This window comes from Limanda limanda, chromosome 19, assembly GCF_963576545.1.
Source record: "Limanda limanda chromosome 19, fLimLim1.1, whole genome shotgun sequence".
NCBI classification, from domain to species: domain Eukaryota; kingdom Metazoa; phylum Chordata; class Actinopteri; order Pleuronectiformes; family Pleuronectidae; genus Limanda; species Limanda limanda.
In genome coordinates this window covers 6771696-6843784 of record NC_083654.1, presented here as the reverse complement: position 1 = coordinate 6843784, position 72089 = coordinate 6771696, and the positions used below count along the sequence as shown (strand labels likewise).

General features: G+C 41.8%; 1 protein-coding gene across 1 annotated transcript; it reads right to left on the bottom strand.

Moving 5' to 3' along the window:
• Positions 1–16125: 16125 nt before the first annotated feature.
• On the bottom strand, positions 16126–48864 carry trim71 (tripartite motif containing 71, E3 ubiquitin protein ligase). The gene is made up of 7 exons (XM_061093176.1): positions 47090–48864; positions 32247–32414; positions 27855–27989; positions 22513–22755; positions 21571–22068; positions 21158–21298; positions 16126–20911 (listed from the first exon to the last, which is right to left on the bottom strand). The coding sequence occupies exons 1-7, from the start codon at positions 47837–47839 to the stop codon at positions 20339–20341; spliced, it is 2508 nt and encodes an 835-aa protein (XP_060949159.1). The 5' UTR covers positions 47840–48864; the 3' UTR covers positions 16126–20338.
• Positions 48865–72089: the final 23225 nt, after the last annotated feature.

The following is a 72089-nucleotide window of genomic DNA, read 5'->3' as shown; positions in this document are numbered from 1 at the left end:
GCTGTTTAAGACCTTTACGTGTTTAGATGTTTTGACTAATTTCAAAATAGGTCACATGTCTTAATTTAATTATTTACATTTATTGTATGACTTTATTCAAATTAAGATGACCAGAAAAAAAACGTTTTTGTGTCTTAGTCAGATATTGTCTTAATCGGGTTACCATAAGAACATTGGTGTCCATGTTAACATTGTCTGTCCTCTCCTGGTGTATTTAGTCTCTGTGCTCCCGTCCTCGATGACAGTTTCTTTCCTGTAAAGCCTTTATTGTTCCTAGTTTCTTGACTTTCGCTCACTTTCTCTGACCCGGTCTTTGTCTTGCTCTGCTCTGGATACTGTTTCCCTGATCTGCTGTCGGTCTGTGTGTCAGACCAGCTTCCTCGTAAAGAATGTGACTTGTGAAAAGCTGATCAGTCTTTGGAGTCATGCTGTCAGCTTGTCTCCCCTGTGGTTCTGCAGTGTTGATATTATGCATCATCTAAACAGTTTATCCTTTTGAGAGACGTGGGGGGTCGGAGCCAAGCTGACATTGGGCGAGACGCCGGGTACACCCTGGACTGGTCACCAGTACATCAGGGTCGGCACACAGAGACAAACAACCATTCACATTCACACCTACTTCAGTCTTCTGTTAAAACTAGTGTTGGTAATAATGGTGAAGCTAGCAAGAGCGGGCTACACTTTTAAATGCAGCCGCTGTACAAGTTCTTTTGAAGCATCGTACTTGGATTTATTATTATTGCAGATGCTTTCCTAAAAGCCACAGATCATTATGTCATCTCAGTGAATTCACAGACAATAGTTTCCGCAGTGTGCTCTCGGCTCTGACCTCTTCAGTTGACTTACACTGCCGCCGGGGACCCAGAACGTCAGGGGTGAAATGACTCACAGTGAGTTGTAGCGCACACTCAACTCTGTGGTTATTACATGTAATTTTGTCCTCAATAATTTATAAAGTTCATTTTCTACAAATCCTAATGGTTTCAGTGAGCAGCTGAATGTTTCTGTAATAAGGGTATTTCAGTGTAAATGGGATCATTCATTTTTGTGGGGACATGAAAAGCAGTAAGTGGGTCCCAGATGTGCTGCTGTAGGTCAGGAATGGGAACTATTTCTTTGTAAGGTAGTTAAAGCAAACTATAATGAATCTGTATTTGACTGTATTATAGCCTGTCTGAAATAAAATGAGTATCAACAGTGACCATCACCATGTTGTTTATTTATGTTAAAGGGACTCTTACCTTTGTTGCATTTGAGAATTACAGCACATTCGAATCATCCTGCCTTCCTCCAATGCCCCACCCCCTTGTTCCCATCCGCGGTGTTTTTTCTTTTGTTTTTCCCCCTGGGAGCGGCTGTTTCAAAACGCCGTGGACCACTTTGGTCTGCCATCGTCAGTCGCTACGGTCGATTCGGTCGCTACTCGCTACTGTCTGCCGTGGAATCAAAACAAACCCTATAGTTGAGGACGCGCCTTGATGACGCGGGCCCGAATGCGCCAGAAGAAGCAGACGGGCTTCCTGTCTGTTTCCATGCAGCAAACAGACAGGTCTGTCGGCCAATAAGGTCCTTCGGTCCGAAGAATTTTATTGGTTTAAGTTTTCACTAAATATTACGAGAGTGAAATAATTGTTTGCTTTAACTCCTGGTGGGTCTGTCTTGCATTTTAGAGTGTCATTACCTTATTAATACCAATTTAACCTTATCCACAAAAAGTGTAAAAATGCAACAAAGGTAAGAGTCCCTTTAACTTCTGCAGTGCCTAAACCTGCCTGTTTGGAACGGGCTGTTCCCTTGTCCTGTGCTTAATGCTGCAAAGCTACTTCACAATTATTATTAATAGGTCTATGGTGCAGAAAGAAAACTTTATGTTTTCTTCCTTTTTTAACATAAAATTAAACTGAAATTGTTTCCTTACTGTTCACATGTGTGACTTGTGTATAAGTTTGAATGATTTATTTAATTGCGGTTACTTTTTTCATACACTGCATTTCGGCTATTTCAGAGGTCTGTTGAACAATAAGCACAATCTTCAGAACCAGGTTCACAACTTTTCAAAATAAAAGTTATGTTATTCTACTCGGTGTAAAGCATCATAGCGATTCAACATTTTCTTTGAAAACAAAGTAAAAGTTAGGAAAAGACAATTTGATAAAGAGGAAGTGATTCTATGAATGAAGATCAGATGTATCATCAGGTGTATCAAAGTATGAGTATCAAAATGATCTTGCATTGATTTTGACCTGTGGTTTGACCACTGATGTAGTTTGTCTTTGGACATAGAAGAAGACATTGTTCATAAAACATGTTCAAATGCATCCACAGTCTAAAGGCTCACTGCCGCCCTCCCACTGACTGCCACAGAGCGCTGGTGGCCTGTTCATTTAATTTTGAACGATCGTAACGAGTTTTGTGTTATTTATTTGCTAAAGTGTTGCTCCAGACAGATTAGTTGTTATTCCATTGGAACCTTGTGCAGTCGTGTTCAACAGTATTGATTATCGGTACTTGACTTAAAAGACCAAGTGACAGAAATTGAGTTGTTAAGACCAAACTCAGTCTGAAGCGATGAGGTGCTGTTAATTATCAAGAGGTGATGATAACATCTCTCTGTCTGGCTCCCAGCCAATACCCTCCCTCCCACCCTGATGTCTTTCTTCCCCTTTACCAGTTCAGGTCAATACAACAAACTGAGGACGGACGAGCCGCTGCTGTGACTTGAACCCATTAGAGAGGAAAGTATGACAAAAGAATGAAAAACACAGCAGCGGAATTGTGTGTGGTAGAAAGAAAAAATTCTTCTGGTAAGATAAGTTTAGCTAAACAACTCCTGAAGAAATTCAGACTCAATAGTTGAAGATGACCTGTGGGTTTTTGACCACAGTTGTTGGAGTTGCTGAGTTTAGTGGTTTTGTTCGTACCTCGCCTGCAGCGAGCACGGGCATACACTGATAGACTGAATTGTCGTGATACACACTTTGGCCAATTGCAGATTGTGGTGACGCACAGCTACAGCGTAGTTTCTATCCACTGTGCAGAGCTGGAGCAAAACAATTTGCAACTACAGATACTTCTTCTGAATGCTGCATAATGCAGAAAGTACCGATTGATGTGTTCGATCACTGCACGTGGGGCTATGTAGGGTATGTAGGCCCTACATATACAACAATGTAGGGTATGCGGTAATGTTGTATCAATGATGTCAGTTCAACGCAGATTCATAAATTGCTCATACAGACTCTCAGTGGTTCCGTTTGCTCTGCTGCCTCAAAGTGGGCAGTGAAATATTTTAAGCAGCATTCAGGACAGAATTTTTGATGAAAAATGTGAAATGAAAGAAAACTCTTGGTCATGTCTGTCTGAGGACAAGGAGGGACAGGAGCGGATAGGGGACGTCTCTGACTGGTTGATGATGTAGTGGTTTCGGGGTTAAGTTTACAGCTACAGTGGCTTAAACTTTTTTGTACCGATGGATCAAACTGGACATTAAAAATGTATTTTCAGAGGATCTTACCCTTTGAGGTTCAGCCCTACAATAAAATCCATAAGCAGTTTGAAATGACTTGTCGTTATAATAGAAAATACTCTTTGCATGAATATACACAATATTGGAGAAAGCCAATCTCCCGAAAATATGGTATGGTCCTTCACAAATGACCAAATGCTTTGACTTTTAACAGACGCCCAGTATTTCCATCCTATCTAATAACTTGGAACTCAACATTTTAGATTTTAACATTTACCCTTGGGCACTATTATCATACAGCCATTGATCATGAGTGTTTTTGCTGTTGAAGCGAACCCACCAGGGAGCGCCACAGAAAGATTTAAGGCACAGTGTGTGTGTGTTTGTGTATGTAAATAACACACCCATACATAACAGGCTGTTTAAAAATGTACTGCTGCTCCCCCGGCGTCACATCACTTGTCCTCGCTGTCAGCAACGAGGACAGCGCTGGAGCTTCAAATCTCTCAATCCCCGTCCTGTTCGGCTTGATGGACGCATCTCCCATCACCACACGTCAAAATACAGCAGAATCACAGCAGCAAGTGGTCGTGACTCCGCTGCAGCAGGGGGTTCGCTGGGATACAGGGTTCCACATTCAGTAGGAGGTTATCACCCTGCCACATTAGCATTGTGGGAAAATGTGGAACATTTCCCCAGTTATTTCCCCCTAACATCAAAAGTATCCGCGGCTCTGAAAAAGGCTTTTTAAGTTAAATAATCATCATGATAATGAAGTTTATTCTTAGCTGAAAGTCTTTCCCTGTCACTCTGGCTTAATTTATGTATGCCTGCAGACCTTTATGGTGGCGCCATTATGAAGTCTCTCTGGTCTTCATTAGAGTTTTTGTTCGCTGCAACTTTTGCCACAGAGGGAGAGAGAAAGAGAGAAAGGGAATAAAGGAAAAGGAAATTAACTCAGGAGAGAGACAAAGAGAGTCGGGGACACGGGAAGAAGGTTGAGATGGGAGACACGTTAGAAATGAGAGTGGATTTGCACTTCAAATGCATTTCTGTCACCGCCCTCAACTATCACATTCAGAAGGAGAGCCACACAGTGTTTGACTGTATCAAACTGTGCCCCCCCCCCCTTTAATACGAAGTAACTGGAGCTGTGTATGGGCACATGTAATGAAGTGCAATGTCTAAATATGCATAAAGCCAGTGGTGTGTAATTATAGCCGCAGCTCTGACTGATAATCACAGAGTGGCCACAGAGTCGGCTATTTCAAAGACATATAGTGAAGAGGAACAAGTTCAAAACACATTAGGAGCTGTCGCTATGGACCAGTATTAACTTCACTTAATAAGAAAAACAAATTACAAGCTATAATTTTTTCACAAGTTTTCCCGGACACATAAAATGTAATGCGATGAGTGAAAATATACTGGAAACCATTTGGAAGTAGAGGGATGTTTGTGTAAGTGTGTGTTTGTGTTTTTGTACGTGTGTGTGTTTGTGTGTGTGTGTGTGTGTGTGTGTGTGTGTGCATGTGTGTGTGTGTGTGTGTGTGTGTGTGTGTGTGTATGGCTGCTTGTCTGGGTCCTTTAAAAATGATCGGTGCTAGAGGGATCAGAGAAACAACACAGTATTGTTAACCTCGTGCATTTTTAATGCACATTGCTTCAATATTTGATGGGCCGAGAAGCTTCACAGATATTGTGGCATCAGCTGACAGATATAGGTTTTACAAGTCTGGGGCAAAATCTCAGAGCTTAAAAGTTTACGTGTCGATTTACGAAAAGTGCCTGTGGTTCTCTGTTTCTCTGCAAGAGGAAGCGAGGAGGCTGAGAGGATTGTAGAAAATGAATAAATCAGGTGGGTTTTTTATCGATTGGGTTTGACTTGACTTGTCACTCTGCCTTGGTTTTTTAACCAGGTGAGGACCAGCACCTTATTACATTAGACAAGTTTTATTCCGCTTTATTCATTTAAATTGGTCAAATAAAATCAGCTCTGAAATAAAACACAATGTCCAACAGTCCTTTGACTTGAGAGGAGGACCTGCTGCTGTGACTCCCGATCGATCAGCGATCTTTGAGCCAATGGCCCTGTGTTTGCTTTACACTGTTGATATTGTCTGAATGGATATCCCAGCCAGAATCAACCAAGCCACCCCTGCTCCTTATCTCCCTTTCAGATGACTTTTAAATGTTATGCACACATCATTCAGCTCAGCGTGGTGTTTGTCTGCACCGGGACTTCAAACTTATCCACGTGTCCCATAGGTCGCTGCTCCACGCCAACTGGATGCACGGACACTGACAAATAAAGCAGCTCCCTTATTCTATTGATGCAACTTTAAAATCCTGAATTAAGTCATTTACTCAAGTCTTTATGAGCATTGAAGAGAAAATCTTTCCAAACGTGCCAGTTTCTGATCAAATCTCTTTGGCAGCTGTTCATCCTCCTCGAGTGGCTGTTTTTTCTTCTTTTCAGCTCCACTGAACTATTTCATCTCTGACCTTATGGAAACTGAAAATCTGTTCATTCACTTATTAGAATTTACAGCTTGTGACAGATTGGGCCATCGTGTCTGCAGTTATAAATGTAAATGAGGGATGAGTAAAGGGTTTATTACTCAACACGTGTACCTGTAAATGTTAATATGTAGTTAATACACAGTAAGAGTCATTCCACAGGAATAAACACCCACCAAATAGAAACCTCAAGCAACTTATTGTTTCTGATAAATAAAGTATACCTAAATTATGAATTACCTGTTGATTTTTTAACCTTTATAAAGTGTCAATATATATAACTGCAATGCTGAATGGACATTACAGAGACAGGTAAACATGAGTACAACAATCAACACCAATGTGTCCACACAGACATGAATTGAGCAATATAACTTCAGGAAAAAGGAAAAAAACAAAACACAAGGTAACAACAGAAAAAAATAAAACAGAAAAAAAACAAATGCAACGTTATACAGAAAAGAAAGAGAATTATCAAATAAAATCTTCAAATGAAAAATAATCCCTTCCCCGTCACTGCCAATACACTACAATAATATGAGCACATTGTCACATCTAGAGATATAAAGTGTCTTTTGTCAGAAAATGCTGCAGCTCCCCTGAAATATTCAGGTTTAAAAATCCTGTGTAGATTAATCGAACACAATCTTTACCAGTGTCTGTTACGTGAACTTTGGATAACTCAACTTGCCTGCGATCGCTCAAAATGATGTTGCTGAAGTTTCAGCCTTGACGAGCGGATCTGTCATCGCAAAAGATGACTAAGGCCTGTGTTCTGACTGAGGCTGAATAAAATGGGCCAGTCTGAGTCAATCAGAGCCTCAGCAAAGCATTGGCGCCCAATACATGAAACAAACTTTGATGCGCTCCACCACTGGGTCTTCTGCTGTCGTCAGAGAGGAGGAAACGCTTTCCTTCAAACAGAAAAATCTATGAATGAGTGGGAGATAAAGCGAAGAGAACACAAGGAGGACGGACACGCAGATAAGAAATAGGGGGTGCCGCGGGGAGAGATGGTGGGTGATGTGGAGAACGTTTCAGATGTTTGATCCCTGTTTATGTGTGTGTGTGTGCGCACTGACCTCATGTGTCACCAGAGGAAGTCTGTAGTTGGCACGTAAGGAGAAGTTCAGCTCCCTCTGGCTGCTTCCACTTGTGGCACAGTTGTGGGAAAAGAAAGAGCGCGATCCACAGACAGACGAGGGGGAATGAATAAATAATAGGATTATTGTATTGACAGCAGCACACCTGGTTATGCTTGACTAACTTCGGGGAGGTTGATGTAACAAACAAGAGGAGTAAGCAGATGATAAATTGGTTGCTTCAGCTGTGAGAGACCGACACATACAGAAATAAAACCAGTCTCTGGAGAGTCAGAGGTTTAGCTGAAGGAAGGAAAACAGCAACAAAACAAAAAAAATCAATATACATCTACACCAGGGATGCCAGGGTGAAATTGGACAGGGGGCCAGATTTTTTCAAGCAAGACCTCAGGGGGCCGGATTACACTTTCGGACTGAAAAGGCCAAACACTGACTCAACACATGGATAGGTAGGTTATTTGAAATTATTCATGAAGGCCTACACATCAATAAGAAATTGCATTGGCACCAAAATAGCCTCACAATGAGGCCTAAAATTACATAGCCTAAAGCAGGAGACAGTTACCCTCTAAAAACGTTACATTTTCCTATCCATGCAAGTAGCCTACATTTATAAATTAGAAATGCAACAAAATAGACTAGGTGCCAACAAAACACATTTCCTATAAATAACACAAGTGTAAACTGTTAATTACTTTTATTATATTTATTGAAGGCTTGCACATGAAAACAAGTCAATGCAAAATAAGGCCAATTAAAAGAAGGCCAGGCCAAGTAGGCCTAAACGAGTCACAGAAAGAAAGCGCCAGAATAAAGTAGTCCAACATTAGACCATGTGATTGAATATCCAGTAGGAATTAGTAAAACAAAACAGTTCTTGAAAAAATAGGCAAATATGAGCTATCTAAAAACTAAATTGGCTCAATAACAGATGAGGCACATTAACTTTGCCAGTCATCACCAGTCACCAACCCATATTTCCACACACCCATGTGCCTTTATGGCACTAGCCTGGCTATCAGTCAACCCCAGCCCCTTATATTCCCTCCCCCCCATATCACACTGGAAATGATAAAATATATCATACTCTCTGTATATTCTTTGTATACATAAGTCTATATACACATATTTATACATGTGTACATGTTATAATTACTATTATTATATCATTATTACTATTATTATTATATATACTGTTGCTGCCATTATTACTATATACTGCTTTTATATTGGTATAATTACTATCATATATAAATATATAATGTTATATTATATACTGTACTATTCTTATATACTGTCTAACAATAACATTACCATCTGTTTTTTATTCTTTCTACCTCAATATTTTTTATTTTATTCTATTGTATTTTTGTATTTTATTGTATTAAAATGTACCGGCTGCTATGACAACTTAATTTCCCTTCGGAAAATTATCTATCTATCTATCTATCTATCTATCTATCTATCTATCTATCTATCTATCTATCTATCTATCTATCTATCTATCTATCTATCTATCTATCTATCTATCTATCTATCTATCTATCTATCTATCTATCTATCTATCTATCTATCAACACTCGTCTTCTCCCTCCACTTCCTCATTTACCCCTGACACGCCAACGAACCAGCCAATGAGAGCCTGTCATCCCACACAGCCATTGGTCAAGAACTGTCACATGTCCGACCCCGACCTATTCACAGCAACTCAGGACATCTCAGTACTTATTCAACACGGTGTAATTAGCGGAACATTCATAACAACCACATATCAAGCAGTCAAACAGAACAGAACTCAACTATCAGTTTGTTACAATATCTATTAAAATAAAACGAACCTTCGTGTGTATCTCGACATTTGGAGAATACGGCTTGCTGTTTCTGTAGCGATGGTGCTAGCTCGTTTAGCTTTTGAGTCCGGAGTTGCCCTGTGTACTCGCCGTATTTCTCGGCGTGGGTCTCGTAGTGTCGTTTGATGTTGTACTCCTTTAGTACAGCCACTTGTTGACGACAGATAAGACACACGGGTTTGCCTCCTACTTCCCAAAAGAAATAATTTTCTCTCCATCTATCCTGAAAGATGCGAGCTTCAGTGTCGACCTTCCTCTTCTTTGACAACATCTCGATCAGCACTACCAGCGCTGCTGCAGCTGAGGCGGGCAGCAGCAACAGACCAACTAACAGAGTCCACCGAAAATTTTAATTTTTTTTTTTTTTAAATTTCCATCAAAATTAAATTAAAATTTATATTCTCCCCTTATCACCCTCGGGCCGGATGTGATGTACAGTCGGGCCGGGTCCGGCCCGCGGGCCGTAACCCTGGCATCACTGATCTACATGCACAAGGAAAGGCAATATCGTTATTTGGGTAACAAGCTATTGGACTACATACTGCTTTAGCACGAGTGTGTTTGTGTGTGTGTGTGTGTGTGTGTGTGTGTGTTTTGCAGGTATTAATCATGTCATGGGGACCTAAATCTTTTACATTATTGGAGACGTCTTTTCTATGGGGTAAAAAAGGAATCCCCCACCTCAAAAGAATGTTTCAAGGGTCAGATTTAGGTTTAGGTTTAGGTTAAGGTTTAGGTTTAGGTTTAGGTTTAGGTTTAGGTTTTGGGTTTGGGTTTGGGTTTGACTTTGGTTTAGGTTATGGTAAGGGTTAGAGTTAAGGTTTAGCTTAGCTTAAGAAATAACATTTCCAGCTCCTGCTTTTAGCAGAATTCAGAGTTAGAGTCTTCCTCACGTACTTTCTAGATATTGCTCTCGAACATACACTTGAAAGAACACATTTCTGGACGGGAGCAGGATTTATCTCATGTGCAGGACATGTGGGGATCCAGTCGGTCTTGTTTTGCTGGGAGGCCGCATGAGACAGACGGGTCATCTTCACCAACCCACACAGCGCCCAGAACAGAGCAGAGGTCAGTGAGCTCTCACATGGCTCCATCTAGCATCTGTCACTTTGTATGTCATCAGTCCCCTGCCTGCTATAATGGCTTGGTCAGGTGTGTGTGTCTCTAACGAAACTCCTGCGATGCATGATGACGAGGTAGATTGGTGGTCAGCCTCAACAAACACGAGGTTACGAGGCCACAGCGGGTCTATAATCCCATCACTGGATTACATTCCCCCCACATTATTCACATTGAATCACATTCTGCCTGACGATGCTGCTACACTGTGGTTGCCATGACTCCCTGACAGGAAGGGAAGAAGGTAAAGATGTCATGATCCAATTCGCCTGTGGAAGAAATTAATCAGAGGACGTTAGGTAATGCGATGGCTATAAGTAACCACAGCTGCTTCGTCAGCCAAATTCACCTGTCCTCTCCTCTTCTGGGGGGGTTCGCCAAAAAAACAAAAAACCTCAAGGCGTGTGTCGCAAAATGAAGTATGACTCAGCGTGTCACCTTGATCTGCCCTGGTAGAAAAGTGGGTCTCATCTTCAGAGTTTAGTCAATCACCCTCATTGGCTGTAGGTGTACGCTAGATGACGTTGGGTGGGGGGGTGATGTGACCGTCTCTGCATGTGGGTGAGACTTGTAAACTGCTTTAAGAATATGTGATCTCGTCTGTTTATGATATGAAGGAAGTTTTACTGCAGTTTTAGGTGTATTTCTATGCTGACAAGATTGCGATTATAGGTCAAAAATTAAAAAAATAAACAACAGAATACACAGAAAAAATGGTGATGTGGTACATGAACAGTATGTTGTCTTTTCGGCTTGTAGCAGCTACGGAGAACAAACAACTGCTATGCTGCAAGACATAAGGACGATTCAACACCTTGTCTTCAGCTCCCTGCCGAGCTGAATCTGTCTGTACATGTCTGTCCACAGCTCATGTTCATGGTGTGACAACAGGCATGAAAGAGGCATCAGAAAAAAAATGACACAACCCACATTAAGACGTTGAGGGGAATGCAACAATGATATGAAACAGAATGAGCGCCAGATGATAGAATAAGTAAAAATGACCACAAAAAAACTGCCACAGGTAGAATTAATTTTGTTCCAGTAACAAAAAAGTAGCTTTCAATGTCTTCACTTTGTGCATCTTGTTATTTCTCTGGACGAAAAGCCTCATTATCTCAAGTGCAAGCTTGTTGTGTGCTTGTCTCCATGATGAGACCGAGCGTAAACATCTTTTGGCTGCGAGTTGGAGTCAATACGCTTTAAAATTCTTTGAAGAGTGTGAAATACAAGATAAAATCAATGTCTCTCTCTCTCTCTCTGTTTCCCTCACTCTGCTGCTGCAGCTGCTCCACATCTGCCTCCTCCTCCTCTTTTCCTCTTCTCTCTGACCCCCCCCCCCCCAACTCTGAATGGCCACTGGTTCTCCTCAGGACCAGGGAGGCAATGGATGTGTGAAGACGCCTCGAGGGGGCAGCGTTCTCGTCGGAGTCTCGTCTACGTCACTGCCCTCCGTCACGTCGACGTCAAGACTACGTCAGCTGCCCACTCTGCCCCGTATGAGAGGGGTCGGTCAGACCCGCCTACGCCTCTGTATCTCAGGTTAATGTTGGAAACAACAGAAGAATGTCCTCGTCCTCTCTGCTGCGCTCAGAACAAACTCTCAGTTTAGAAAAAGTAGTAAACTTGTATCTTGAAAGTATACCTGTATTGGTATTTTCTCCAAGATGCAGAGAAACTAAATTAAAATGCAAACAAAATATACTCTTCTTAGATTTCTATTAATGTAAATTTGTGAAAAAATTCTTTGAGAAAAAATATATTTGACGTGTTCTTAATCCTTTTTGTCTGGTCAATTCTCCATATACCAAAAATACCACAGTTAGCCACCGGGGGGCAACCAAGACACTTTGGCTTTACTTTTGAGAGCTGTCCTGTCGTCCATCTTTGTTATAAACATTAATAGTCAATTAGTTAAAAATGAATCAATAATAATGTTTTGAGAATGTAAATTCACTAAAAACGTGAGAGTCTGTTCTCTGTACTCAGTGGAAACAACCAAACTAAAACCTGAAGTATTTAATTTCCTCTGTGTTCAGTTTTTAATTCAGGCCCAGGGGCTTTCTTTCACTCTCTTTAGCATTTTCCAACATTTTCCTTAATTTCTCTGAGAGTAATTCATGGATCTTTTAGGGGAATGATAATTATTCGAATTTGGAGCAGATCCATTTAAAAACGTGTGGTTTCATGTGGGGACCGTTGGGCCTTGACGAAGGTGTGCGCCATTCTTGCCTACTCTTTGATGACCGAGGGTAAATGACGCTCTCAGGTGATTCTGGCAGCGAGTTTGTGAAACAATTTGGAGCTGATGTTCTCTGTGCTGCCTTCTCAGCCTGCTGCAGCTAATTGGATCCTCTGAGAGCCACGCAGGGAACACAACACATGCACTACATACGGACACACACATACACCAACAGAGGACCTCCCAGCCATCTGGTGGGGCCTCACACTTCCAGGTGCCCCTTTGCTCCTGCTCTCCCCACTCAGGAGACGTGTGACGCCCCACCAGTCTGCTGTTGGGTTTGATCAGAGACGCTGCGTCTGTCTTGTCGCTGTAATCTCTAAAAACCCGCAGGTCACGACTCATGTGTACGTTCTCCCCACTCATCTTTACACTCTCGTCTTGTCCTCTTCTTGATCTGATTAAGACGCATTCATGTACTGTACCACAAATCAGCCAACAGTGATTCTCCCGGGGTGGATGGGAAATGCAGCACTGCTGACATCAAGTTGTGGAGGCAGGGAACTACACCTGAGTCAGGGCTTCATCGGGATGATTCAACTGCAGCTCACTGGAAAGTAAAAGATGCTAAATACAGACAGGTCATTGTTGTAACACACATTCTGAGAACCGCAGGGAAAACACAGGCTGATTAATATTGACTTTGATACTTTTATTCAGAGTAGCTGTTACAGGGCAGCAGACCTGCCTTACTGGTGCACTTCAGTGGAACAGGCCATCATTCCATTGAATATGTCATACCTGTGCTCAGGAGGCCATCTATTCAATCTAACCGTTATACGTACTCAGTGATTGGTTTTGAACTGTCAGAGAGACGTTATGTTTCAGTGGAGCGGTGGGGGGGTGAAAGCTTGGGGTCTGGCAGACTGAGGTGTCGGAGTGGAGGGTGGGTGAGTGAGAACTCAGCAGGTCTGGATGTTCAGACGAGGGTTCTGAGAGACGGACAACTGAGAGTCAGCTTCCTTTTCTTACTTCTATAATCTTACATGAGAAATATCCACATCAGACACACTGCCTTTGTCCATCTAGATTTAAGAGCTACCTGTATTTTTTTACACCTGGATGCAACAAGAAGTTAGATATCAAAGGTTAATAAAGGTGAACTGCAAATTGAAAGTGAAGCTGTGAATCAGTAAACCTGCACACACTGACCCACGAGATTAAACTCTGACAGCACGCTCTGTTTCTGACATTTTGTAAAACACTTTCTAATGCACTGATTCTCTGGGTTTAGCGTTCATCCAAAAATGTGAAGAAAATGTTTAACCTGCAGCACAGACACTGTCTGTAGGCTCCAGACATGTCATCTGGACGGGCCCATCACTCGGCGATGATATACAGAATTATGCATGACCAGCACATAGACAAAGTGAGTTTTGTTTGACGATGACATTGCTTCTCTTGTTTTTAGTCGAGACATTACAAGCCCTGTCTACCAGTAGAGTTTATGAAGGCTTGATTAACCCTCCGGAGGCCCCAGGCAAAGATGACCTGCTGGGCCCCTATTAACCTCTGCCCCTTACACACTATAACTCTGATGAAATATTACTCAAAATTGAAACGGAGAATTTATTAAAAGCATTTGAAGACAGATAGTGTGCAGCCATATTTTTCTGTAAAATAATAATGTCAAATAGCTGCTGGGAAGTTCAAGTATAGAGTTGAACTTACAGACACACTGTTTAACCAAGTTGGAATATATATATATATATATATATATATATATATATTAAATGTGATATATTATTTTGTCACATATATGTAAAATATTTTCAGTTCTCATATTTCTACTTCAATCTATTTCTTGCACCACGTGACCCTTGATAGGTTCATGACAGAACTCATGGTAAAACATTGGTTTATTGTAAAGTCTGACACGTTGCAGAGGTCAGTTTGTGTTGTTAGCCTTAAGTCCTTTTTGGGATGAAAGGAATTCTCAGCCGATGCTTCAGTTTTGAAGAAATCGTCGACAGAAACTTGAGAAAGAAACTTAGAGGTTTTGTTTTAATGATCATATATACATGATGTGTGCTTTATGTGGAGGACCAATTCAAATATCACTCTATGTGATATTGGAAAGATACAGTGGGGCCGCAATGTGTTCGTTTCAGGCTTGTACGATAAATCTATGAATTCACGTCAACTCTTAAATTAACATATTATTATACTAGCTGCACTTTACTTGTATTGTGCTAATGATAGGTTCAATGTATGGTTTTCTCTGGCCTGTCAGGCTTGATTAGCAATTGGAAAAAGCAGCAGAGTGACTCGTTCATGAAAACAAGAGAGAAGCACTGTGCCACCATCCAGTTTTAATATCTTGTTGCTTGTGTTAGGCTCTTTGATGCATAGATAATTCCTGAATGAATAAACTTGGGCAAGATGTGGGTGGGAGTCATCCATCAGGGTCCATCAGTAAACGTGTTGTAGCAGTCCCCGACCACGTGAGGGCGTAGTAGAGCCATGGGATTTGAATTACCTCGTAATTTTTATCTGCAGACCTATTGGTTCAATGTTAAATAGTTCTGAGCTTAGATGTTCTAATGAAACAAAGATTACTTACACTTGCCGCTGTTTTGAAAGTAGCTACTTGAGAAAATGACAGAGAACATTTGTTTCCCCATGGTGCTATCTCTGTATTTTTCCATTTACCTCACCCACATGGCTGTTTCCTGAATCACAATAACTTACACAATGAATTCTCACTTCCTTCTCCCAGTAGTGACTGTGTTAAGTAACTGAGGGGGAACATACACAGGGGTATAACACACAGTACTACTAAACATTCTACAAGTGAGGGCAGCAAACAAAAATAAATCCATTTTGTTTCACATTCGTGAAGTTTCAGGGCCAAGAAAGAAACACTCAATTTGAAGTCAAAGAAATACAACTTTATTTAAGTGTAAACAAAAAAAACTGCATAGGAAATGTTTAAAGTCCATTGAGTACAGAGAGAGCAGCAGGTGGCCAATATATTATTGTCTCCTTTGCCTTATTTAGACTGAAGACCTGACATGTGCACTTCCACTCAGCACAACCTGTGTGTGTGTGTGTGTGGTTTTGACTGGTAGACATATGGAAAGTCACACACATACACAAACGGACACACACACGGCGGCAAAAATGAGGAAGCACCAGCAGCACCCTTCTAAACTCAGCTGGCCACACTGGCCCGCCCTGCCTCTTGGACTGTGAGGAGGATACATTCAGTGGATCTCTGCTCAGACAACACAGATGCAGCGCACAAACACAGCGACCACTCCGCACACACCCGGCTGCTGGGAGAACAGGACACAGTGGGAACAACGAGAGCCTGGACAAGCTGCTGTCGTCCCCTCGAGCCAAACGTCCCCCCAGACAGGCTGGTTTTTTATTAATGAACACGATGCGGCATGTTCCTCTATAATAACATGATTCCAACATCTACTCATAATAGTATTGCTGGTGCGGAAAGTTTGCAACAGATCTGGAGTAATTTTTTTTTTCTGAATGTGGTCTCTGTTCAGTCTTATAAGGCTTCCAGCAGCTGGTTGTAGGGAGTGAGCATCAACAAGATCCCATTGGACCCTTTTCTTCACAAAATACATTCTAAAAGGGCCAATGAGCATCAAGTGGTGTGAAGTATTTGTACTTTCTTGTTAAAGGAAAATGGAAAATTGGCAACAAAAACAAAAAGATTAATCAGGGGAAACTAATTGAAAGAATTTTTTTTTTTTTCAGATTGACAAGTAATTTGTTTTCATAATAGGTAAATGGACACAAAAGAATCAGACTAGTACTGAGAGGTCATAATAAGGGGGGGGGGGGGGGAGAAGTCACTACTTCATCACTACGGGACACGTTTCAATGAGACACCTGCAGAGCAGGGCTGCTGAGAACTACCTGAGTTTTATTTTTTCCTTTCTAAAATTTCAAACATTTTTTTTTCTTTCTCTCTATCTCTCTCATTTTCCAATACACAATCATTAAAAGGAGGGCTACGATCTTGAACTCGGCTTTTTTCCCCCTCGCTCTTTAAACTGTGAGAGGCAAAATATAAAATAGTGGACATAAACCACAGGGGCCCGATCAAAAAATGCAGGAGTGGACTGCAGTCAGCCAATCACATGCTCAGCAGCCATCGCCACACATCCTGGACTTTTATAAAGATGAGGAGGGGAGCTGATAGTTTGTACTGGAGAGTCCTAGTTGCTTCTCACATGACAGCGAGAGTTCCCACGACTGATCCACGCACAAAATGGCTGCCTTCTGGATTCATCATTGTTGGAAAAGTAAATCTACACTCGGCAGGAAGCTTTCAGATCCTCCGTACAATACAGAGCTTGAGTGTGAAAGGACTATATGTTCATTTATCCATCCTCCACATTTAGAAGGGAGTTAAAGGAAATGAAGCACTAGTGTTTGAGGGGCAGACCAGCCTTCTGCATCTCAAAAATCTGCCTCTGCTGCTGCTCAGGAATTGAGGCGTGGCTGGCTTTACAGGTTGTGCTCTACAGAGCCTCTAGAGAACCGGAAGTACAATCGCCAAGGTCAAAGGTTAATTCCATCCAAAGCAATAGCAACACACACATATACATCTTTGGGTATATATTTTGGTAAAATCATCCCAATAGTCAGCTTCCCACCCCATCTGAGTTTTTCAACACCTATCTGAGAGACGTCAGTATAATACAAGGACTTTTTTTAAAGCATGCAACAAAATGAAAAACAAAATAAAGGTTTAAAATACATTTTTTTTTTCTCTTTAAGAGTGAAGACCTAAAGATCTTAAAGATAGAATTCTGCAATCTTAATTAAAAACTGATGCAACATGAATGAACACTTCACTGAATAACACTGAAAAGCAAAAAAACTAATCTTACTGATGAAACTAGGTGTTGGGTTCAAAGCAGCAGGGTCTCTCGACTGGAACTGGATCCCCATCAATGTGCTAATAGCTCGACTTAAATAACAATCCAGCCTGTGTAAATCCTCTGACGTGTTTGTTAACACCAGTCAGAGGCTGAGTTCAGACTTGTCTCCAAGTCCTCAACATGCATCACCAAGCATTTTACAGTCAGAGCTGAAATATTGGTTAATTGTGCTGAAATTAGAGGTCGTGGTTGTGCATTTTAAGTTCTTAACTCTTTAAAAGAGGCAGTTTCCTCTTCCCCTCACCCCTTGTACACAGTAACAAAATACAAATGTAATCTGCATGTTCTTCATCATCATCATGATAATGAGCCTAAGATAAATGGGGCCCAGCCCTGTTAAGCGCATCCAGTCAGGAGAGCGAGGATTGGTCCTCGGGTGCTCTGATTTTACATTTGTATCTATGATATAATGGTCCAGTGACATTTGTCGTTCTACAAACAGTGTGGTCCAAATGCCAGCCCTGTTTGGCACAGAAGTCTCCCGGATCATTTTGGCACAACACTTCCATCTGAAATATTTGGTTTCTTGGTGATAAAAAGGCAGAGTTTTACCAGGCATTTTACAGTAGATTCGGCAAACCAAAAGCTGTTAACGGCTGCCAGGTGGAGTGATGAACATAACACAAGTTTTAATTTGGACTCGGAACAGTACCATGATCTTTGGTCCTAGAGCTATGAGACACATACTGCACTGTAACACAAGAAGATTCAAAGAATGAGGTATATTTGTAATGCATAAATATCTGACGAGGTATGCTTAAATAAAGAGCAATGAGGTATTCAGAATGAGAGTAACAAGTTGAGGTATTTGAATGTTTAAATGCACAGTAGCTATGTGTGACATATTTGAGGTATTCAGGAGTTGAGGTATACAAGAGGAGGTTCAACATGTGTTAAGGGAAAAGGATATCTGAGATATGAGGATGTAAATCCTGATCATGTGCACACAGGCCCTCTCCTCAGAGGCGAGAGCCGGTCAGTGACTCTTTTCATGGGTCCCAGGATTCTGTGCCAGGCTAAGGAAGTGGCTAACAGATCCTTAATTGTCTTAGTGCTTCCAGCGAGACACAGAGGGGAAGGGGATTCAAAAACCCACAATGCTTTCACAACAAAGACTTAGAATCTATTTGTTTCTATGGAAATTAGACAGGGATATAAAGGCTAATGAAAGGTTCTACTTTGAGCCCTCAGGCCGTCTAAAACTAATAAAACAGGGGCATCATTTGATGGCTGATGCGATAAATGCGAGAGGGAAGAAAGGTGTTCTCTTTGGTGCAGTTTTCCTCTGTACTGTACTCGAACATCTCTGCAGACGGACGACAAGAGTCTTCTTTTCAAACCCTGCCTCAAACAGCGAGGGTCTTGGTCTCTGCAGGATGTGCAAGTACTCATGCACAATAGACTTTGCCCCAAGTACACTTTATCCATCTAAGCCTAACATGGACAGTGCTATGAACTCACAACTGACTTTTGTGAACTTTAGACTTCCCAGCAACAATGATTATTCAAGAAAATGTTTTTAAAGGGGAGGATTTGTTTATTAAATAGCTAAATCTAGAGTTCGCCAATGTGCAGAAATTCTAACTTTGGTTGACTATAATATTTGGTCTTTAGACCTTCATCTTTAGAGGAATCCGTCAACTAGCGTTGAATCTGGAGATGTCTTCACAGCTCCAGGCATCAATAAATAGGGCAGGGCTTCACGATGGTGCCCTCCTCATAGGGCTGGACTACAGACCCCAGGAGCTAACGAGAGGTGGCTTTCAACCACTATCTGAATCCAGAGGACTGTAATGTTAGCTCTGTGATTTGATGTCATTAATGTCCTCTGGACGGCCAAATTAGACGTCTTCATCTGAGGCTTTTGTTACACAGCATGCCTCATCAAAAAGGTGTCATTCAATAATATGATTAAATCTCTATGCTAAGATCACTAACAGATCTTGGAAGATTTTTCTCCAAAACCCTTTGGTGGGTCCTCGCTTTCGGAGGAGATGCTGCTCTCCTTGCATACGAGTCTTTGCATCATCGTTGTTCATGCAACTGTCTGGAGAGCACAGGTTGTCTTACTTTATAAAGACCAGAATTCATCCAATCTTACAAGACACGGTTGGGGTGGGGCGGTGTATGGATGCTAAAGCTATTTTAGGTAATTTTATTACAGGGCTAATTTTGGGGATCTGATGGATCATTTTGAAGATGCTTCCCAAAACTCTATATTCTCGTGAATCAATAAAGTAGCAAGTAAAGCTAGAGGGAGAGCCTGAAAAGTACTGATCATTCTAATCAGTCCTACAATGACCTGAGCTAATTTTGATTCTATCAAGTTTGGCATCGCTTCTGACACTCTTCGGCTATCATGACACAACAAACTCCACAGAGCCACAGAGAGACAAGGATTGATGCACAAGCGAAAAATTAACAAGCCTAAAACATGAAAAGGACACTACTGTACCCTAATTTCCCCTCCAAGCGAAGCCGTCTAATGAGAATAAATCATGCAGCCTCTACAGTGGTCTGAGTATTGTCTCAGCAACAACATTCAGGAGGTTCACTTTAACTCATATTTCAAAATGCACAGCAAGAATTCCATTAATCCTGTGCAAATATCAACTGAAGAGTCTATTCTTTTTTTGTCTCTCTTAAATAACAAACTATAGAGTTAGACTTTTCTTCTTTGTAAAACTTCACGGACTAAAACCTCTGCTCAGTGACTATGAGTACATTCATAAAGAGCTAAATGAGGTAGGTGTGGAGCAGAGGGTGTAAGATTTCAAGAAAAGTGAGAAATTCCCTGAGATGGATACGTAAGGAGAGCTAACAGGAAGAACTCAGAGCAGTTGAGAGCGACGAAGGGAAATATGGCTCTTTGTCTACTGATTATCAATTTGTAGAGGTCCCCTTTGTCATACAAACCACAGATATCTGATTTGGAAAATATCAATGAAAATGAAAAAAAAAAAATCTATAGTTTTATTTTCCCTTCATTTCAACATGCTCTCAGTCCTCTCTAAGCTCTCCTCCTGTTCTGACAGTTGATTCATTCCCTCGCCTCCATTTCCTTCATTGAAAAAGCTGCAAGGACAAACGGGGGGAGAGAATGCAAAAATAAACTCTTTTTTTTAGAATTTGAGAATGCGATTATTTCCAAAGTCAACAACCACAATGACTCCGTCAGGCGTCACAGCCACACCGGAGGGGCGATCCATCTGTCCAAAGCCGCTCCCCTGGGTGCCAAATTTGCATAAGAAGTTTCCATTGGGCTCGAACACTTGGACTCTGTGGTTGCGGGAGTCGGCTACGATGATGCGGTTCTCCTGGTCCACGGCGACACCCTGGGGCCGCAGGAACTGCCCGTTCCCTGTGCCCTCGGAGCCCAGAAAGCGAGCCGACTGGCAGTCAGGCCGGATGACCAGGAGCCGGTGGTTGTTGAAGTCGGTCACCACCAGGTGGTCTTCGTGGTTAAAGGCCACTCCTCTGGGAGAGTCAAAGTGTTTCCACAGGGCCCCTTCAAAGCCGTACTTGTTGAGGAAGGACCCGTCGGGGGCGAAGAGCTGCACGCGGTGGTTCCTGGTGTCGGAGACCAGGATCTTACCCTCAGAGTTGACAGCCACATCCCAGGGATAATTGAACTGCCCATTCTTGGTACCCTTTTCCCCAAACTTGAGCAGGAACTGGCCCTCAAAAGTAAACACCTGTCAGACAAAGCAAATGTCTTAGAGTCCAGCATGTTTATATGTCGAGTGGAGGGAGAGTAAGCAGGAGGAGCTGTGTGTTTACACTTGTATAGAACATGGGTTTAAAAATGTTCAGAGGCTAACATGTTTCTGGAACTAACACAATTCTAGTCTATTTTTTTTCATGCAACTTTCCTGTGGACCTAGGACATTCAGACACATACATGATTTGTGTTGATCCATGTTTTTTAGGGGTTTTCATACCTGTACACGGTGATTGTCCTTATCAGCCACAATGATTCGTCTCTGACTGTCACATGCAACCCCGGCTGGACGATCAAACTGACCAGGCCGAGAACCCAGAGAGCCAAACTTATGGTGGAAGGCACCACAAGGCTTGTATATCTGGAGAGGGAAGAACAAAAACTTAAATTTTCTTATTATGTTACATTGCAGCCCTAACTTGTGTTTTAGGGAAACTAGAATTAGCATGCTGTGGTTGTACGTGTCTGCGAACCAGTGCAGTTTCCGTGTAGGTATATATCTACATACCTATTTATTACAGATTCATATAAGGTCACTGTGACCTTTGACCACTGAAATGTAATCACTTCTTTAAGAGAAACAACTATCCATATTTCCATATTTGATTAATAAGACAACTGATCAAGCCGTACCTGTATGCGGTTGTTGCTGCGATCAGCCACCACCACGTAGCCCTCCTTGTCCACGCTGATGCCCCAGGGACGACAGAGCTGACCGTCTCCTTCCCCCTCACACCCGAAGGCTGCGACTTGTGAACCAAGGGACCCATAGCTGCGCCCCGACTTCACGATCACCTTAAAGGGGCTGCCCTGGATGTGCTGGTTACACACCAGCACTGAAACAAGGAGCTCCCCTTCACACTTGGGTACGTAGCCGACGGTGTACGAGCCATTCTGGTGGTCCGTTACCTCTGCTGCAGACAGGTTGCCATCGCCAACTGACATGACTATTGAAGACACCGTGTCACCACCAGAGAGACGTGGCTCGCCATCATGGTCATATCCAATCACAGTAAAGGAGGCAGGCTTGCCACGAAGCGCACTCTTCAGACCCTCCCCGTGGGCTTTGGTGACCGGGGCAAAGGCTCCACTACTGATGAGACCCATGGACTGGGTGGCTATGTACAGAGCCTGTGGGAACCATGATGGAATAAGTTCAGTTGTTTTCTTTTTCTTAAATAATATCCTGATAAACTCAGAGCAGATGAATGTCTTATCTACATTACTGCAAAAAAATCTCCAGATGACTTTCATTTTAGAAAATAACTTGACGAGAATACAAAACCTACATAATATAGCCGTCATTTGTTGTTGTTGTTGTTGTTTTGGTGCATGCTCAACACAAAACAACAATGAGCATGCATGAAGTAAGCTGTGACGTCAAGTACACAAGAACACACAGAAACAATAACATGAGGCTCAAATGACGAGGGAAAGTAAGTTTTACAAAATATCCGCAATTACTGTGGACAGGGTGTTAAATTATCATTTGTCAATATATTAAAACTGGAAAAATACATATAATATGTAGTGTAACCCATCTAAAGGCCACACTGATTTAGCTTGAGTACCTACCTGGTCTGGAGGAGTAAACATGAAGCGGTCGTCCTCTTGCGGCTGAAGCAGGCCCCTGAGGGCCTTGAGCTCATGGATCTGGGTGAGCATTCGCTCCCTAGCCAGCAGCACGTCGAGGTGGTGGCCCTCATCCAGCACCTGGCTGACGGCAGCGATGGTGCTGTCCAACTTGGTCAGACTCTGGTGCAGCTTCTCCACTTGCAGGTACAGAGACTTGGCCTTCACCTGACGGATCTTCTCTACCTGCAGAGAGACAGGGCACATCACGAAGATGATTTAGTTTATCGAATAGCAGGAAAAAGCACATGACAAAGGTGATTTATTGATCTGTTTCAACCAAAACACAGACACAACTACATTTAATCTATCTATTTTCTCGGGAAGCAATTAATGATAATTTTCATCATTTATTAATCTATCGGTTACTTTCTTGATTAATCAATTAGTCGTTTGGTTCACAATGGTAAAAAATGCTGATCTGTGTTTACCAAACTCCAAGATGACCTCCTAAAATGTCTTATTTTGTCCAAAAACCAAAGAAACCGGAAATATTCACACGCTGGACAAGCTGGAAATTTGAAAATGTTCAGATTTATACTGTCAACAACTTAGTGGGGGTGTGGCTGACCTCATTTGAAATCCCTTCTTTGATTAAATTCATTTTATTTACTTAAAATTTCATTTGGAGTTACATCGATATGAAGTCTCCAGGACCCTGTAACTGCAGATTAGTCACAGCAAGTCTGTCCACAGGATGGCAGCAATGTGCTGACCATACCAAGTCTGCAGGATATTCAGGAGGATGAAGAAGAAAAGGGCTCTACATGCATGAAGTTGATGCACAGTAACTTAACCAATCCAGTAACAGGTCAATTTGGTTGAGGATGAGTGGGATAGAAGAATAGGTAACTGACACACAGCACACATGGGAAATTCTATCTTATATATCTGAGGTAAATTAATTGCAACTGTCCGTTTTTGCCAAGATTTACGTGTTGCCTTTTGTCAACTCTGCATCACACATAACATGTCATCTTTAATCTCTATAAAGTACCCAAAAGAACCAGAGATTGAGTTATAAAATGTTACAAGTATGACACATCGCCCAATTATCATAAAAGAACAGAGGGCCATTATGTGTTATGGTGAGAAGACAGATAAAGTTACAGTAGAGGCAGTGAGATTAAAGCATTAAAGAGGGTGGCAGAACCTGAGGAGCAGAGATTGTGCTCTTACTTAGCCTCACCTAACAGAAAGAGTTGGACACAATAGGCTGACTGGCTTTATTTTCTAACGTTGAAAGAGACAAAGAACGTCAAAGAGAGGGGTCTATTGTTAATCCCTGGGATAAGTGGAAGTGCAATTTGCATCTGTGAGACTAGAGTTACACTTTATTGTCACTGAACACAAAGACTTGAGTTAGGCTTTTGATGGACACGACTAGTTTTAGCTCCTCTGTTGAAACACCCATTGGCAGAGTTGGTATGTATTTCAGTGCAACAACCAGACAGAGAGAGAGGGAGGAACAACTGGGGGAAATGTCTGACAATGGGGTCCGAACTTTCTTGGGAGTTTGCCTTTCACATATGGAGAAAGCAGCAGGAGATTCTTCAATGTCCAGCACAAACATCTCTGGATGTTGAAGTGAGGGTTAGCCTCTGGGTAGAGCATGCAGGAGGCAGGACATGCCATATAAATTCCGCTGTGGAGCTCCCAGGTTTTGCTAACATACACCCCCTTCCGCAAGATTTCCGCAGTTTATACAGAGTTCTGTGTGTTCCTGAAAGCAGCCCTAATTGCAGGTAACAATACCTCATACAAGCATAACTCCTGTCCTACTCATTCACACAATAACATACGCAAGGCACACCTAGACTCCCACTCACTGTTTTCAAGTCTCATGTTTAACCAGTGAGTCACATTTGGTGCATTTACTATCGTCTCAGAGTCATGAATCTCTCTCTAGCTGGTTGACTCAGGGCTGAGTCACTGTCGAGAACCTTCCTGGATTCTGTTTCTGTCTTCCCGTCAGTGCAGGTGACCAACGCATAGGCTAGTAGCAGTGCAGGAAACACTAGTGGCCTAATTTTAATTTGATGACATGTATGATTCAGGACTTGTTAGCTCAACCTGCATGCTTCCCACACTTGAGGCAAGGTAAACAAGGGAGCAAAGCAGCTCACAGGAGGTAGTGAGTAAGCAAAGTGATGAAAAGTGCATTGATAAAGTGTGCCACAGTGCTGAAACAACCAAACTCATTTATACTGGAAAAATAACCTCACATAGCTAACTTTCCACATATTGTCAATTTTATTATTAAATTGAGGTTATGGGGTTTGACAAATTATTTTCACTCCATTAAGCCTATTTATCCCCTAAAACAGTAATGAATGCAGATCCCAATTTTGAGTCCAACTCTTTTATAGTCTAACTCTTTGATAAATACCTTAAATAGAAATAATAAATTGACGACAATTAATTTTGTTATTGTGTCAATGTTTTGATAACTGAAAAACATACTCCCACTGCACAAAATAACACAAGCAGTTGTGAGCCAACAACTAAATTATATAAACAGATTCTGCATGAGAATATACAGAATCTGTAACCGACAGATACAATTTTGGAGCCTCCTGGTTTCTGTTACGGTTCACAGATTAACAGTCCATGTGGAGGCATTGGCTGAAATAGATCTGCTTTTTATTCCATCTGCAATCAGATAGCTGTTAATAAAGATTAGGCAAAATGCCAAAAATATTGCTCGACCTGTGTGATGAAATAATATTGAGTGAATATACAGTGTTCAGAGTCACTGCCTACACCAGAAGCCCCAGAATATTGGCCATTGCACTCAAAAGTTAAAATATCATCAGGCGATAACCAATGGGCTCTGAGATTGACCAACAGCTAGGCAGACTCTAACAGCTCTATGCATGATAATCACACACCATAGAAAAGCACATCTCCATTTCACATGCAGCTTTCATCAGCAACAACTGTTGTTTCTGACACTTAATCAAGTGTCGTAAGAATACCCAGAGACGGTAATCAGAAAAAAAAATGAACCAAAAATGAACAGAACTTCCTTCCTACGCCTCAATTGACTTGCATCTTACATACCAGAGCAAAGCATCTTAATTCATTACACGTGTAATGGTTCTTTGAGTCAGTGGGTTATATTGCAGGAAAGAAAAAAGAAAAAGACAGGGAGAGGAAGAGAGAGAGAGAGAGAGTGTGAGTGTGTGTGTATATATCAGGGTCAGGGATAAAGAGTCCTGTATTGGTGTAAAAAGGATTAAAGCGGGAACATGGGTAAGTGAAAACCTTCTATGTGACACTTTGACCTGCACATGTGCACACACACCGAGCAGTGCTAAGATCTGAGACGCAGGTCACCTTTTACAACGTCACCAAACCTGCTCTAAGGGGAAGCTGGGAAATAAGAGCATGGTGGGCTGGTGGGTGTTCGTTTTAATTTATATTTATGATCCACCCGAGCCCCGGCAACAAATTTGCACATGTACATAAATGTGCAAATGGACAACATAGGCCCAATCCCGTTTCACCCCTTCGCACTACCCCCTAGTTTTCGAGGGTTCTTGAAACAGAGTCAGAAGTGTAGTGGTTGAAATCGGTCTTGGGTCAAAACTTCAAGAAGCCTTTACATCATCAGTAGTCGTCACAGCAACCCAACTTGTCATCAGTAGTTGTCGATATGATTAGAGACGACAAAAAGTTTTGCCAGGGAAGTCATTGTAATAACATTGTTGAGATGAGGTGAACCAAATTACCAGGTAAATGCTCAAAACATTGTTTTCTGCTTTCCTCTGTACTATGACAGAAACCATACAGCACAATGACATTTGCCTTCATCCCGTGGAAATTTAAAAGCTTGGATGCTCAACATCATTTCACGTACACATCAAAAGCACACAGCTTCAGGCTGCTAGCAGTGGTCTGTATGCAACCCTGCCAGGATGCATTGTTATAAGAGGAGCAGTTAAGTTCAGTAACCTCACTGCTATACGTTATTTAACTAACTTACAGTAATTAAAATCATTATCTTAATCTTTAAATACTTATTGATGGAGATAAATGTGTGGGTCTCTCTCCCTTCTTGCAGTAATTCTCTAGGCATTCTGGGAAATTTTCATAGCCCTCGGTTTGGAGTGTGGGTCTGAAAAATCTCAGTTTCGAGGGCTGTGCAGCCCGAACACTTGCCCCTCCATCCCAGCAAGTATCGGGACACCCTACCCCTACACACTGGAATGCGCATAACGGAGAGGTAGGGCTTAGCGGTAGGGAGAACGGGTGAAATGGGATTGGGCATTAATATCTGGTTTCAGCTACTTATCATATGAGGGGGATTTTGTACTCTTATGCAATGTGTTTCAGTTACAGATCTGACTGGTACAATGGTATTCATGTATTACGGTGTCCTTTTTATGACATTTTATGTCATACATTTATTACCTGAGGGTGAGGGATTTGGAGGCACGTGAAGGGCCTCAGGGATGAAGGCTCTTTCTTTCACACAGGAACCCCTCTCCCTCTCAGGGTAACTTTAAACCTGAGAGGCCCTTGCAGAGGGTTTCTGAAGTGCAAGCTGCAGAATAAACTAAGTTTATGAGCTAGATCCAGGGTTTTGTTTAACTAAGTCTAATTGACCAATCTGAACAAGTAAAATATAAGGCACTTTTCCATTGGTAAAGAACACCACTAAAGCCCCCTGGCAATGGGAATAGATAAAATCAACATTCACTCTCGGGTCACTCTCTGCCGTTTACACAGGATTTTATCAGCTCCAGCATGGTAACATCACACCCAGGTGAACACACCAATTACTACTTCTTTATTCTGGCAGTCTAGACACTGAAGATGTACTTTTTCTGCCTGTCGCTATAATACTTATGGATCTAGTTATACAAAACATGCATATACCTGCTAAAAGTTGGTGTAAAATTAATATAAGCTTACCATACTACATGTCTACAGTACATTCACATTACAGAGGTATAGTTTCTGGTGTAGGTTGCTTGAATGTGAACTTAGGTATGGCTGCAAATAGCTAGGTGTGGTTAATAAGGAATACACATTTCAGTATCACAAAAATATAAATACAAACTAAAAAGGTAGAGTTTTTCTTATTCAGAAAATATAAATTAACTCCATTAATGTGGCTTTCGCAGGCAGTAACACTTTCAACGAATGAGACTGAATGAGAGTGCTACAACAACAGAACTCTTTTCACAGGATGGTCCATGAAAAAACACTTGCTGTTCATTATGGCCAATTGGGCCACAGGGACCAGACCAGAACAAGACACAAACTGTACAACTCACCTTCCACAGTAGTTCACACTCCCTCTCCTCCAGCGCTTTCCTGTGTCTCAGGACGAGTGCCTTCACCTCTGTCTGCACCACCTTTGCCTTTATCTCCACTTGCTCTGCCATGGCCTGGACCTTCTCCATGCTCAGCTGGAAAAACAAAAAACAAGGATGTGAGCTTAATGATGAGGTACAAAATCAGATGAGGCACAAAATCAGATGAGGCAACACATAGAAACGGCTGGGGGGGGCGGGGGGGGTACCACTGGTAATAAAAAAAACAGTAACATGTGGTGATAAACCAGGACACATGATAAACTCTCACTCTGCAGTCGGACAGAGGGCCACATAGGAATATCTAAATGCTCAAACAAAGCACTGCCTGGTCTGTGTTATGGCTCAGGTGGGATAACAGATGACCTCCAGAAACAGGATGCAGACCATCAGGAAACATTAAAAGAAAGGACACTATATTAGTCATCTTCCTGGCAAGTGAATGCAACAACATTTGCTTGGGTTTTGTCATCTATTCAATTCTCACATTTGGCGGCTCCTCAGACAAGGGAAAAGGAAATGTGGGCCAGGAATAGGAAGTCAATTCACAGTGCACAAAATGGTACAGCTTCCTACTGAATTGAGTCATCACTCTCGTATTTAAAATTTAAATATTATAAAGCTAAAGAGCAGAGCACATGGTCCATATCCAACCTTAGTTAACGCCACTAAGAAGGTCAAGTTTTTATCTGCGTTTATTTGTCTGTTATTAGCAGGATTACACAAAATCTCCTGGATTGATTACCATGAAATTTGATGGAGGGATGTGGAATAAGTTAGAGAGGAACCCATTAAAGTTTGGTTCGGATCTGGATCAGGGGGTGGATACAGGTTTTTTTCCCCACTTTCTTTAACATTATGTCTTAGGGTGTTTTTGAAATGTTCATTAATTTGAATGAATACAAATATGGCTTGTTTAGGGGACTGATATTAACGATATTGTGCAATTAAAATCTTGATCTAGTGAATAAAAATGTGGTTTCATTCAGACCATTGGGCCGTGGCGGAGGTATGCAAGTGCTATTCTACTATAATTTTAGTTTCAATTTTCAAACGTCACTAGAATTATGCATTGAAGTGTCAAGAGTTGAAAATTTTAATAACATGGCAAAGATTCCTAGTCTTTATTATAAATAGATATTTACTACTTAAATCAAACTATTTAAACTTTCAATGAGGCGACATATTATCAACAATATCCAGTAATCTTTGGTCTTGTATTTAAAGTTGAGACTTTGAGCTGAACAGGGGTCTCTTTTTTTATCCAATGATTGGATGGTATTGGATAATTAAACTTGGTTTACAATGAAAAGAGGACACCTTTGTAATTATAGGAACTGAAAAGCCACTGTATGATTTGAACCTAAACATTATACTTTAGACAGCTTTAGTTTTCACAACCAACAATTTAAGCTAAATGCACTTTTTTCTCTTTGTCTCCCCTTCCCTCCTCCCCCAGTGTTTTATCTGGCTTTTCCTCTGGCGTTTTCTGGGAGGTCACAGGGTGAACTGGACCTCACAGGGACGTAGGGGAGGTAGGATAAGGCTTCCTTTGTGATATCGGCCGCAGAGATCAAAGGTCGGCTAAACCTCCACAGGTCATGATCTGCAACTGATGTCTTAAGACACATACTGCCCACCCCCACAGCAACCTGGCAAGAACAAAGCCTGGCAGCAGGGTTCCTTTTTCTTACACCGGGTCCTTTCAGGCTGGCAGCTAAAGGGTCAACTAAATAAAGCCCCCAGAGAGGGAATAGCAGGGAAGGAATCCTTGAGGAAGCGGGGGATAACTTTTCAAAATTGGATGAGGAAGTATATTGTGTGAAATGTAAAGGCCACCACCTTTCTCCAGTTGTTTTTGTTTATTTTTATTAAAAAACAAACTCTTGTTTCAAAATGAATTTTTTATTGCTTTTTCTTTCTTCCTCCCTGTATCTTTGCCTTACATTATTTTTTAACTTCCTATCCCTTGCTCAAGCTCAGACTTTGATTTTCACACTTTGTTTTCTGTCCTCTTCTGTCTGCTTTTTGGGCCTGTGATCTCCCTCTCCCCCTTAGCGTTGCCATCTTCTCTGCTCCTGGCTTTCCCTCAACATTTCCAGGAAAGTACAGCTTGGAATACAAAGAGGGTCAAACTGACCAATCGGGATGCAGAGGAAAAGAGCTCCAGCCAACCAGCAGGTCAGTCCAGGGTCAGAGGTCAGGAAAGATAATGGGTGTGGAGTGAACAAAAATTTCTGACCTCAGGGGACAGGGTTGTGTGTGTGTGTGTGTGTGTGTGTGTGTGTGTGTGTGTGTGTGTGTGTGTGTGTGTGTGTGTGTGTGTGTGTGTGTGTGTGTGTGTGTGTGTGTGTGTGTGTGTGTGTGTGTGTGTGTGTGTGTGTGTGTTTACATATTATCTGGCGTCAGCACTTAACTACGGTTGTGACCTGGGACAAAAATGGACAAACATTCACCTAACACCACAAGGTCTTGCCAGATGGTAGGCAGTGTTTCCTTTGACCCTGCTGCATGTATCCTAGTGCTTTTCATTCATTCAAATATGTTGGCATCTGGCATTTGAACTAAAGCCAGAAGAAAACTTGTGTTTAGAAAGCGATATTCTCTAATGCTAGAAAAATAAAAAAGTGCCAATATAGCATATTGATATTGGTCAGGCTCTAGTGTAGTTCCTGTTGTCTGATGTATTTTTGAATTTGAGGCCATGACATGATTATCCAACCATTAAGAAACAAAGTGTGGGTCTCTCATTGAGAAGCCAGAGAAAGGTGAGGCTGGGAGACATGTCATCATGTCACATGACAACAACTAGTGTTTCATGTTTCATTCAAGTCTTTACCAAGGTCATGACACTGCCTTACCTTCCAGGCAAAGGAGGCAACCCTGGTGTGAGTGAACTACCCTGTCCCTCTGCACATGCATCTCTTTTTAACACCATGTTCTACACATAGGGCTACAGCCAAAGAGTATTTAAATGTTGTTATTGTTTTGTTCTTAAAGTGAAACATGTCATCACAGAACCAACACAATTTGTTCAAATTAGTTTCAGGCCTTACTATAGTGTGGGATTCCCAATGTGTTATTTGTCCATTGCCCCACCGGAGTTACAGGCTAACAGTTGTAGGAGTTGTTGCTTCCTACAAAGTCAGCAAAGTGCAGTACAATTTTGCTTTAAAAAAAGCTATAGCTTTGATTGATAGGAAAACACCCCTCAATGTAGTACAAGTCACAGCTTGTTTCCCCTATAACACCTCATTAACGTATTCTTTCTGTTTGTACTGTAGTTACATTTTTTAAATGTGACAAGTGACAAGGCAGAGAAAATCAGAAACTCCTGACATTCATGAAGCCACTGTAACGATCATCTCAAAATGAATGCAATCAACTTTTACAGTCTAATGAAAAATTCTTATTATCAATTGTTTCAGAACTATTTGACTGTGTTTCCCTGATGTCAGTGCCGGTAAATGCATCTCATTTGCTGCTTAATGAGCAAGCAGGCACAACAAGCCTGTGATTAAAGCGTTTGTAAAACCTCTCATCTGCTCTTCACTCCTGCATTTGTCACTATAATAAGCCTGGATCTTGGGGGGGGGAGCTGCTACCACACCATCTATAATTACGTAAATGAAGAGAGGTTGTTTTGAGAGTAAGAGGCGGAGGGGTGTTGTGAGGGAGTGAGTGAGTGAGTGAATGGGTGAGGGAGTGAAAAGGGGGAGTTCCACATCTTAAAAAAGAGGAGGGGAATTTTCCTTTCTCTAAAATCCTTTAAATGCCTCATCTAACCTCCCCCATCCTCCTCTACACTCCTCCTCCCCTTTGACCCTCAGCCCTGCCCCCGCCAGACCTCACCCCATGTGACCCACCCCCTTTAAGGGCCAGCTGGACACCTCTCACCCCAGGCTTCCCAGCAGTCCAGGACTGGTCACTCTCAAACATAGGCAAGCTGATCATCTCTAATAGCAGATCGAGGGAGGATGGAGAGACACAGCTGCTCTCTCCAGCATCTTGTCACCGTTTGCAGGAGACACACAAGTGTGGATCTGTGTGATTTGGTCTTTATATTAGACCTCGAGGAATTGTGCAGGAGAGAACTTGGCTGTGTCGAGCTACAACTTAAATCAGTTTGACCTATTTGACTCAAGACAATGATTAAGAACATTTGGTCTTGTTTCCTTGTTTTTTTTTCATTGGTAGATTTTCCACATTTTGCTACTAATACTATTGAACCCACATCCTGATATATTTTATGGTCTTGGTCCCAGAACCATAAAACAAAAATATAAATGAATAAATGATAATTTCCCCGATGTTTCCACAGTGAATGAATCTCTGTCTGCGTTCCGGCCTCACCTGCACAGCCTGTCGTCCTTGTTCTGCATCTGCCAGCAGCTGGATGGTGATGGCTCTGCAGTCCTGCACGGCGTCTTGCAGGTAAACAAAGGTGTGGCCCATGTGACGGCCCACACTGCACTCCCTGCAGATAGGCACCGAGCAGGTTTCGCAGAAGAACAGGAACACCTGGAGAAAACAGAGAGATGGAGATAGCATTAAATTTTGCTTTTACACTGTACAAGCTGAAGCTGCTCCTGCTGTTGTGACCAAACAGGAAAAAAGGGTGCAGAACACAAAGCCCATAGAACTTCATATGCTCTAGAAATTAACAAACTTAATCTATTGAGATGTGTGATGCATATGCGACTCACTGCTCATAGGTTTTTTAGGCATGAAAACAACCACTGAGATTAGGAAGAATGCAGCAGGAGAGTCGCAGATGGGCACATTCACAACAACAAAAATATCCTGAGTGTTTGGGCGAGGGGGGGGCGCAGCAAGCAGGAGGATGGACGTAATGTATAAGTTTCACTGCAGAGGTCACATGTACTTGTTTGTGTGAAATTGACACTATGGTCAGCCCTTATCACCAAAAGCTACTGAATATTTCTAAGTTGACACCTTCATTGCGGTTTTCTTCATTTATGGCTTCTCTTTTGTATTTTGAGAAATTTGCATTATTTTCGTTTGTTCTTTTTGTTTTGCGTTGATCCCGTGTTATATACATCATCAACGCGCAGTGAATCCTCCAGATAACCTCCTGCTGTATTCTCAAATGGGCTCACTTGAGAGATCTTATCTCTTTGTGTTCTCACATACAGCCCCACATACAGAAGAAACATTTTGCAGCTTAACATGTTAAATTTGAGTTGAATACATGATAAAAAGTCTTTTAAAAAGCTTGTGTTTTACTGCTGTGAATCAAAGGAGGTTGATAAATAAATCTGGCATGGTAAATACATTAATCACAAAGTTAAATGTCCCCCCCCCCCCCCCCCTCTCTCTCGCACGCATGCACACACACAGCTAATTCATGAGAAAAGACAATGAATGGTACACAAGTCATCCATATGCATGCGTTACCAGGGAGGACCATAAAAGGCATCAACACCCCAGAGAGCTCCTCTCTTCCAAACCACAGGACCAGAAGACGCAAGGAGGGACTGGATCAATACCCATTCTGGACCATCACTGAACATCTGTGAATAAGGGCTGTAAAGGGATTTTATATAATTTCACATTTTTTTTAACTATTGCTCACCATGTCTGCCTTAGTTTTATACCTGTTGTGATTTCTACTTAATATCTTAGCTTTACTTATATTGTAAAATTAGCTTCTTTTCTGGGATTGAAGCACAGTGTTATGTACGCTATGATACACAAGGTGTGTGTGACAGATGTTGTACAAAGTACAAAGCAACACTGGTTGACAAAAGTGCCCCCATCCCTTGGGAGAAGAAGTGTAAAAGTCATTTAACCTTTGTTGAAAAAAAAAAGAGCTTTGCTTTAAAGCCCCTGTATGAATGCTGATTGGTTGTAATGGAAGGTTAATTAAATATGCACTGGCCACCATATCCCAAAGAGACACCAGATCAATTTCCTCCAATCACAGGAGACCTGAGTAGATGGGGAGGGGCCTGCAATCAATCCATCAATAAGGGCTGTTCCCCTGGGGAGCTGCATAATCTAATGACGGACACACACACACACACACACACACCCCTTTATCTGATTTCCTCCTTTCTACCCTCTCCTTAAGCTCCTCTTCGATGCTTTTCTTCTTGCCCATTTCCCCTGTCGCCCGCTGCAGTCTCTGAACAGGTCTGTCACTCAATACCCCGCTCCTCTTTTCTCCCCTCCTGTCCATCCCACCCCCGTCGACATCCCCTGAATTCCAGGGGGACGGGACACACAAAAGTGAGGAATGCAGCTGGGTTAGTGTGGAGGTTATCAGTCCAACACTGACTCCAGTAGATGGATCAGGTATTGGTGACAATAGAGCCAATCAATCTTACTAAATTCTATGTTATTACGTTTCCACATACATACTACGTCATGCATTTGCAGTGTGCCAGGGGACCCATTAAGGACTAATATAGCATGAACCATGCACTAAACAGTGATTTTCTTAAATAATACTACTAAACTGTGCTTCATAAGGTTGCTTTCATTATTTTCTGACTTAATTGGGTTATGATTTACATTTAGTTGATGCAGTTGCATTGTTTTCACTGGAATTTAAATATTGGTTCAATTTGTTGTGGTTTACATTTGAAAGTTAATCACTACAAATGTATTGTTTTACCAATAAAGACCAATTTGTAAAGCTTATTTGTTACATTTTGTTCTACAAAGTTAGGAGAGGATGTGAAGCCTTGTGTTGCAGAACACATCAAATAATGATCACAGTTAACCATCAAGTATATGTCTCAGTATCAGGACAGAATCAAAGGTTGCATCACTAGTGCAGATTGCCTGAGATGGAAACAGGGCTGAAGCAGACAGGGATGAGGAACAGGCAGATTAATGGTGCGAGGGTAGGATGGACTCTAGTGAGGGCGTTATATTTGCAGGACTAAGATTAGCAGTGTTTAGATCAAATGATGCTGCTCTAATATCGACGATTATATGGCAGGTGGTTCGCTATAGTGTTAATTCTATATAGCAACGACAGGGGGGGAAAAGGGCTCTGGACAGAAAAAAGCTGACTTGCTCCTGAGCTTTGCTTAACTAAGATGTGAGGAGCCTCGGCTAGAGCTAATGGAAAATGCAAATTTGGTTTATTACACACAACCTGCCACAAAGAATAGTGTGGCTAGTGAGCTCTAATAAAATGTGCTAATTTACTCAGAGCTTGTAACAGTTGCCCTGACGAACCAACTCAGACAATGTCAGCCATTCAATGCAGTTTAATTGCCCCTATTGACAGCTAGTATTTATGAACAGTTAAATAAATCCCTTTCCCTCTAATGGAACTGGTACCATTCTGTTCCTCAAAACACAATTTTTAACTGTTTGCAGGATTTCTATCGAAAACAAATTTTTCTGAACCTGAGAAATTGGTGTCCAACAGACCAAAGAGGATCAGGTTTTAAAGTGCATATTCTATCTGTTGGAAAGAAACGATGAGGAAGGGAACAACGTAGAATGCACATGCAAATTTGTAGGATTTGTCGCGAAAAGAGCCTTTGGTCTGTTAAGAAATACAGCATCTCTAGTAATAGTGTGTGATCCATCATCTCGCTACTGTTCTTTACTTTTTATTGTGCATTGTGCAACTCCCTCCATTAAAGACAATTCTCTATTACAATGTTCCAGTCAAAACTGGTGGAAATGTGGGCTGGTTCACAGGATATCATCCAGAAGGATCCCTGAGGGGAACTAGTTCAAGAGCCTCAGCTAAATTGGTTAGATTACGATTAATGAACGAATTAATCCCTATTCATTTAAACACCCATAATATCGACAAGATTTTATAGACTACTTTGAAATCAATAACATAACATGATTGTGTGATTTCATGTTTCCATTCACACGTGGAAACAAGATTAAAGGAAAAACCACCGGACGATCAGAAGCCTGCTGCTGAAAACACTGGAGTCATGTTTCATGGAACTAGATCCTATGACTAATAGCTGCATGACTTCAAATATTGTATGCACTATGTGCAGCAACTCAACAGTATCACACATACACACACACACACACACACCAAGTGGGAGATTTCAGATACATTGTCAGCGTCCTGGATTCAGAGGCATGATCTGTAAACAGTATCTGTGTTTTTCCCTCCACGCCAGCTATACCTATCAACTCACAAAGTTCACTTTCTTTTCCAAGGAGTCTTCATGGAAGGATCCTGTTCCCTCTGTATTTATCAGTTTCCCGCCTCCAAACCAGTTATCAAAAAGTAAGTCATTTATCCCAACTTTTAAGTCTGATGCCAGAGAAAAGCAAAAGAATGCATCACACGTGAACCAAATTCTTAAAAAGCCAGGAGTAAAGCAGCTCTGTCACACATGTGCTACTAGAAGAGACCAGGCATTTCACAGCCATGCCATGCAACGGATATGCTGGACGCCCTCACACATGCAAGAGTACACACCCAGCGCGCACGTGATGCAGAAATGTGAAAAACAACTTAAAAATATGTGAAATAGGCGTGGTGTCACGCTAACAAAGTTGTAAATTCCACAGAGAACACCCGGGAGGGAGGCTTTCAAGCAGAGGCTTCTTGCCTACAGAATTGATTTATTACATATCAACATGTGGCACGCTGGAAAAATATACAACCAGGGCACATGATGACGTACTGTCAAAAAAAAATAACAACATCAAAACACAGACACACAGTAAAATAGAAGGTCTGTTTGAGCAGTGACTTTTAGCTCCAGCAACTATAAAGCTCTGGGCAGCAGGGCTCAGCTGCGATGGGGGAGGCAAGTTATTGTATTTCATTAGTGCACCGGATGTTTCTCATTCTCCTTCTCTTCCCATTACGCTACTTCATTATCCATTCACACAGACTTACCCCCTATGTTGGCTGCTTGAAAAACTTTAAATCAAATGGATATCTTCATTTAACTTATGGACTATTTTTGTTATTGTTTTTTCTCCCACTTGATTTGAAAAACCTTCAAATAGAGCTGATAATCAATTAGTTGTTTAATCAATTAGAGAAGAAATGAGAGAAATCAGCAACTATTCTAATGATCCATTGGACGCTTTGTTTCAGATCTCTTTCAATTATTTTTTTGTGTTAAACAGAATTTAATGTAGCAGAGACAAACAAGTAGCAAAAAGGTCAGGAACACTACACAACCAATGCAGCAGGGACTTCAAATAGTTACATGTTTATTTATACACATTCACACTTTAATTTAATTCAATTTGACAAACTTAAACTTGACAAGAGCAAAATACTGAAATCCTACAGTAAATAATGCTGAAGTGAATGCATGGTGGCTTTGTGCTCACACAGCAGCACACAGCAGTTAGTCCCACCCTCCCCTCTTAGATACTGGGGAACTGGGGGAGAGGGCACGAGCTCAACTAGCCAGTAAAATCACTCTGCGCAGCATTCGCTGCCTGCATGCACAGTAGAGCGGGGGAAGGGACAAGGGCCATGTAATGTCACATTGTGGTGCCAGAAAAACCAGGGCTGCTCTGGGAATTGAGTAATCCCGTTCTTCGAAAGAACAAAACCTCTTTCCCCTGACAGTGAGATGCTCGGACATCTGCAGTGGTCTTGTTCAAATTCCATTTCTCAGCAGTCTCCAGTGGACTCTATAGTATTGAATAGTAGAGTATATGCACTATTCTCTTGCCTGTATACCTTGTCTGTCATAGGCAAATACAATAGTGCATTTTGCAATACCTTACATGTGGTGACACTTGACCTAACTTAAAATTAATGGAATTTTTGTGTAGGAAGTGAAAGTAGTTTTAGATAAAAACCTTATACCAAAACTGCATTTTCATGTATTTTTCAATTGACATGTAAAGGCCTTTTTACAATTTTTATGTTGTACAACCTTTATCAAATTGACATTAAAGTCCGGCTCTTTATCTCAAGCACTTCATACCTACTTCGATCAGGCAGTTGTCTTGGAACAAGCTCCTGATTAAACTAAGTTACACTGCTGACATGCTTAAAGCAGATAAATACAATGTGTATCTTTATACTCAACCAACAGCAGAAGAACATCTTCCAATGAATTGGCTTTAATTATAATATGGGCTGACGCAAATGCTTTAAAGTTTCTACAATTGCAACAGTAACCACAAAAATATGTATTGTAATAAAATAATGAATCATTACTATACTGTATGAATTGCTATAAAATGTCAATAACGCATAATTCACTAAATTAATTTGAAACCTGTTTTTAAAATCCTAGATCATGTAATGAAATAATGTCTTTGCAAGTTCAAAAAGTGATTTACAAAATAGACAAAACAAACCCAATTAGTGCATGGAGGATGAAGTGGGAGAAAATGTGACTTGTATGACCACACATTCTCTGACTTAGGATCTGACGTAATTGCTACCTGTCAGAAACAAGAAAGGTTAGAAAGGTAACGACACAGATAACTTCACACTGAAGGGACATTCCAACAAGATGAAGTCAGAGAGTTTTGCAACACGAAGGCTTGTGGCTAGCTAAACAACATTTATAGAGTAATTTCTAATTCAGCAATTTGTCAGCGCAAAAGCAAAAATGTTGCTTTGTTGCAGCAATGCTTCATTCAGCTTTATTGCAGATAAACCAGGTAGGATGAACACAAACCTCACTCTGCACCATAAACTGTACATAAAAAGCTCTGCACTAAACCTCCAGCACACAAACAAAAAAGTGGTCTGTTAAAGGAGGCTCCGGATCTTTACCACAGGTCAAGCAAAAAGCCTATTGCAAAAGAGTATGTTTAGACCGATTAAATGTTGCCCGGATATATTATTGTTGCCAGTCCGATGAAATATATAGGGGGGCAGAAAGCTCTGATCTAATGGCCAAGTGGGACAGTAGAGAAAACTGTTACATTGGACACTACGAACATATAGCTCCAACTATTACTATTTCAACACATCAGGCATAAGCAGGGGTCAAAAGACTTGGTTTACACACAGAGATGCTAAAAAAATTCTTCCACTATGACGGAAGTGTTACAGAGACCATATTGTGGACTTAAGCAGAGTGCTGCACAGCGAAAAGGATCAGTGGTCTCTGAATGAAATGTAATTGAGGAAACTCACCTCATCATTCTACATCTGTTATAGTCATGTTTGAGAACTAGGAGCAGGGGGAGAGATTAACAAAGGTACTCCTCTTATGAAACGTAAAATAGACAGCACCAGCCCTCGCACCAGCCCTAAGCCAGTCTGGTATGTCAAGGCTGGATAATCTGTCAAATACCCAATCCCAACATTCCCAACAATCCCAGGAGTACCATCTGCCAGACAAAGCTCCTTTTATGGGACTCACAGAAATATACTCTCATCTTTTCCGAACACCCTCCGTATCTTGTTCACATAGTTTTTCCCTCCATCACTCTCTCACTGCTATTTCCTTCCTCCGCCCCTGCTGCAGCCCCTCCCTCTCGTGGCAACCCCTGTTGGCTAAGTGCCACGGACACATCACGCACACGGACATGCCTGCCGATGTTTTGAAACTCAGCCAGATACAACAAGGGGAGGCGGTGGCTGCAATCCGACAATCTGATTGGACGGCCCCACGGCAGAGAAGAAAAACAAACCACAGTCAGCTGGCCTCCTTACCCAGCGAGCGTGTGAATGACTGTCGTGTGCTAAACACTTGAGTCGTAAAAAAAAAAGGGGCGGAGGTGTGGAAGAGAAAGGGGTAGATAACGATGAAAGGAATAAGTAGAACAAGTACGACAACAATAAGAAGGAGGGGAAAAAAAGGGAGAAAAATGTGAAAATGAATGAGAGCCTGGAGTAAACAGGCTGGAGCTGAAAAGCTGTGCGAGTGAAATGTGGAGCAGCTGAGACGTAAAAAATGTACATGTGTCTGTACAGTCACAAGCTTTTCTTAATTAGATTAACATTAGAGAACAAGCAACAGCCCATATGCTTAATAACCCTCAATCCATACTAACGCTGCTCCTCTTCCTCCCTCTCTAACACAGTCTCAAAACAAGCTCTCAATGTTTTCTTTGCTCTTAGAAAACAGTTTGATCCAAACACAGGACGTTAACACGCTATATGTAAGACGGATTACAAACACTCATTGTCTTGTACAAATATTTACCTTTACAGGAAATGGTCTGGTTACACAAGCAAGCCCAACTGTAGCACAACCCATGTCCCATCATGAAGTATCCAGTAGAATACGTTCAAGGCACAAAGAAAGAAAAATGGCTGTTCCATTCATATTGTATAAAGGGTCACCTTTTCCACCCAGGGCTGTTGTCCAACAGAACACTGCTTTAGTGTGAGGTATTATATAAATCCTAACAATTTATTATTAGCATAACCCTGGTCAAATAATAGAAAACCACAATCATGGCTGGAAGGCCAAAAGGGGTTTAGAGCTTTAACGATAAAAGTGTTAACAACAAAATCTCCCTGAGTGAAGTCAAATAATGGCCAATTAAAACCCTATATATGCCCCACCACCAAGTAGAAAGTGGCAGGTTCCAGCTTTTGAATGGGTTTTAATTCCTGTTGTCAAGGAGAATGTGATAGATGCCCTCTTTTCTATCCATTAAATTTATACGGCCCAAAGTCCTCAAATGGACATCAAAGCTGGGACGCACACGCACATGCACGCTCTTCCTTCAGCTACATGAAACACATTCACAACACACAGGAAACAGAAAATGCTCTCTAATTACTGGCACATGCTGCGCATTGAAACTCTGGAAGTCCAACTTCATATAATCCAACTCTGCTGGCCGTGTGGAAACACACACACTAAAATCCTCTTCAGAGGATAACTACCTACAGATGGGAGATACTCATGGAAAGGAAAACGTTGCTGCCGCACACTCACACGGATACTTCCAGGAGTGATGAAATGTAATCACTTGCCCCTCAACAGCAGCAGCTGCTAAATCATGTTGAGGAGACTTTCTGCATCTATAATGTCCAGCATCTCTTGACATAGAGCAGCCAGAGAGCGTTGATGAGAAAGGCAGCAGTTTGCAGAGGAAATACCCAGGGTGTGTGTGTGAGAGAGGGAGAAGGGGAACGGAGAACCCAGGAGGTATAAACTCAAGTTACAGGAATTCCTCTGGCCTTGTATCAGCGTCAGTGTTGGGTTAGGTTTCCTTACAAACATTCTCTGCTCGCAAGCTCCATATGGTTGGGGGGGGGGCACAAAGCCAACCCAGCGTGGGTCTGAAGTGATAGTGCTCCTCAGCACAACAACAAAATAGAGCAGTAAACTTTTACAAAGAAGGATAGAATTGGGGAAAAGTGTGATAAAGTACAATACAGCTCCTCGGACCCCCACTGCAACTGAACACGTCACTGTCTTCCTCACTGCTCGACAGAAGTGCTCCCTGTGGAGATGCTGGCACACTGGTGGGCCGTCAATGTGATTAGTTCAACTTCACCTCTTTCTTATAGCACGATGCATTTTAGGGGCTCATTGCCCAGCAACCACTTTCTGTCTACTCTCAGTCTGCTCCAGTAACCCCCACCCTCCCGCCCAGCCCTACTAAATAAAGACCAGATTGTGTGTGTGTGTGTGTGTTGCTGGAAAGCCATGCACGTGCACAGCGAGGCATGAAGCTATGGTGACAACAATTTAATCTACACAACAGAGTGACATTTTGTGGGATTATCATATCATTAGCCGCCCCTCTGATGGAGCTGCAGGGTATGTGTTTGTTGGAGTGGGACATCCCAGCAAGCAGAGGGCACATCCATTGATGTAATCCAATTTTCCATTTCAGCCTCAGACACAGTGTTGAATCCTCTCCGACAGCCTGTGCCTCACACGACCAACAACTGACATTTATGTCGTTTAAGTAGCCCAACAAATTGACTTGTGCGCAAAAAACATATATTCTTATCAGTGTGTAGCCCACTCCCTTTACTGCCCACGGTGTCTTATCTTCAAACTGAAACTTTTTTTTCTACCAGCAATCTATATGCTTCCATCACTTGGGAATAAACCACGTTCTACAATTAGTGCTACTTTGTTCAATATATTTAAGAATGAGTTTATTCCAGAATAACATGTTGTCTCTGTGTGCACAGAAATTCAAAAGGGTAAAGGTAAACATGACACAAAGAATTTTACATGAGCTTTCTTGTTGAGAGCGTCCTGTCCCTCTTTTTCCAATAAAGCTAGAATACACAAAATCAATTTCTGACAACTTAATTATGTTATGGTGCAAACATCCTATTTATCATCTTTATGAGTAAAAAGCCAATAAGTAATTTATCACACCACCTTTTATAAGATTTATAAACGTACAAAAGTGATATTTTACACAGCGCACTTCGTAAGTGAATTGTTACAAACGAGCCTGAAAAACGTTATATATGTTTATCTCTATAAACAGTTTCTGCATTTGAATTAGGGACGGGAGTCGGCAGGGACCTCCCGATACGATACTATCACGATACTTAGGTGGCGATACGATATGTATTGCGATTCTGTGGGTATTGCATTTCGGACCATGGAAAAATGTTGAATCATACCTTCAAATACAACACAGTCAAATTCACTTAGAGCTTTACAAGTTTTATTATACATATTAACATTAACTTAATGACTGCCGGGCAGCCAATAGAGAAAATAAATAAAAATGTGCCCTATTATTGCATAGCCCCTGTCAACTGCACACAAACTGACAGATTAAGAAATGTAAGCTACCTAGGGTACTTTAAACAATAAATAAAAGGTAAATTAAATAGAATGAATAAAAGTTTACTTAAAATATAAACTTTGAAATAAACAAAAAGTAGGCTATTGTTGTTTGCATGTAGGCGATACAAAGCTAGTGCTTGGGTAGGTTTAGATTCTTGTGCAAAAACAATAAAGAAGTGAGATAAAGTAGTCGACTGTTTGACGTCTTCAAATGTGTCAAATATTTGCAAAATCGCTGCAGGCTGAAAAAGCCACTGCTCACCTTTCAACTAAAGCGATGACTCCACCTGTGCAGCGGAAAGGCGAAGACAGAGGAGGCAAACAATGCCGATTGATGTTTTCAGGTCAGGAATATTAGTTCATAGCATTGGTATTCTACATGCGTTTCAAGAGAAATATCTTTTCTTTAAGAGTTTATACAGTGCAGTGATGTTGCTAATTTAAAGACGATTATTGCTCGTCCTGTTCAACATGTTATTCCTCAAAAAATAATAAGAATCAATAAGAGTATCAAAGAACAAGATATGGTTATGATATATTGTTTAAAATAAGATAAATGTAACATTACGTGGTTACATGAGAGAAAACCCACTGCCTCACTGCTGCAACATCGACATAAACTGTCCTGAAATTAGGGAAAAGTGATTTCACACACTCGGCATGCAAACATATGACTTATCAGATTGAAGAGCCAGATGGGTCCATGCATTCATACCAATCAGACGAAGACTACATTACTTCCAGACTATTTTGTGTACATTTTGTCACGACTGAGCATTTCTCATATATATGCGTCATTATGCATCATAATATGCATTTTGTGTGTCCTACATGCACTCTGAGGCAGATCTAGCTGAACACCTAACAGTCACAACACAGTCCTTCAATATGGGACTGAGGGCCATGACAAACCAAGCTGACCTCAAAGAAGCAGCCCAGACAAAAGTGAATTCAGCACCTTGTTACCCTAGTTAGAGTTGCACTGGAATACTCAGCAAAGCCTACAGATGATGCATGTATGCTCTGGGCGTGCATTTGTGGAGGCAGTAGACCAAAGAAATATAGAACGATTAATTGAACAAATCACAAACTGTTAATGTGCAACTGCAAATCCGACTAACAACCGTGATGTGATGGGAAACAACTATGGCTAAAATTAGAAATGACATATTGTACTGCAACAACACATGGAAAGGAACTAATTTTGATAAAGATCTCTCACAGGATGAAGTTAACCATTTCTTTGAGAAAGAGTCTTTATATTCCAGACCAGTATCAAGTTATCATTGTTTTTATTATCATATATAATGATAATGTGTGATGATTATAACAACAACAACTTAGATTCATATAAAGCCTTTCATGGTACCCATTGCCGCTTTGAAAAGTAAGGAAAACTATGAAGTCAATGACTAAAATTAAATTAAATAAATACATAGACAAAAATAGCAGTCAACATTCAATAGCAGTTGCAATGGGAATAGTCAATAGCTGTCAACATAGTACCACCTCTAACAGCTCAACTGTTAAAGACAATATGAAAATAACATGCTTCTAAGACAACATCTAACAAACAAACTAATAAAAGGTACATTTGCACTCAACAAACTGACAAACTGGGGATTAATAGATCAAACGCAACCAGATAAAGACACCACATGAACAAATATTAACATTCTACAAACGTGTCAACAGGCTACAACTGGTCTTTCTAGCAGACTCAACGGTCGTAGTGAGAATGTAAACACGTGATGGACGTGGAGATGCTCAGAGGTCATAAAAAAAGAAAGAATGAGTAGTCCTCTCTTGTGTCGTTCCCTCCCCCGGGGCTGAAGCACAGTGAGTGAGGCTATACTGGGAAATTAGGCAGTTACTGGAAAACAGCCCACCTATTTACTGGCACTGGATGGGGGCTGTGCATGTGGGAGGAGCTGGGGGGTACTAGATTAATGTATTCAAACTAAGGACAGATTATTCATGTATATCAATTCATTCTATATATTTCAGCACAGTTAATAACTTATATTGAAGAATAATAAAAGCTAATTAATGATGCTGGGAAAACCGACCTTAATTAAACATGCGACTTTCAAGAACATTTCATAACAGAATCTATTTGAAAACAAAAGGTGTTTCCTCCCACCACTACAAGCAATTCTGCTTCTACTTGAACAAAACTCTTTGTATCTGGTTCACTCTGTGGTTCGTGTGCAGAATCAGCTTTTCAGTCACCTTGACTCACCGCTCATTTACATACAAGTTCCAGTTAGCATGCTTCCTCTTGCCTGGTCTGCTTTAGTGCTAAACGCCGTTTAGCTGTTACCCACAGAATCAGATTCTTTTCTACATGTGGCAGTAACGCTGGGGGGTGGGGACACTAGGGTCGGGTCAATGTGGGCTGATCATTGTGATTGCCCAGTGGACACAAACACGGTGTATTCTCATGCGCACCTTAATGACAATTGCACAAAGGGGTGTAATGCCAAGGTCTGTCTGATGTTATTTCAAGTTCTGCTGGCCAGCCGAGGATGGCCCACCAGACCAACGCTGCTTTCTCCCAGTGTTCCTGACATTTTCCCAGAATTTTCCAGAGGGGCTACATGTGAGAACCTCTTGTAAAAAACTATGTAAAAATGAGTGTGCACAATGAAATAGAGCAGGAAAAAAATGTAACGCAAATTCGTTGATAAATGCCTGTGTCAATAGGCTGGAAACAAAAACACGATTTCTGCAGTGGAATTTTGACGTCACTTCCTGCCTCCTGCATGCGCCACACCTCACCTAAATTTTCAGGAGATTTTCCTTTTGTTTTGACAGATCTGACCCAGACAATCTCCGGCTACATTCTATATTTGTGAAAGACAAATTCCGGAAATTGCCAGAGCGAATTTTTCTGACATTTTCCAGAGTTTGTGTGATCACGGCTTAAGTTCCTGTTATGAGAAAAAATGGCTTTGAGAGAAATATTTTAAACATGCCTAACGGCCCTCAAGGATTTGACAATGATGAGGACAATGCATTTTGGTAATAAAAACAGAACTTTTGTCAGTTAACAGGTGAACTCCACACGTCATTGTTAACATAAGCCCTTTTCAGACATAACCTCTGGGTACATTTTCGGGGAATTGTCTATGGAGTTTGCAATAGCAACAAGTCCTCTGCATTATTCAGGTGAGAAATGGAGCAGCCAGGTGCAGCAGGTATAGGCAGGAAGTGACGTAATGATCACGTGATCATGTTTACAGCCCGAAGTAGCTTGTTTGTGTTTCCTTGCACTGCTAGCTCTTACTGTGCAACTTCTTTGACTTCAAGTTACAGAACTGGGAAGCCAGAGACCAGATGATCCACAAGCGTAGTAGAAATGCTTGCTTCTGTTTAACAAGGGAAAAAACAATGGCAACTGGCCTGCCTCCCCATGACATAGCGCACCAGCATGCTTTTTAAGGTTCAGTTAACAATTAATGGCATCCTGCAGTGTCACATGTATTTGACTGTGAATCTGACAACAGGTGATTAAGTGCGCACACACACACACCCAGATCTGTTCATCGGTCATGTGAAAAAAGTAACAAAGCTCTTATTTTTCAAATAGGAACTCAACTCACATGTATGTATACTCGTACATGGAAATATACATTACGTTTTCTGCATTCAGCTCTTGCTTAAATCACTGACACTGGCAGATCTCTTTTTAGATCAAATATTTTCCAGGATCAGGGAACAAGAAGTGGATTCTCCTGCCTTGGGAGGAACTTCCTTCAGATCCTCAACAGAAACCAGAAGTGGTAGAATAGTAACATTTCACAAACCCCTCCTACCCGTGGCCATATTACTAAACCAAGAATAGGTTGGTTTCCTGTTTTATAGGGCTTTGTAGTTTCACATGGACCAAGCGTTGGGCCCAACTTCCAACTCGTCTCTCCCATTATCAGAGAAAAGCTAGATCTCCATAATGTGTCCTTGGATAGGACTTCTAACGGTCATAGAAACATGTGTGCAGTTACTACATGGGCCTCTCCCTGCCCTGAATGGATGGTGTGGTACAGATTAACCAGACTGCATGCCTATAAGAGTGTGTGTGTGTGTGTGTGTGTGTGTGTGTGTGTGTGTGTGTGTGTGTGTGTGTGTGTGCACATGCATACAGGGTCAGTGTATGTGTAAATCCAGCTCAGCACACGTGCCTATTTGTCTCTGGGGAACTAGGTGAAGAGCCACTCAGCTCCCTTTGAACCTAAGGCCATATGGCCCCCAGTATGGTTCTATACTACACACATAATGCTATTACACTATAGGAGTGTGTGTGTGAATGTGTGTATGAGAGGGTGCACATTAAATAAAATGTGATTAAGCTAAAAAAAATACTCAACCAGGAGAGCAGGTTAAGATGCCAAACACCAACATTTGTGAAACGGATGTAAATGTGCATTTACACACACTTTGCTTTTAACTGAGTGAAAACACACAGCCCTGCTTCCGACTTTCCACGGGGAGTGATTTTATTTGTTTTTCTCTACTCACCTCATTGTCGTGGTGTTGACAGAAGCTCATGCGGTCCTGGAAGAGGGACAGCAGGGCAAAGTTGTTCTGCAGGGACTGGGCGAGGGACACGGACACCCCTGGCTGGCCCGGGTTGCTGTTGGCGTTGACCCGGCCCAGGAGGAGGCTCTCTCCCAGGCGCTCGATGAAGTGGTCCTTGGTCAGCCTCACCCGCTGGTGTGCCCGCACACAGTTGTCACACAGGTATTCCTGGCAGTCAAGGCAGTGGGAGGTGGCTGGGTTCTCCTCATCACAGGAGCTGCACTGAGGCTCACCCAGGTGGTGTGGATGCAGCAGGCCTCGTTGGGGAAGATGGAAGCCAGACGAGCCCACACCTAGGCCTCCTCGGTGGTGGTGATTGTGGTGGTGGTGGCCGTTCTTGTTCTGGATCTGCTCCTCGGAGCTCACCACCACGTCCAACAGGTTGCTGAAGAGGAAGTTGGAGGAAGGCAGGGAGTCCACGCCGGCCTCGGAGATGGACACCTTCTGGTCGCAGGTGGGGCACCGCAGCTTCAGCGGGTCCCCGGGACTGCGCTGGCCCTCGAGGCACTGCCTGCAGAAGGCGTGGAGGCAGGGCAGGACGTGCAGTCTCCTGGTGGTCTGGCTGGAGGAGGACGAAGTGTGCGAGGAGGAGGAGGAGGTAGAAGAGCTGGAGGAGATGGGAGCCGAGGAGCCGCACAGCTCCTTGCAGAGCGGGCACGTCTGCAGGTCCGAGTCTGGAAACGAAGCCATCTGCAGCAGCGTTACCGTAACACGGGCTCAGTTTAAAACATGCGCAGCGACGAAAATGAGGTATTCATGCGAGGACACAGCGGCCCGTCGGGTAGTAAACAATGTGCAGATTGAGGTAGATTCATGAGGTATTAAAGTCAGCTTGAAAGTGAAAACGGTGCTAAACGACATACAGATCCCGCGTCTGTATTATGTAACTCTGACCTGATGCAAAGCAGGCAGGCAGCCACTTCTCCACAGAGAGTTTTTTTGAGGTAACAAATAGAGAAACAGAAAGTCAGGCTGCTGAGATAGATTCGCGTGTGTAAGGCTGAAGCATCATCCCGTCAAATAACACACCAACAGTGGACGAGGTTGGGCGATGCTGCGGAGACAAAAGTGTCCAATTGTGCTTCGTGGATGGGATCATAAAATAGACCCGAGAGTGGAGTGACACTGGATCGGCGTCGAGGTACAGTGGGCTCCGTCTCTCCTCCCCCACCGACTCGGCAACATGCCTGACGGGGCTCTGCGCCACAGAGCAGCTCCCACACCACCACCACAGTGTTATCAAATACAGGTTTCTCTCCCCTCCACCTCAGGCCCCGTGTTGACTCGGGGTTGGTCGTGTTGTTTTCGGGTTCTAGTCCACCGTGGGGGCCGGGAGCTCCGGCGGCGTCGGACGCAGCCGGCTGTCGGTGGGTTTTCGCAGCGCGAGCCTCGGACCGAGGGACCGGGAATTATTCATCCAAGCGCCGGTGCGACCGGATGGAGCCCGAACACCCGCCACCAGCCCCGGCGGGTCCACCGTGTGAAGAGGCCGCTTCCAGAGCTCCTTCTCCCCCCGTGGGCTGCTCTCCCTCTCGGGCTCTCTGCGTGGAGGAATGCGCAGGGACTTTTTTTTTCTCCTCCGGCGGCGTAGGAAGAGCAGAAACGTGCCCTACTACCGCGGAGCACTACGGAGCCCAGCCACGTCCCTCAGCGGCGGTTCGTGGTTTCCTCTCGGCTGGACCGTCAATATGAACGTGCTGCGGGGCTGCAGCTCCTCGGGCCGCTCGGATCCGACTGAGAGGAGCAATGGAGCCACTTCCGCCCCACGGTCGCGCGCTCGTGCCCGACAGAGAGGGAGGGGGCAGGGGGCGTGGTCTTGTGCGCGCACCGCTCACCAGTGTATGTCAGCTTCCGAGTGTCAAGGTGACAGGAAAAGCAGGGGCGCATCTATGGTTTTTCTAAATCAGAGGCCGCAGTTTTCGCAGAAGGGCCCCATTACATGTCCAACCATAGATATCATATATAAAGGCTAGATGTCTCGTCTGCGTTGCCAGCCAACGGAGACGAACGTCCGCACGTGGCGGCCATCTTGCTACGGGGCATCTCGCTCACCCATAACATTGTGTTGGTAGTGGTAAATAACCATAACTTGCTCAATTTTCAACCGATTTTTAAACGATATGGTTTGTTATAAACGTCAGAGATGTAGATATGACACTGCACACTTATGAATAATGATGTTATTTCCTAAAAAAAAATAATAATGTATGCAGTGTCATAATTACATCTCTGACGTTTATAACAAACCATATCGGTTGAAAATTGAGCAAGTTATGGTTATTTACCACTACCAACACAATGTTATGTGTGAGCGAGATGCCCCCTAGCAAGATGGCCGCAAAGTGCGGACGTCCGGCTCCGTCGAACGAGACATCTAGCCTTTATATTTGATATCTATGTGTCCAACCTCCACGACAAACTTATCTACTTCTTCTTTATTCGGTTGATTGGCAGGTGGCAAACCTACGTCAAGGAATAGTACCGCCATGTACTGGATTGACTTCTTCTTTTCGGCCATTTGTCCAATCCTATCTTCTTTGTTCGGCTTACTGTTCGGTAGCAACCAACGTCAAGGTGCATTAACACCATCTACTGTGTTGGTGCACTGTTCCTGGAGGTACTGCAATACTAGGTTGATGCCCCGAACTCCATCTTCAACACCGCTGCCATCCACTACATCCCACCAATAAACCTTCCCCTCATTCAGTACGGTGCACATTTAAGGCGTTCCTTCTTTACAGTTAGCTTGAAGCCACACCATTGAATATGCTTTGAAAATTGTTCCTTGTTCAAGCACAGTTTGAAAAGCATGGAATTTAATTTTTTTAATAAATTGTGATATATGTAGCAAAATTAGTAGGTAGTCTATACGCATGTTTTATAAACCTGGGTAAAATGCATTACAAAAGACCCCTCTTTCTTTGCCATTAGAGGAGTTTGCCGGTCTGTTTTTTTACCCTGGTTCATGTCAGACATAGCAAACCCGGTAACTGGGGGAAATTATATAGAATTGGAGTTTTACAGATTTCACCGTTTATATTTTACTGAATCGATATAGTCTAAATACAAAGGTTCTCAAATCTCAGCAAAGGACCACCTACAAGATAGAAAATATTCTTCTCACCCTCATGTATGTCAATCAATCAATCTTGCATTATTTGTATAACTCACATTCAGAAATCCCACTTTGCGTCATAAGGTTTAATTAAATGCAACATGCTCTGCCTTAAATCCTTGACTATAGTGTTGACTATAGTGAAAAAAACATTTGAACTGGGGGTAAGAGGGTTAGGGAGAAATCTAACATAACTTAAGAGTTGTCTCAATGTTAGAAACAAAAGAAAAAGTCTAAAAGGAGATGAAGGGAGCAGCACTGAAGATTGCTGGAATTGAGGTATTGCCAGTCATGGTAGTACATGTGATGTAATTCATTTGCCCTTTTTTGCGCTTCTATTTAGTTATGCGAGGGAACAAGAGAAACATTTCAGAAAGATGCAATATGTAGTATAAAATAAATCAACACAGAATACCTATTTTGTCATGATAATTTTTTATGGATGAATCTGGAGACCTTTTAGTGCCCAGAGACCCTCACTTGCGAACCACTGGCCTATATAATGTCATAGTTTGACAAACACTCACATTTGAGATATATATTTCAGATGTGTCATTTGAAGCAAGGCAGCAAAGGTTAGTCATTTATCAAAATAGTTGATCATCTAATAGATACATCTAATAACCACCTTTAATGGATAATAATATTTAAAAACAAATCAAGTCATCTCTGTTTAGGTAGATAGTAACAGAAATAAATGTTATATTAATGATGCTATATTTCTAGGTCAGTAACAGAAACCCATCCTACACAAGTATAGGCATATATACAAGCAATTATTGGAGCAGATTTTCTTTTCCTACAAAAAGGTCAGGACTGACTGTATGGCTACATCATATGAGGACACATCACTTGACACAGGTCATAAATGTCACGCCATTTATCCTGGGGTGAAATGAAAGAACAACAGCAGCTCAGACTAAAGAGATGGTGAGTTGATTTACAGCAACCTCACGAGGTGATTAGAGAAAGCACGGGCAGCAAAAACGTAAAAAAAAAGGATGGATGGCTGGAAAGCATGCCAGAGGTTATGATGACACATCAAAGAAAGAAAACATTTCTCCCCCAGACAGAATCATCCATAAAGCATGATATAGTTCACACAGGTCTCACATACATTTGATGAATCCCCATGATGCTGTCTGCAGAATCGTTACGGCTCATCTACTGTTGTGGATGTTTTCATCATAATTATTCTTTGTTTTCATACTTCTTATTGATTTTTGCAGCATTTACTAGAGATGAAAGTATATACAAATGTATACAAGCATTAGCTGCATCAGTCAAGTAGGATATCTGTTTTAGAACATTTTAGATTTAAAAACTTTAGATTCGATTTTAGTATAGGCGCTGAAAATGTTTGCCCAAAATGTGGGACAGGACCAAAACACGTGTATATGATGCACTGGCTGACCTTGGCAGTGAGGTCATGAAGGGTATACGTTAGTTGTATCAAGCTGTGCCTAGCACAAGGGGAGGAGGTGTGTATTAATTCAAGCACTGCTTTCCATTGATCATCTGGCATTACCTCACCAAGGTCATTCTTCCATGGTCTTTTAAACGTCTTGCAGGGAGTGAGGTATGATATTGCATATATTGCTCTAGAGAACTGAAAATAGACCTTTGCGATGTGGGGATAATGTGAGGATATGATCCACTGTGTTGTTGGCTGGAAGGTCTGGAAAGGAAATAATGCTTTTCTGGACAAAATGTCTAAATTGGAGATACCTAAAGAATTGAGATTTTGGTAAATTGAATAATAGAGTTTATTCTTTCAGGTCACAAATGCAACATCTCTCCAGGATGACAAGCTGAGGTCTGAGGGCCACGTGAGGTTACTGAGGGACACGCACAGAAGTCGCACAATCACTTCTGTGTACTTCTCGGAATGACACACGGACATTAGGGTGATTTTCCATTATTTACAGCATAAATCATCTGATGTGGGCCTCTTGACAACGTTAACATGAAATAATGTCTCACTAGACTGTGTCCAGACCAAGTGAGGGTCTTCCAGGACAATTTTTACTTAGACTTGCCCATGACCTCACCTCTCAGAACGGTCTCTGAAAGAAAAGGCTCACAAGTATTAGGCATTAGTTCATTTACATGTGTCACATTATTGTCTGTACATCCCAGTTGTTTAGAACAATAATTCCTAATGTAGCCAATTAAAGTGACCAGAACAAAGATAAGCAGCAAAATTGTGTAGATAAGACAATTTAATCAAAGAATTCCTCCAACTTTGAATTCTTTCATGGGACATATCATCTTACCCTTTTGAAAACTCGATATGCTACAAAAATATTTTGAATCTGTTAGTGCGTTCTATAATTTGATTATGCTGTATCCAAAACAGGAAAGCATTGGTAATTAATATATATAATATGTTTTATATTATATATCTTGCATATATTTAGCTTCAGACTAGAAATCCAGTGCTAGAAGAGTGTGTCCATATTTTAAATATATCGGTACAAACATCCCTTCTTTATTTCCCTTCTCTAATAAATTTGTATTTTTTGCGTTTTTAGGGCCTTCAAAATCACATTAATATCATTAAATACATGTACTTACAAGCAAAGCGAATTAGTAATGGTGTAGACCTCCTAAAATGGTAATTGAACATTCCATCCATTGCATATTTTACATTTAATTCACCACTGCCTTCAAATTAACTATTTTACAAGGTCATACAATCATTAAATATTCATTTCATTACTTTATACATTTCTCTCACATGATATGTGCTTTAAAAGTAAACCTTAAGTGTTTAAAGACCTGCAGATCAACATCATCAGCCCCTATGTCCTGCAGGACTCTTAATTCTCTTTCTATTTCAGAAACCAAACTATAAACGTCTCTCTCAGATGAATATAAACTGATTTCGTCTTGGAAAGTAACTTCACCATCAGGTGAGAGAGCAGGTTGCAGGTAGACATGGGTTTGACACCACAGCAGGGCAGGATTATACTTCTCTTGGCCGTTCTTCTTTGACATTTCACAGAGTAGAAAGAGTAAGCAGGTATTCTCCAGCACAATTACAGAAAACCTTTTATTAAAACATTTAATTAATTTGCCTAACATCTGTATAACAGCATCAAAGAATGCTTCACTGGACTGTCATCAATCCAGCACTTCCCCCTGGTGGTTGAGAAGCTCTGTGCACCTTTAGGTTTGAAATCACGATATAAATAAAATATTCATTGGTTTTAAGTCAAGCTGTAAAAGAATAATTCATTTTAATTCATTGCAGTCTGTGACTAAATGAAATTATGCATTTAGGACAATAAAAGGCGATGTATTTTCAGTGTGAAAAAGTGTTTATTAAAATGGATTTGCATGCTGCTGCGTAGTACATTTCCCCATTGAACCTAAGACACTTTGGGGTCATTAGCCCGAATACTGTAGAACTTAAACACAATTATGTGCTGGTTAAATACCAGGAAATTACATGTGATTAATGATAATGTGGGTCAATTGCAGCCATGTAGCTCAGCTATCAGCTGTACCCTGAACACGGTTTGTGTCAGTAACCGAAAATATCTAATAGGTGTGAATATTAGTAAAATACTTGCTGCATTTTTGTATTTCTTCTGTGGAGTAGAAAAGAATGGCTCCCTGAAAATGCAGCCATCGTTATTTATTTTTCTATCATTATTAATTCAAGCAACTAAATACAAAGATCATCAGATATGTGCAAGTCAATGTGCTGTGTCAGGTTGGACTTGGGTTTCGACGTTATGCGTTATCAGGCCATTAGGCCAATCAGTGACAACGCAGGACGCTCTGAAGAAAAGCCTAACCCCTTCAACTCAGATCAATATGCCAGTAATCAAGCTTCTCCAACCCCCCCACCCCGCACACACCAACAAGCAGGTGCAAGAGCATGAAGAGGGAAATCAATATGTCTAACAAAACAGGAAAAGGCCGCTGGAGGTGACGGATTATATGGGTCGACTCTAATGTGGCCAGAAATCAAGTTTGCTGACACGTAGATGCATGGACCTTGACACCAGGGACATCAACGCTGATGACTCCTGGTGAGGGTAACTATGGCAACTGCAAAATAGAGTGACATCACAAGCATATCCTCCATACACACACAGACAGTTGCATTCAGGGAGTTGAACATCACAGCTGTTTCAGTCTGTGACGTTTTTGTGTTAAGAAAAAAACACAGAAGCAAACTTTTGGACTAGAACAATTTCTTATTAAAACTTCATACAAAGAATATCAATCAAGTGCTTCCAGGGATTGCAGGAAAACAACTGTGTTCGGGTCAACGTGTCCACACATCATTGGCCCACAAATGATTTTGGCGGAGCCAGCGCCGAGCAGAGGAGATGTCAAGTTTGAAAACTTGCTCCTGTGAAGGGTTCACTCCTGTGTACTGAACAATCAGCTTGGGCTGAGGGATTAGAGCTGCAGAGAGGAGGCGGCTACCAGCTGAGAGGTACCTGCTCTCACTGCTTTGAGTCCTGGAAGAGGAAGAAGAATCAGAATGATACCATTCAAACAGACGTGTCCCAATTCAAAACACCTGAGAGATTGGATCCCAAGTGACAAGCTTCAAGTTTTTGTGTTCACACCTGACAATGTAATGCATTCTGAATGTGTCTACTGTCACCACTTCGGAGATCCAGATCGCATCTCATTTCCCTGCTTTGTATGCAAATTAACGGTTATTAACATTACGTCAGTTTTATTCGCAAAGACTAAATACTGTACTTTTTGCAGCAATAGCTTATTAGCTTGGTCATATGCGGGAATGAATCCTTGGATAGTTTGACTCAAGAAGAATCCAGCCGTTGGATTCTTTGTTTGTAAGGAAATGGAAACATGCGTTAGTCTGCCACATTTGAAGGAGCATTCCAATTAGGACAACCTACAACCTAGCCGTGCCACTGAGGCAATCGGTTTTCAAATGCAGCATCTGAAGGATGTGCCTCCTGAATTAGGACACAGCTCAAAAAAATTAAAGATGAATTACTCAAACCCACATTACCGTTTGAGGGTGATGCTGAGGCAGGATGTGGTGGTTTCTGAAGGTTGGAGGACGGCGGTTGCATTGACAGCGATGAACATCTCAAAGGTGAGAGCCAGCTCCACCTCCCCCAGACCACAGGAGACGATCAATGTCATAAAACCAGCGGGAGCAGATACACCAGGGTAGTACCCCACACTCAGAGAGTCTGATGAACACACACGTTGGTGCAATTGAAATAATTTCTATGACAACTGTCAACATCAATAAATTGTCTGATCTGAACATAATCTAAATGTAACTCAAGACCAGCTAATTTTTCATGATCAATATCGATCCGAGTGGAACAACCATACTCACGTCTGAAGACTTCCCGTGCACGGTGCCACAGGTTTTGCTTGCCGAGTTTGTGAAAAAAAATCTGCAGCATCACTTGGTCAACTGGCAGGTTGTGAGAGAGCATAAAGTCCACTGTATCTGAGGCTACAGGAAGGACTTGTCTGTCCATGCACACTTGTAGATGAGAGTCAAACAGAGGACCATACCTGGAGATATCAACCGAGTCTGGGGAAAAACATAATCACAAAGACTTAAAATCATTTTGTAGTCTGTAGCCCAAAAGTCTTACATTTAAAACCTTCATGTTCCCACCGTCAATGGAAAGAAAACCGGACAAAATTGGGAATAGAGGAAAACACATGTTGGGGTCAAAAGCCGTGTGTGTGTTTTACACATTTATTTGAATCTCAAAATATATTGTGGCATGATGGGTTAAGGCAACATCCACATGTTTAAGCCTGTTTTAGTTAGAAAACTCTGGGTCTTAGTCAAGGCGGACACTGACTTTTGGAAACGATGACAGAAACCAGAGGGGTTTTATAATGTGACATTTTTCCTGAAGAAAACCAATCCCTGCCCTTACTTTGCCACTGCTCTTCCTCATTTATAGTATTTGGGGCAAAACGGCAGCCAACCGCAGAGGAGACCATCTGCTTCCTTTTTACACGGCAAACAGATGACCAGTGCACCTGAATGGTCATATGATATGCATTTTCAGGTTAATCGGTAGATTATATCTTATTTGCAGTAAAAACTAAATAGGTATCTTTTTCAAATGACAAAACATTAGTGTTGATGTTGCCTAAGTTGATGTGACAAGAATAGCAAGTAACTCCTCTGCCTCAGGTTTAAAATTCATTATCCAACGGTTGTGTTCTCTCACCATTTGGCATTTTAATTCCAGGGAGATTACAGAGAACCTCCAGTGTGTCTCGATGAGAAGTTTTCTCAGCCAGCCGTGTCAACACATGCCTCCTACTGTCCAGATCTGCAGGTTCACATGGCCATGACTGCGAACTCAGGAACCATTGGTTTTCTGCATTGTCAGATACATAAACAAAGACAAACACACTTTGCATGTTTGGACACACTCTTCTAGCACTGGATTTCTAGTCTGAAGCTAAATACATGCAAGATATATAATATAAAATATATATTATATATATTAATGACCAATGCTTTCTGGTTACTTTACATGTTATATTGGAACAGATTCAAAAGGCAATTCAAAATGTACCTCATTTGTAGTGATCCCAATCACGTAACTAATATAGAACCTATTAGGGGTTTGTCTCTAACACCCACATCAATCTTAAATAACATATTTAATAAGACTCTACAAATTTCTGATGCATTATGTAATCAGAAACCACTACATAACTTCCCATTTACCCCAGAGTGTCACCTATTACCTCGGAGCGTGTTCAGAGCTCCCTCCACACTGCCACTCAGGAGGAAAAGCTCGGTTGCCACAGTGACCAAGCAGCAGCGTGAAGCTATGTCTTCATTCCCAAACAAACTCTTCAGCGTTGAGTAGCTGACTTTTGACATGGACAGCACCTCCACCACCCGCCGACCCTACAGTCATAGACACAAAGACGCAGATCACACTACAAGGCAATACCAGCGTGCAAACATAAGTGCTTCTTAAACTTTACATCTGTACAAACACAATCTTTGGATATTTGCAATAATCTGTGCCAACATTACCAAAAAGGTTCCATAAGTCCATTCATTGTTTTTTATAATATGGAAACCACTTTGTTCAAATGTAGGTTTACAGGTCATTTCATTCATTATTTTCAGATGGGTTATTTACCTTGGCCCATTGATGTGTTTTGTGATATCTTAACATGAGCGAGACTCCAATTCTGCCTAAAAAATTCCGGATCAGGGCACCTTCACTCAGACACACTGAAAAATAAGAATCATAATGACTGATTCTTCAGTAATCACAAATAAATAAGTAAGATGGACAGCAAGGAGTTTCTATTACCTGTCTCAGCAAAGGCAGCGAAGGGCAGTGACATCTTGTCTTTGCTCTCTGACAGGAGAGCTTTGGCGATGCGGCCACTGATTTGCTCCACTTGGTTGGGATGATGGCTAGATTGACAGATGGACCTGAACACCGTTCCCAGCCGCCTCCAGTCCTGCTGCTTCGTACAAAGCTGACAGACACAAAATACAATGGTACAAGGACAGATTGAACAAACAACCATCCCATCCTTGTGGAAAAATGGGCTAAATGTATCTAACGAGTAGTGGTGAAACGGACCACAGTTGTTTGAAACGCAAGTGAAATCGCATACGGTTCTATTTTCCCTGTCAGCTTTTAAACTAATTGCTTCAATTTCAGGTGATTGTGTGAGCCATGGCTACTGGAAGAGCGGAGCATAATTTGGAGAAACCTTGCGCATCATCAAGTCTTGTGTACGGGAGCATTGATGATGGGACCAGCACATTAGACCAGTGTTTCCCACATAATTGATTCTGACTCTGGCGGTACAATGGTTGCACCTACCCGTGCATGCAGTCCACTCTCACATGCAACGTATCCAAGTGAGAGGTACACAGAATGTGACAGAATTTCTTGTGTGTGAGCGAACTGCACTGAATGCCATTCGCTGTGCCAATCTGGTTGTCTGTGTGGATGGTAACAACTTTATGGATGAGCAAGTGAGAGAGAGACTGAGCAAGCACACTCTTCTATAAGGAATCAACAGCGCAAAACACAAACTTGGAGATTTCTTAAGTTACTATGAGAAGTGTCAAAAAATATTTTTGGTTCATTATGAAACGTTGGCAGGACAAATTGGAAAATGTCAGGCTGCTAGTCTTCGTGACTAAAAACCACAATATGATCCAAACTGTGTGTTTTGTGATCCGTTGCACCACTACTCCGGAGTTAAGAACTAACCTCTATTTCCACAGTGCATTGGGCCAGATTCAGGTACTCTGGAAAGGGAACACTAGGGGATAACCATTTTTATATATATATATTAAAATACAAACAAACATCAAGGTCAGGGAGCTGCTCATACGACTTGTCAAAAACATAATTATAACATTTCAGAATTAAAAACCATACTGATGATTGGTAACAAATTTTATAAGAGTGAAAGACATGACATTGATATGTGGGAGCTGAGGAAGTTCCACTTACTTGAGGTTGGCAGTCACTGAAACAGGAGAGTTCAAACGCATCGCTTGCTGGAACTCAGGAGTATTTTTTACACTTTCAAGCCAATCCGAACTTAGCACAAGACCTCTACTGGCCATCTATCAACACATGTACAAAAATAATTCTCACACATACCAATTAAAAGCACAGATCCTACTGCCATGCAGTAAGCAGAGTGTTTTGGAACTGAGATACCTTGAATGTGAGCTTCATGAGTTGAGGTAGATAGCCCTTGAGACCCTTTCCTCTCACCAAGTCAAACAGGGCCAGAAGGAACTCAGGGCCAGGCTAGCAAGAGAGGACATCTATGTTTAGGATGCTCTCTACTGGACAAAAGAGTGTACTGCAGTGTGACATTATTATGGGGAGATGGATGAAAACCAGACTGACCGCTATCTTATGAGCCAAGCTGACACTAAGGACTGAGAGGATATCAGGAACCATGCAGGCTTTGAGCAGAGACCAGAGGAGAGACAGATACACTGGCATGGAGAAGAACGCTCCTGGTGGGTTGTTCTGGTAGTAGCCTGTAAATACAGCTCCTGCAGACGGGAATGGCCATGAGAGTAAAGGGGTTAGTAAAGAGAGTTTTAAAAAGGGTAAATGAATGAATGGAGTTGAAGGTAAGAGAGGTGAGGATATTTACATAGAACACATAATTATATGTGTACATAACTGACCAATAAACAGGGCTTGGTAGCTTTTTTTCTCTCTTTTCGGAATCCGATAATAAATCAAAGCCGAAACATAACGGTGCCAGATCCAATACTTTTTCCCGAGATAACAGTCAACAATAAGAACAGCTTTTTTTATGCTGACTTGAAGAAGGTGAAATTTAACACATTAACTATTCTTTTTAAATGTGTATTTAACTTTAATATGAAAATATAAAACTTACTTCACAAAACAAAATACACATAAAAAAATGTATCCTAAGATAACAATTAATTTAATACTAAATAACAGTTTACTTGATAGAGCAAAATACTCCCGCTACAAACTTGTCAATTGTCTCTCCATGGACAGGGACGACCACACTGCCGGCTGATGTGTTCACCAGCAGTAAAACAAAAATGTGGATACCCAACCCGGTGTCTGAAACCTTTCCTGTGAAATACAGCCACACTTTTGACCAGTTGATATTATGGCTGATGTCATGTGCTGTCAGAGACATGTAGAGAGTGTGTGTTGCCATCAGAGTTAAGTGTATGGAGATGTCTATTCTGCCTGTAAGCATGGCAACTTTTTCAGTACAAAGCTTAGACAACGAAATGAGCAACCATAATCTGCATAGTGATTCAGTACAGTAAGTACCGGCCTTGTGAGGAACAAACCCAACCCATAAACACTGTGTTAGCAGTGCCCATTTGGAGTTGAAACAACTGGAGAAAAAAAACTTGCCTGCTTTCTGGAGACACGTTGGATTGTTGATGAACCGCTTCAAAGTTTCAACACACAACTGAAAGAGAGGAATTAAATTAACAAAATTCTGGATTTACTGCAGCTAAGGCTCCACAGAGTGTTGTTGATTCAACACAAATCAGAAAGCTTTAGCACAAGTTTGCAAACTTAATGCACCTGCTCAATAACCTGCTTACAATTCAAAGGTTCATCGTCTACTTTTCTACAGTGCTTCAGTGTATTCAGTTTGATGTGCTGCCATCAAGCGATGAAAATATGAATAATGCTCTCAGTGTACCTTCTCATCCCCGTCCACAGGCACATGCTGGAATCGACACATCTTGAAACCACAGGACATAGACTCACTGAAGTACTGTCTGCAGTACTGAGGGTTTAGAGCAGACATTGCAGTGTATACTTCACATCTTTAGAACACATTAACACACTAACCTACCTCTAACTGTGCACACGTCAATATTAGGATTTCAGAAAAAAGGATCCTATGCCGGATCACAACCTTAAGATGAAGTATGTAATGGAAACCTTACTCTAAAGCAGGGGTGCCCAATACGTCGATCGCGATCGACCGGTCGATCGCGAAGGCAGTGTGGGTCGATCGCACAACTGGAGGCAGTCACGTGGATGCTCCGGCGCACGTACCCACTTTTTTTTTTTTTGCCGTCGCCGCGGTCGCCCCTGCCGCCGCCGCCACCGCCACGCCCCCCGCCCTGGAAGATGTTGCGAACGTCAACCGGGGCGGATTGCTCGTCACGCCGGGTTCAAACCAGACGCGGAAGAGCCGCCGAAGCGCGGCGCTAATCCCTAGAGCGCCGGCGCTTGGCTGTTCACAGCGGACGCTGAAGCGCCGCGCTAATAATATCACATACTTTTGCTGTTATTGGCCTGCAGTAAAAACGGCATTTAATCATTTTTTTCAAGCATATACTTACTTGTTGCTCCAACATTTACTGCAACACAGCCCAACATGTGTCTTCTTTGTCTCATATGTGCTGAGGATCATACAGCTCACTGTACTTCTCCACTTAAATTATTAATTTAATATCATCCATCTTCAAGAACTTCTCCGCTGTTTGCTATGTCGGGTGTGGAGGGTAAATCCACTCAAACCTATGTGGAGAATACGTAGCCCCCCCCCCTCTCTCTCCCTGGGCAGAGGGGGACATTTAATAATGTGATTGGTAAAATTGGTAAAATTAAATCTCCAGGACAACAGAAGGGGGATACAAACTATGGGATGCATATTTAATCAATTATATCATATAAAATATAGGATATGTTATCAATATCGTTTAAAAAAAGAGGTGGTAAGTGCGCGCGGGGGGGGGTAGATCTTGTTGAGCTGGTCATTTCAAGAGTTGCTCACGAGCCTATAAAGTGTGGGAACCCCTGCTCTAAAGATTCCAAGATATGAATATGTAAATAAGTCAAACATGCTATTAAACTTAAATACTTCCATTATTCATCCTCCAAACTATCTATCAGTAATTACCCTCACAATCAAAAAATTCAAACGCCAAACACAGACCACATATATCCATTCTAATAAAATCATACTGTGCTCTTATTTATGATATAAAATTGCATGTCCTGCTTTCATCTTTTAAAAAATAAAACTATTTAAAAGACTGCTGAATACAAAGAAACAATTGCCTTTTCCTTCTTAAACATGAACGCATGTCAAGAATTTCAGAATAACTGCAAAATACATAAATAAATGTCTATTTTTTTTATTTTAATACTTACAGCAGTAGATTTCTTGAACCTAGAATCTGTCGTGATTGCCGGGGTTGGGAGCAATGGCCCTGCAGAGAGCAGAGTGTAAGAACAGCCGTGTACAACAGTTCAACTTTAAACTCTTCCCCTGGAAAACTGTATGGAACATTTATGGTGACAAGAAGCGTTACCTTGACAAAAACTGTTCACCATTTGTATTTTCCCCTCACCATTTCTTAGGGACACATGTGCAGGGATGTTATGTGGGGGGTTCACTGTCTGCAAGGGCTGGCTCCTATTACAGGAAATCAACTTTTTTCAAAATAATGAAAACTACAGGGTGCAAGAAATATTTCATGTGATGCGTGCAAACCTGTACCATTCCAGGCTCCGGTTGACATTATTGTTGGCATCAAACTGACCCTGCCCGAAAACACAAAAAAGATATATTAGCAGACCAATGTCACTGTAGTAGTATCTGTGTTGTTGCACTAAATGATGAGCAGCAACTTTTTGCTTCACCCTCTTGTTTGTCGTTATGAATTTTTGTTTCAGGGAAAGCATGCAAGACAAACATGTCCATAGTTTGATTCTTTACAATTAAAAATATGTAACATTGTGCCAGTGTCCAGGACGTGCAATCTATTCCACCTTTTTAAACAGACCTAGTCTGACTCAGCGGATGCAGGTCAGTGGGTATAAACCTGGCACTGGTTTCACATTTTACACACCTACAGTTTGCCTCATCTCTTTACTAAGGCAGCAGCAGCTAGTGCCAGTGACAGTGACATGACCAATGTACTGGTCTGTTCCACTTCACAGGAGCTTCTGCGATACCGGTATAATGCATTTAAAACAACATCTGTGGTTTTGATGAGCTCAGTGAGCTCCTCCAGAGGCAGGCTTCACCTCTAGGGCATGAATGATCAAGTTAGGTTTTTTTATCAGTTATCACAACATATGTCTTTTACTGTTTGTTTTTTTGCTGCATTCTCTCTGCGAGTATCGAATTGGATTATAAAGACAGTGAGCGTCTCGTCATGTGAAAATGTTATTTTGAGTTTCGTACCACAAAGATGATTGTGATTGGTCAAATAAAAACAAACATGTAGGCAATTTCCCCCTCAATAGCAGACTGATCTTGGGTACAACCAACCCATTCTCCAGTGCTGACTAAGCCCAGTGGAGACCCACTACGTTACCATGGCTGTGGAAAGGTTGCCGTTACATTGAGGTCTCCAGGGTCTGCTGTTACTTTCCTCTGTAAATTACACACAAAAATAAAACTTTCGGACGATCATTACATAAAATACTTTACATTCAAGCACATTCATTGGTCGGTGCACTTCATTAAGCCGTTTTCAGATGTAAACACAATATCCAGACCCCATTGAAAACCGCAGGAGATTATCTGATAAGACACGTTCACAACAGCTATCTTTGGAGCATTCATCATGAGATATTTGTATTCTTTTATTTTTGCGTCCGTTGTGTGCTAGAAATGTCATAAACGTGACCACTCGCTTGCAGTGAATCCTACAGATAATATCCTTCTAAGTTCTTACATGGGGTCAATCAGATATTATTACTATGGGGGATGGTGGGAGAAAGTCCAGAGATTGTCCTGGGCCTCCAATTCAGACATTTGCGATCTCTCTGGATAATTTCAGGAGATTATCCAGAGTTCAGTGCATGTCTGAATTTAATAAATGTTCTAAAAATATGTCAATTTATTTTGAACTTCAGCTTGTTTTGTTATGGCTTCACATGACTCATTATATCCCTGTCTACTCTATATGTGTGTTTGACAAGCCATCGGTTGACTGGTATTTCCCCTTTGCTGCTAGTTCCTTTTAGCAATTAGCCCCAAATTATGCCAGAAAAAAAATGAAATTTATATAATGGATTTTGACAGGTGCACTGGTCATACCTTTGACTTCGGGACTGTCGCTGGGAAAATCTACAATAACTGGTGTCCATCTGAAACACAGAAGAAAAAGTATTAGTTACTTCACTGATACTAAACAAGGCAAGTTATCTTTGACCATTACATCAATACAATTCTTACCTCTGTGATAGAGTTTTCACTGCTCCAGTAGGTCTGGTTTTAGGGGCGTCACTGACTCTTGGAGGTCCCAGCTTTTGCAGACTTTCCTCAGGTAGATTTTCAAACAGCTCTGGGTCGTGGATCACATTGACAAGCAAGATATCACTTTCATAAGCGGTTAACTCATCAAGAAGGCTGCTGTCAGTACCACCAGCTGCTTCTGCTTCCGTTTTATGCCTCTCACTGTCCTGCATTTCAAATGGACTTAATCTTTCTTCTCTTTCAGACGGAGGGGATTCATCATCGCTTCTGGGAGAAGAACAGGGCTCTGACGAAAATCTGTCAGCCTGTTCCACATCATCTTCAGTGTTATCCTGGCTTCCATCTCTGAAATCGCCATTCAGAGTTTGAAATTTTGACGAGACTCCTTCCATTTCTTCATTTACGTGTCCTTCATGTTGGTCCCTGCCGTATTGATGATCACCTTCACCAATCTGTGGCAAGTGATGTCCGGGTAGTTGTATGTGTTTACTGGTGTCATTGCTCATCTCTTCCTCTTCATCTGAACAACATTGCCCCTGGGGGAGGGCGCTTGTATGCAAGTCCCCTCGAGGTGAAGAGACAGGAGAGAGAAGTGGTGGAAGCAGGAATTCGTTGTAGTAAGTTTCTCCATACTGTTCCATGGCAATGTTTGGTGATGATGAGCTGACTTTTCCAAAAGCAACATGGTGGTTCTGGTTCACTGGGCTTTGGTTATAGTACTGCTCCAGTTTTGGTGGGCTCCTGTCTGTGAGAATGTCTTTCTCTTTATCACCCTCTTGCCTATCTTGAGGTAGGAGGAGCAAGGATTCACATGACTGACAGGAGTCACAGTTGTGCAAAGAAAAAGATGGAGATGTAGTTGAAGAACAACATGAAGTCATTTGAGTTTCTTCGCAGTTGAACAATTTCTTTTTCACAGCGCTGTTCACTCGTTTGGCTGGGGAAAGCGGTGATGTGCCTGCAGAATGTGCTTCTGCCGACTCAACACCTTTGACTTTCTCCAGTAAGGACAATGAAGGTGGGCCAGAGGACGACGTGGCCAAGGGACTGCTCAGGCCAGTGCATGTGAACTGAAATGATGTGGGAGACACAGTAGTGGTAGTTTCCCAGTCACTCAGGCCCAACATTGAGGGGGTTGGGGTAGACGTGGAGCTGGTGGTTTCTGGTCCATTAGCTGGCATGCTTAAGCCTAAAGCTGTGTAATTGCCAGGCGCTCTCTCACGCTGACTTGGGGTGGAAGGTGGGGCCGAATCTAAGAGCAGACTGGCAAAAGATTCTTCAGCGTCCGTAGAGTGAGGTTCAAACTCCATGTTATTGCCGTCTGAAGAGTATGAAGACATACAACTGTGTCTTTTCCCATTTCTCTTGGCTGTAATGCACCTTACTTCCTCTCTTTCATCATTTTGAAGGGAAACCTTGTGGGTTGTGTCTGAATAGGTCTCTGTAGGTGCATTCGGGAGCACATTATTAGTTTGGCTGCTCAGCAAACCTGACTGATTTTGATTGATTGGAGAGTCACTGTCGTTTCTAGCTGATGGATGGATGGGCTCTGCTTGACAGGCTGCGGTGCCAGTATTTGCTGTAAGGGAACGGCTTGTGTTAGAGAAGGGCCAAGACATGTATGTCCGTGCACAAGAAAAACTTATTTTTCTGCTATAGACCCTAGCTCTCTGGCAGGTGGATGAGTCTGGTTCATCTGCTCCAATGAGGTCATAACGTGGTCCAGGGTCCTCCTGAACATCTGTCACGTCATGTTTGAAGCAATGCACAACCTTGTTCTTGAGAACATCCGGTAACACATAGCCACAAGTGTGACTGCATGGATCACATTTTTGGGCTATGTCACAAAGTGTTACCTTTGCGTACTGGTCTACCCATATGACAGTCTCCTTAGAGGCATCAGTGACTGGGTTTCCTTTATTAATCTTTAACTCATCTGCAGACTGCTCTGCTCCTGGGCTACAGCTTTTCTGCTCCTTCTTAACCAGTGTCTTCTTGTGAGGGTACATGTATTTACAGTCCCCACAGTGACCACAGCGGGAGGCTGCGACAGTTCTTTGCAAACACCCCTGTGAAGCAGTGGGGCTTGGATGTGTATTCCTGTTATTGTCTGTAAGTGGAAACAAAGAGGAGTCAAACAGTGCAAAATGAATGAAACACTTTCCATTTGGATAATTTCACACATTTTCAACCAGATGTTAACCTTTTTCATTTAGCACAATGGATCCCCAGCAATATAGTTTGAAAACACTTCCAATAAAGCATTCATTTGACTTTTATGTCGCTTACTCCAAACTAGTTTTCAAAAGTGAAACCTTCTTCACCTCGTTTTGTTGCAAAAAGCAAAATGGCCCATTATTGACCATTACTGGATCTTATTCAGCAGAAAATACCCACTTCAACTTTTGTTTGAAAGAACTGCAGTGGTAGTGAAGGATTTCTTACCCCCCATCATTAACCACAATGGAGCCATTTCCACTTGAAATCAAACAGCCAAATAAAGGTGCCATTTATACATAATTGGCAGTGTTTCCAAAGAATGTTTTACAAGAGGGAAAGTTTCGATGATGGGGACTGATCATTTGATTTGACAAAAGTAAATCTGGCTCAAATCTCCCACTTCCAGTTAAGACCAGTTGTTTTGCTAAAGCAGTTTTCAGACATGAACAACTGAGGATGCCAACACAATTGGGTCTGGATTTTCTCCAGTGGTTGCCTAGCACCCATCTCTTGACACTCAACTTCTATGCTTATATTTTACTTTTCATCCTGATATAAAGCAAACATTTGTCTGGATTCGGGTTTCTATTTTTTTTTTCTTGCAAAAAAATCCTCATTATTATTATGATCATGCAAACAAATTCATCCAATTGGCAGATATAGCTTCCTCTGGCAGAGCCACGGCAAAACTAGTGTGAAGCCCAGTGACTTCCCAAAGGCAAATTAAGTAAAAAAAATCCCCAATACTCTAAGCTAAATGAAAGTGACCGGTGCAGAGGACCAAGGCACAACATGGCAGTTCGTGTGAGCTGACGTGTGGGTGTTTCCTTCACCGGTGTTTGCGCCAGTTCGCATCTTGTTTAACCCTGATTTCAAAACCATACTCTGTGCTACATTTAGCCACTAGCGTTAGCCACCACAGTGCAGCCCTTCGAGGGGATAGGTCAGTAAACACAAGATTTAGCCGCGCAGTTAGCTTAGCATTCTGTCACGCTCCATTAGAGGTAGCAACAAAAAAAATGGAAGTTAGCCGAAAGTTAGCTTAGCGGTTTAACGTTTTCTGTTAAACTAGAGCCACGTGATTCCATCCGCTAACTCGCCTGCAGTTACAAACAAAACCTTGAGCAACAACCCAGCTAAGTGACGTTGTGGTGGTTGACAGTGTGGGAATCCACCATGTTCCCGTTCGCACCTCGGTCTCCCAGTGTGCGACCAGCTGCGTGGGGATACTTGCCTGTAGTGTGGCGTGACTCTGGTTTGAACTCTGCTCCATCATCCTCCCGTTTCCTTCTTCTCGTCTTTTTCGCGGCTCCTCCACTCGCACCGCCCGGGTCCCCTCGCCGTGTCGAGCCGCTCTCCGCGGGTTCCTCGCCGGTGTCTTTCGCACAAGTTCCCTCGGAAGCTTCTGGTTGTTCGGACTCCGTAGGAACTCGACTCGGCGACCTTGAGACTCGTCTCCGCCGCGGAAAATGCGGCTGGAGGCCGGCGACGTCTGTTAGCGCCACTCGGTTGAGTTTCACTCTGCCGGAGGTCGGGAACATGATGACAATTCAAACTGTGGCTGTGGAATCTTAGTAAATAAAGCGCTGTCTGCTTCGCTGCTATAAAACTTCGAAGTGGCGCTCACACCAACCGGTCGTCGTTAACCGAGCTCCCTGGCACAGCGCTCATCTTCACCTGCTGCTCAAATACAGGAACTACAGGTAGACATGGGAACCAGGTGAGCAGGCCGCATTGCGCATGCGCGTTGTGTTTTCAATTAACGTATATCTGGATTCGAATTTCTGTTTGGCACAGATAAGAAAACCGCTGTGGACAAAATAGCTCAACACACACAAATAAAAAATAATTACGTTAAAATAAACATACAAATTAAGGCAACAACTTCATCAATATCACATCACCTCATTCGGTCATTCTCCTCCAGGGCGTGGATCAAATAGTCCTAAAAGGAGCCACACCGATATGACCCAAAGCCACAATACACAGACTCCTGACCAATATAAATCAAAAGTTCAAATTATATCACAAAAATAATAATCCATAATCTGGCTCCTCTAAATCTTATTGATTGAAATTTACAGGGATGATGATCTGAAGATTGACAAGCTAAATAAAAGTGGGGCTGTGAATTTGGTTCAAAGTAGGTCACAAATTATTTAGGAATATTCCCTTCAGTTCAGTCAAAATTGATATTAAAATATTTTGGGTAAATATTTATTTGATACTCAACCAAACACATGCACATTAGAGACACATCGTTACAATACTTTCACTTTGTGTTAAGCTTCCAGCCACTAATCTCTTCACAAAGCAAGTAAATGACTAAACCTGAACAAAAGAAGCAATAAACAAAGAAATAGACACATGAATAAACACCATATAAAAACATAATCTATATAATCTACCGAATTGGAACATAACATTTGGGATAAAGAAAAATAAAAGCAAGGCAGTATAATTAATAAAGCACATTTCATTCACAGAAGTATATATTCAAAGAACTGTAAAGGGGTTTAAAAATATACAGAGCCTAAATTCAAGCTAAATGAAAGTTGAAATATTAGAAGAGGTAAAAGAAACTAGATATTTAATTGAAAAAACATGTTTGAGTGGATAAAGTGATTACAGGCCTCATTATAATATTATGAGATGTGCAAAAAAGACTTCCAACAGTCAAGATATAAAAGGGACGGTGCAGTATATTCTGCAGAAACATACAGATGATCAGAAAGTGAAGTTGGTGAACACATATGCAAATGTTCATATCATACAAAAAATATAATCAATTTTAATAAATGTCTAAAATCAGAATCAACTAAATTATTTTTGTATAAACATCATAATTTAAAGTATAATTCTGGCTCAAATCTTCCGGTGTGGATATGCTTTGCAAAATTAGCCTTTAATTAAAAGGTCTACAGAGAGAGATTCTCTTGTGCTGCCGCAGCAGAGTGGAGGTAGCTGGCTGTGCATGACTAACAGAGGGAGGACAGGAGAAGTTGTTCAACATAAGCCAAGGTAACTCATTACATTACAAACATTACTAAGTTTAATTTGTGCATCAACCCTCAACATTTACAGTAAACATCCTCTCTCCTGCTTCGAGTATCACAGCATGTTCATCTCACTTTTATTCATTTCACACTAGGGGGTCAAGCGGTGACACACAACTAAAGAAACAAGGACACATTGATATGGGGCAAATATAGGATTTTTAATCCCATTATTATTTAATGTATGCTCACGGTCAACAGGAACCAGTGTATTTTGCAAATGGCAATGAAGAATACCAATTATTTGGTGTCTCATATAAGACACAACACATCAGTGTGCTGCAATTTGAGACTGCTGAAAGTGCTCCTCATAGAAGGAGGGGTTGATCTCCTTCATACCTCATATTGTAGATTCCTTGAATCAAATACCTGTGATTCAACCCAATACTCTGCCTTTGATCTAAAATATTTTGATGTAGTTATAAGTGGATGTGAACTATTTGTATTAGATGATTTTGTTCCTTTTTCATAATTCATTGTTTGAAGAGTGGTTCCAACATCATCTTTAATGGTGAACATTGCACTAATTGTGGGCAAAATACAAGAAAGGACAAGCATTTTCAAACAACCTCTTCAGAGCTTTATGTTTTTTCCTCTTTGTATTTCCATAATTGCTCAATACAATGAATCACTGCAGGAATAAAACCATCAATGTCTTGTTTGCAATGTATAGAATTTATTTGGTCAATTTTGGGAAGAAAACATTATCAGAGTATGTTTCACAAGAGGAGTGACAGTTAATAATATCATTTCAATTTTCTTTATTGTTCCTATTGGACATTTTGCCAGATGAAAAATGCATCACAAATACGTTATAAATAATGTCAAACATATAGAACCATTTTTTATAATTTAGTTTTTTACATCAACACAAAAGGTAGAAGAATGGCGAGATGTTTGGGGTGATGGTGAGACCCTGGTGTTGGGAAGTAGCCGGTCCGTGGACTGTGGCGGCCTGATTCACAACACCAGCTGTCCCACCCCACCAAGCCAGCAGATGGCGCTCTGATGGTAATGGTGGTTCTCCATTGGGAGGGAGAGAAGTGGTTCCATCTCAGTGCGTCCTCCCCGGGGTACATAGTCAACTCGTCCTCTTCTTCCCTCTCCTAATCTTCGCTCCATCTGTAACAGATGTGGAGGGAGAACATGCAAATTGGAATCAGAGGAAACATTGGAGGTGCGAAGAGAGAAACTCAGACTGGGTTTGTTCTTCATCATAAACCCAGACATAGGGGATTCTGGGAGACTCTGCTCCACCTCTCTACACCTGACAGGCATTAGACCACCCACAACCCCCTGCTTCAGCTCTGGTGCTTCTTCTCTCCAAAGCTCCAACAACATCCTCTATGCAAATTTTATAATCACACCGCAGCTACCAGGAATGTGTGTGTACGTACAGTGAACGTGGATATAAGCTTTAACTTAGCATAAGAAATGAGTTGGGATTAGAATGAGATAAAGAGCAGAGTGAAGAGTAGAGGGAGTGTTACGAGAGAGGTCACTCATAATTTTGCTTCAATGAAGCACTTTAAATCTTCCTGACTGCTCTGCTAGGCATTAAAATAGCATGCTGGGCTCAACTGAGTGATTAAACCACACCAGCAGTTTCACCAATTACTGAGCACCTGAAATTAAAATGTGGGAGAATATCAGCATGTTGAAAAAAGATGCAAAAATCCGGAGCATTTATTTTTAGGAAAGGAAGAATCACCTCTTAACCCTGTGATCCTAGAGCAGTCAGGTTGATTCAGAGGATTAATAGATTTCAGTTTAGGCATTTAGCTTTTGTGCACGTGAGGGTTTCAGTGTCCTGCTCTGGGACGGACCAATAGGTAGAGTAATTAATGGCTCTGTTAATAGCTGAAGGAGCAGAAACTAAATATCTATAAAACTAAAAATCCAGAACCAACACCCATTAAATGTCTCATCTTTGCCTTCATTTGTTGACAGGAGCAAACTTAACCATATGACCTGGATAATGTGATATGTAAGCTTCTTTGTAAAAGGTTACTCGGTGAAAAGCTCAGACGGAGAAGTAATAAGTGAAGAGATGAGCAGTAAAAGCTGCAGGATGTAAAGGAAGCAGTGCCCGTCATTACCAGACTTAACGTTATTGACCGCTATTGACAGAGACCCATGTGAAGCTGAGCTGAAATACACTACTGCTCTCTTAAAGCGTTTATTTCAGGAGCCAATCGCAATACAATCGACCATAACATCGGGGATTTGTGTGTTTATGGAATCCTTTGTATGTTGCCCCTCTCTGTGTTTGGCGTCCAGGGCAGTCGTTCTTTCTCTCACACTTTGTCTCCACATGTGTTGCTGTCCACTGAGAATCAGCTCTCTAGAGAAAAAGTATGTTCTTTAAAAAACATTGAATCATTCCAGATATTACAGTACAGTGGCCCCTTCTGCAGATAATTCAGGCATATGCACATCACCGTAATGAAAACAAAATTCTCTTGTGCAGCAAGATTCTGTAATTCACATTTGCATATATGGAAAGAGGAACGCATCCACCTTCTGTGATGATAAGTATTTGCATTTAATGTCTACCTTGCATGTTAATGGGTCTATAATGTGTGCAGTGTGTTTCCATCAAAATGAAAAGAGGGAGCGCGTTCACATGTTTAGCTGTGTTGTTAAGTGGAAAAGCTGCAATTAAATCTGATCTATCTAATTGGTCCTAGTGGAGACAAGAATAAATGCTAAAAACCTAACATGGATTTTATAAGGTATTCTATAGTAGGAGTTAAAGGCAATTTAATTAATTGTTCAGACTCCATGTGAGATTAAATGTGAGCATTTGTGTCATGTA

Bases quoted from the DNA above. Each gene is read 5' to 3' on its own strand.
- trim71 (XM_061093176.1), bottom strand. From the start codon at position 47,839: ATGGCTTCGTTTCCAGACTCGGACCTGCAGACGTGCCCGCTCTGCAAG. The intron at 27,990-32,246 runs GTGAGGCCGGAA...TTGTTTTTCCAG, and splicing joins AAGGACGACAGGCTGTGCAG to CTGAGCATGGAGAAGGTCCA. The intron at 20,912-21,157 runs GTATGAAAACCC...TTTGTCTGACAG, and splicing joins AGGACAATCACCGTGTACAG to GTGTTTACTTTTGAGGGCCA.